The sequence below is a fragment of the Pongo pygmaeus genome, chromosome 4 (assembly GCF_028885625.2).
Source record: "Pongo pygmaeus isolate AG05252 chromosome 4, NHGRI_mPonPyg2-v2.0_pri, whole genome shotgun sequence".
Classification (NCBI taxonomy): Eukaryota; Metazoa; Chordata; class Mammalia; order Primates; family Hominidae; genus Pongo; species Pongo pygmaeus.
In genome coordinates this window covers 74,965,057-75,018,939 of record NC_072377.2, presented here as the reverse complement: position 1 = coordinate 75,018,939, position 53,883 = coordinate 74,965,057, and the positions used below count along the sequence as shown (strand labels likewise).

General features: G+C 42.9%; 1 protein-coding gene across 2 annotated transcripts; it reads right to left on the bottom strand.

Annotated features, from left to right (window-relative positions):
• Positions 1-3,121: 3,121 nt before the first annotated feature.
• Positions 3,122-53,054, bottom strand: NAIP (NLR family apoptosis inhibitory protein). Of its 2 annotated transcripts, XM_054489890.2 has the most exons (15): positions 52,952-53,054; positions 47,303-47,873; positions 46,230-46,329; positions 38,675-38,756; positions 37,041-37,092; positions 36,655-36,774; positions 33,701-33,800; positions 23,041-23,122; positions 22,002-22,059; positions 19,011-21,122; positions 15,095-15,262; positions 12,190-12,342; positions 11,485-11,571; positions 9,418-9,582; positions 3,122-5,765 (listed from the first exon to the last, which is right to left on the bottom strand). In XM_054489890.2, the coding sequence occupies exons 2-15, from the start codon at positions 47,868-47,870 to the stop codon at positions 5,401-5,403; spliced, it is 4,212 nt and encodes a 1,403-aa protein (XP_054345865.1). In that variant the 5' UTR covers positions 47,871-47,873; positions 52,952-53,054; the 3' UTR covers positions 3,122-5,400. The 2 variants fall into 2 exon arrangements, with proteins under 2 accessions (XP_054345865.1, XP_054345866.1); XM_054489891.2 differs by lacking the exon at positions 12,190-12,342.
• Positions 53,055-53,883: the final 829 nt, after the last annotated feature.

The following is a 53,883-nucleotide window of genomic DNA, read 5'->3' as shown; positions in this document are numbered from 1 at the left end:
TTAAAGGCCCCACACAGAGTCCCTACTGGGGCACTGCGTAGTGGAGCTGTGAGAAGAGGGCTACTGTTCTCCAGACTCCAGAATGGTAGAGCCACTGTCAGCTTGTACCCTGCACCTGGAAAAGCCACAGGCACTCAACCCAGCCTGTGACAGCAGCCTCAGGGGCTGAACTCTGCAAAGCTATAGGAGCAGAGCTGCCCAAGGCCTTGGGAGCCCAACCCTCATATCAGCGTGCTACATGGAAACCAAGGAGATCATTGTGGAGTTTCATGATTTAATGACTGCCATGCTGGGTTTTGAACTTGCATGGGGCCTATAGCCCCCTTTTTTGGCAGATTTTTCCCTAATGGGAATATTTCCCCAACCCCTGAACCCTGATTGTATGTCGGAAGTAAATAATTTGTTTTTTATTTTATAGGCTCATAGGTGGAAGGGATTTGCCTTGTCTCAGATGAGACTTTGGACTTCTGAGTTAATGCTGGAATGAGTTAAGACTTTGGGGCACTGTTGGGAAGGCACGATTGTATTTTGCACTGTGAAAAGGACATAAGATTTGGGAGGGGCCAGAGGTGGAATGATGTGGTTTGGATATTTGTCTCTACTCATGTTGAATTTTATCCCCAGTATTGGAGATGGGGCATGGTGGGAGGTGTTTCGATCATGGGGGCAGGTCCCTCATGGCTTGGTGTTTGTTACCTTTGTGTTGATACTGAGTTCTCATGAGATCTGGTCATTTAAAAGTGTATGAAACCTGCCCCCTGCCTCCCCCCACTGTCTCTCACTTGTTTCTGCTTTCATCATGTGACATGTGTGCTCACCTTCTGCTATGATTTTAGTTTCCTGAGGCCTCCCTAAAAGCCGAGCAGATGCCAGCACCATGCTTCCTGTAAAGCCTGCAGAACCGTGAGTCAACTAAACCTCTTTTCTTTATGAAAGAAAGAAAAGGAAGGAAGGGAGAGAGGGAAGGAGAAAAAGAGAGAGGGAGAGATGGATGGAGGAAGGGAGGGAGGGCTTACAACCATGAGGACAGTCGTTAGGTCAATGAGGGATGACTTGGGAGTCCTATGAAGACTGATGTAAACTAGAATAAAGGGCATGATGAGCTTATGATTCGAAAGTATTTTGTCATAGAAACAGTTTATTTTCTGTAAAAGAACAGAGTAAATATTTTAGCTTTGTAGGCCACTGATAGTCTCTGTTGCTTTAAAAAATGTGAAAACCATTCTTAGCTTGAGGGCTGGATAGTCCAGGGCCATACTTTACTGACCTCTGCTTGAACTAAACGCCCTTAGAAGAAGCTCTGGAAAAATAATTTGCATGGAATCTTATGATTTTTTTTTTTTTTTTTTTTTTTTGAGGCAGAGTTTTGCTCTTGTTGCCCAGGCTAGAGTGCAGTAGCGCATTCTTGGCTCACCGCAACCTCCGCCTCCTGGGTTCAAGCAATTCTCCTGCCTCAGTCTCTGGAGTAGCTGGGATTACAGGCATGCACCACCATGCCCGGCTAATTTTGTATTTTTAGTAGAGACGAGGTTTCTCCATGTTGGTCAGGCTGGTCTCGAACTCCCAACCTCAGGTGATCCACCCGCCTCGGCCTCCCAAAGTGCTGGGATTACCGGTGTGAGCCACCGCACCTGGTCAAGTATGATGGTTTTTAATAGTATGCACACATGGGACAAAACTCAACTGGTATAAAAGGGTATGCAGGAGAAAAAAAGCAAACCTACCTCTCTCCCTTCTCTGTCCACCAGCCATCCTGTTCTCCTCCCTAAACTCAATTATCATTGCCTGTTTTTTATATAAGTTTTCCATTAATTTATAAATATATCACGTGCATATATCTTGTCAGTCAATATTAAGAAATTACTAGGTTATTTTGTGTTTATGTGTTCACTATTACATTTAATGAGTTACGCTAGTTGTTGCCTCTTATATCCACATTCAGCCTTCATTGTCTGTTCTGTAGTAATAGATCTGGGCCCTGTAAATACCTCTCCCATGACAGCACGCACAGTGTAAAACTTTGTCAATCGAGGGTGCTGCTGACACACTGAAGGAGCAAGGGCTGCTTTTCCTGGTTCCATTGTGCTCCTCTAGGCAGACACCTGCAACACCTGTGCCATCTGTAATACCAGCTTCTGCAGCACATACACTCTGCTTCTGCAGCACCTCGTTCTGGCTGCACACTTCTTGGGTAGTGCCTAACTTCAGCAGCACCCAATGGCCAGCAGCGCACAGTACCCCCACATGAATGGCTTCCCTTGACATGCACAAGGTCCCTTCTCAGCAAAGTGCCCCAAGCCCAGCACCTCCTCCGGCTGCACCTCCACAGCCTCAGCAAACCTCTGTCTTTCACAGCTGTGTCCTCTCACACGAAGTCTGGATCTCAGCCCGGATCTCAGCCCTGAGCTTGCTTCTTTGAGTTGTTCTGTCTTAGCCTGGGGTGAAAAGCCCATATCGGCTGTTCCCTGTATCTGCCCAGGCTTCTCTTTATTCCTTACTACCCAATCCCCATTCCAATCCTCTGTTAATAACTCTTACGGACAGTCCCCAACTCATGATGATTTGACTTAGGATTTTTCTACTTTGCAATGGTGCAAAAGTGATTCGCATTCAGTAGAAACTGTTCCTCAAGTACCCATACGACCTCTGTTTTTCACTTTCTGTACAGTATTCAATAAATTGCATGAGATTTTCAATACTTTATTATAAAATAGGCTTTGTGTTTGATGATTTTGCCCAACTGTAAGCTAATATAAGTGTTCTCAGCGTGTTTAAGGTAGGTCAGGTTAAGCAATGATGTTCGGTAGTTTAGGTATATTAAATGCATTTCTGACATACAATATTTTCTACTTACAATGGGTTTTTCAGGATATAACCCTGTTGTAAGTTGAGGAGCATCTGTGTATTTATTTTATTTATTTATTTATTTGAAACGGAGTCTTGCTCTGTCACCCAGGCTGGAATGCAGTGGCGCGATCTTGGCTCACTGCAACCTCTGCCTCCTGGGTTCAAGCAATTCTCCTGCCTCAGCCTCCCAAGTAGCTGGACCACAGGTGCACACCACCATGCCTGGCTTTTTTTTTTTTTTTTTTTTTTTTTTTTTTTTTGTATTTTTAGTAGAGACAGGATTTCACCATGTTGGCCAGGCTGGTCTCGAACTCCTGACCTCAAGTGATCCGCCCACCTCGGCCTCTCAAAGTGCTGGAATTACAGGCGTGGGCCACTGCGTCCAGCCGAGCATCTGTATATTAAACTTTCCCCATTCACATTTCTGTGTGGTTTCTGTCTCCTGACTGGATTCTGATATAATGCTTAACAACCTTTCTAATTACAAAGGTATTACATATAAAATCAGACAAGCAAGAAGACAATCCATCCTCCCTTCTAGTACTCTTGCCCTCCAGAGGTAGCTCCAGTTAATGTTTTAGTGCTAAACTAGATTTATTTTTGTTTTAAATAGAAAAATAATGCAGGCACAAGTAAAACAAAAAACAGTACAGAATGGGAGAGAGTGAAAAGTAAGAATGGCTTCCAGGTCCACTTCCTAGAGGCACGCACTATTAACATTTTTAGATATATCCTTCCAGAAATTTTTTTCCAGTTTTATTTAGGTATAATTGACAAAATTATGTATATTTCAGTTGTACAACATGGATGTTCAACACGTTTTGGTATACATATACTTTCTGATATTATAAACGGTTACCACAAGCAAGCTCAGTAACATATTCAGAAATTCTTAATGTAGCTAGAAATATAAGTGGTTTTGTTTTTTGTTTTTTGTTTTGAGACAGGGTCTCGCTCTGTTGCCCAGGCTGGAATGCAGTGGCGCCATCTCGGCTCACTGCAACCTCTGCCTCCTGGGTTCAAGCAAGTCTTGCGTCTCAGCCGCCCTAGTGGCTGGGACTACAGGCATGTGCCACCACCCCTGGCTAATTTTTGTATTTTTAGTAGAGATGGGGTTTCACCATGCTGGCCAGGCTGGTCTTTTTTTTTTTTTTTTTTTTTGAGACGGAGTCTCGCTCTGTCGCCCAGGCTGGAGTGCAGTGGCGCGATCTTGGCTCACTGCAAGCTCCGCCTCCCGGGTTCACACCATTCTCCTGCCTCAGCCTCCCGAGTAGCTGGGACTACAGGCGCCCGCCACTTCGCCCGGCTAATTTTTTTTTTGTATTTTTAGTAGAGACGGGGTTTCACCGCATTAGCCAGGATGGTCTCGATATCCTGACCTTGTGATCCGCTCGCCTCGGCCTCCCAAAGTGCTGGGATTACAGGCGTGAGCCACCACGCCCGGCCTGCCAGGCTGGTCTTGAATTCCTGACCTCAAATGATTCGCCCACCTCAGCCTCCCAAAGTGCTGGGATTACAGGTGTGAGCCACCGCACCCAGTCGTAAGTGGTTTTCTAAACAAATGAGACCACAGCATGCACACTGTCCCTATATTTCATACTTGGGCAAGGGGAGGGGAGTTGACTTTTTTCTTAGTAAAAATAAAAATGAGGATAAAAGTATGGTTGTTTACCAACTTATAGTAGTATCATGAATTTAGAATGGTCTTCTGGCCGTTCAGAAAACTACTTAACTGGTAGGAATGAAATTCTGGACACTGACATTGATATAGACACTCATATCAAATATAATACTATGAAATACTATGATATGGAAATAATATGAAATCACTAGAGATAAAATATTTTCTACCCAAGTAGAGTGGATTCATAAGAAAATTCTAAATTATAGCATATATTGAACTCTGAGAAGCCTCTGGAATGAAGTCCTTTTTCCCTAACCCGTGTTTCCTCTTTACATTGGCAGTGGATAAAGGGAAAGTAAGTTAACTCTACTGTACCAAAGCTAGTTCAATATAGAAAACAGGTTCTACAAGGATTAAGGAATATTCTACAAGGATTAAGGAATATCTCTTGGCCCACAGAAGATTCACGTGGATCCTGTGTTAAACTCGTTTCATCCATGTATAAAACTGATTCAACCATTAAGTTAGCCATTTATTATATAAATTGAACACTTCTTCCATATTGTGGCTTTTAGATAGATTGGCAGACCTGTCCCCAACCCCTTCCTTGTTGACCATGGACAATGGAGGGTTAGCTGTATAAACTTGATTGAAGGGTTTGCCTTTAGCTGGGGTGGATTATTCAAGGACCTCAAAGGTATTGGTGATGATTTATTTCTTGAGCTTGGTGGTGAGTATGCAGGACTGTGTTTTGTTTTGTTTTGTTTTTTGTTTTGTTTTTTAGCAAGCCTTACACATTTTCTTTTGTATGCAATATTTAGTAAAATAATTTTGGATAATTTGGTTTTTAGCATTAATCGACAACTTTTTTTACATCCTCAATGTGCCCCAAGACAAATTATTGATTCAGCAGTTTTTAGCTGAATCTTTTATTTCTGAATGATTGGAGAGAACGGCAGTATCCATTTCTGGAGAATATTTAAGTACTTAGATTGAGGATGTCTTTCTTTCATGACATTAAGCAATGCAATATCATCTGCATCCAAGAGCCAACTTAACATGTTCAGTCTAATGAGCCTTGGTAGTCGTAACACACATTGACTCAAAGACTTGACTGTTGTGGCTTGAGTTTTGATAACCTCTGTGAAATGCCTGGAGATGTCCAACTCCTGCAAGTTTGGCATGTTGTCCAGTGCTTGAAAGAAATTTCTGTATCCTTCCTCTGTAATCTTGTGATTGATTGAAAGCTTTAGGTTCTCAAGTTTCTGGAAACCTCCGTTGATTGCTACTTTGGCTACAAGAACAAAACATTCATGAAAATAGAATCATAAGGACTTCCATTTCAATAATGGTAGGCAAGGTTATTTGAATCAGCCTCCTCTCCCACCACTACTGCTAGTAGGAAGTACTCAATATAATTTTGTTTTTTGAAATGGGGTCTTGCTATGTTAACACGGGCTGGTCTCTTTTTCTTTTTTTTTTTTTTTTTCAGATGGAGTCTCACTCTGTCACCCAGGCTGCAGTGCAGTGGCGCGATCTCAGCTCAATGCAACCTCTGCCTCCCAGGTTCACGCCATCTTCCTGCCTCAGCCTCCAGAGTAGCTGGGACTACAGGCGCCTGCCACCATGCCCAGCTAATTTTTTGTATTTTTAGTACAGACGGGGTTTCACTGTGTTAGCCACAATGGTCTCGATCTCCTGACCTTGTGATCCACCCGCCTTGGCCTCCCAAAGTGCTGGGATTACAGGCGTGAGCCACCGCGCCTGGCCATCACAGGCTGGTCTCAAACTCCTGGACTCAAGTGATCCTCCTGCCTCAGCTTCCCAAGTAGCTGGGATTACAAGCACGTGTCACTGTGCCCAGCTTAATATAATATTTTTAAAATATCTCCTTAAAAACCCCAAAGAGCTGATGGGTTAATAAAGAACCACCTGGCAAAAATCTAAGGGAGAAGCAGAAACCAAAGAAGTACAGCCAAGCCTAAAGCACTGACGCCATTGTGCTGAGAGTTTCGCCATACTGGACAAGTATGAGCTTCTCTTTTGGTCTCACAGGAGTTCACATGCCAAGGCACATCGTGCCTACAAACCAGACTAAATTGGCCAGTCACAGTGGCTCATGCTTGTAATCCCAGCATTTTGGGAGGCCAAGGTGGGTAGATCACTTTAAGTCAGGAGTTTGAGACCAGCCTGGCCAACATGGTGAAACCCCGTCTCTACTAAAAATACAAGAATCAGCCGGATATGGTGGCACATGCCTGTAATCCCAGCTACTCGAGAGGCTGAGGCAGGAGAATCGGCTTGAACCTGGGAGGTAGAAGTTGCAGTGAGCCAGAATCCCACCACTGCACTCCAGCCTGGGTGACAGAGCAAGACTCTGTCTAAAAAACAAAAAACAAAAACACGAAAAAACAAAAAAAAATCCAGACTAAATTACAAGGGACTTCAGAGATTGTGGCAATTATGTCTTCCCCTTTTATAGAGAAGGGGGTGTGACATTTCTAAAGCCATGTCATCTGACTGTCCACTGCTTTGCCCTATTTCTGTTGCCCAGAAGGGACCCTCCTGTTTTTGAGACTAAGGGCTGTGAAGGAAATGAAAGCCAGGCACACCCTTTGTTCTTAATGAACACAGGTTGACTAGACTTTGGAATGGGTACGAAGCAGAGTTTTTGTTGTTTGGTTTAGGGGTTTTTAAAAAAAATTTTTTTTTTTTTTTGAGACAGGGTATCACTTGGTTGCCTAGGCTGGAGTGCAATGGTTCAGTTATAACTCACTGCAGCCTAGAATTTCTGGGCTCAAGCAATCCTCCCGCTTCAGCCTCCTGAGTCCTAGCTACTCAGGACTAGCCACCGTGCTTGGCTAATTTTTCAATTTTTTATGGAGACAAGGTCTGCTATGTTGCCCAATCTTGTCTCAAACTCCTGGCCTCAAGCAGTCCTTCTATCTTGGCCTCCCAACGTTTTGGGATCAGGCATGAGCCACCATGCCCAGCCTTGTTTTTAATTGCTAAACCTTTTTTTTTCTAACTTGGGCAAAGGTTAAGTTTGGTTTCAATCTAGAATCCATGGCTGTAGCTTGACTAAGATTAAAGAACAGAGGTACTGAGAAAATGTCTTCAGCTATGTCCTGAATAGGTATCTTCAGTAACATTCAAGAGATATTTCTCATTCCCCCACATGAAAGACACTTCTGGAGGGACTTGAAGAAAGACTCAGGTCTTCCACATCCATTCCCTTCTTTCCCCTGTTTCAGCATAACTCCCACTTCATATTGTGTGATTAGCCGGTTCTGTGATATGTCTGAATGCTGTCTCCTACAGGTGAAGTTTAAGCATTACTGACTAGGCAAACAATGGCCTCTCAGCTGTCCATCAGAAGAAGCTACAGAAAAGTAAGCTTTCTTTATTCAGTCAACAAATATTTATTGAGTTCCCACTATGGGCCAGACATTCTCTGCTGGATGCCGGGAAGAGAAAACACCTGCTCTCAGGAGGGAGAGCGACAGGGGTTACTGGCTCAAATCTGTGTGTGAGATTCAAGTTCTAAGGAAGGCTTTGACCTAATGTAGTGAGAAGAATAAAACACAAATAATTTATAGTAAATGAGGATGAGAGAGACCATAAAATTTAATGTTATTAAATTCTTCCTCATAAGGAGGAAGAAACAAGGCCTTTAAGAAAAAGGTTGTAAGTTGTCATTGTTTTTTGTTTTTTGTTGTTTTTTTTTTTTTTGAGATGGGGTCTTGCTCTGTCGCCCAGGCTGGAGTGCAGTGGCACGATCTTGGCTCACTGCAAGCTCTGCCTCCCGGGTTCACACCATTCTCCTGCCTCAGCCTCCCGAGTAGCTGGGACTACAGGTGCCCGCCACCACGCCCAGCTAATTTTTTGTATTTTTAGTAGAGATGGGGTTTCACCACATTAGCCAGGATGGTCTCGATTTCCTGACCTCGTGATCCACCCGCCTTGGCCTCCCAAAGTGCTGGGATTACAGGCGTGAGCCACTGCGCCCGGCTGTGTTTTTTTTTTTTTTTTTAAATATCATAAAATAACAGTGCTGAGCAGTAAGAAAATGAGATCCAGCCCTTGTAACACACCCGACAAAGCCTCTCCAATCGGGCTTTTACTTTCCTCTCCAGTCTTCTCACAACTCACTCCTGCCTCCTGCTCCAGACATTCCGTTTTTTTCCCCCAAGTTCTTCAAATATATCTGGTTCTCTTTAACTCCAGGCTATGACATAAGTGATTACCTCTGTTTGAAATGATGTCTCAATCCCTCCTCTACCAACTATGCCTGGGTCATTCTTCCTTTAGGTCGCGACAGAAATCTCAATTCCTCAGGCCAGGCACTGTGGCTCACTTGAGGTCAGGAGTTCGAGACTAGCCTGGCCAACATGGTGAAACCCTGTGTTTACTAAAAATACAAAATTAGCCAGGCGTGGTGGCATGCACCTGTAATCCTAGCTACTTGGGAGGCTGAGGCAGGAGAATCGCTTGAACCCAGGAGGCAGAGGTTGCAGTGACCCAAGATTGTGCCATTGTACTCCAACCTGGGCAACAAGAGCGAAACTCCGTCTCAAAAAAAAAAGAAGAAGAAAATAAAATTCAGTGAGCAGTACACATGATTTTTGTACTTTTCTGGGTGTATATTCATCTTCAGTTTTAAAAAGGAGTACTTAGGAGAGTATGTGGCCAGGTGTCTGAAACACCAGGTGACAAAAACACAGATTTGAGGGCTTGTATATCCACAAATGGGAGACCTTTTTGTACTTCCAAATCTGACCAGAATGCGCCTAAATCCACAGAAGGACACTAGAAGGAACAGTATGATAGTGAAAATGAGGAAGCGGGTTGAAAATTTCTAGAGGGGCAAATGTTTACATAGACATGTTGCAGCAGAAAGCTTGGCTATACCACTGGCTTCCATGCAAGCTGAAACACTAGCTCACCAATTTCCACCACGCTGTCATCATTCAAAGTCTTGAAAAATGAGAGGACTCGGAGACAATGAAGCTGCTGACACTGCTGGATGATCAGTTTGGCCACTCGATAAATTCCATCCCCAGTAGGAAGGATCAATTCTTCCAGGTTACTAAGAGAACCTAAAATGTAGGCTGTCAGAAAAGACCAAAAAGCTATTCTCTTTGTACTTTTTGTTCCTATGCAACAGTAATCTGAAAATCATGCATGGTCTAAATATCATGCACAGTCCAGGAAGCTCCATGTGGCGTAGAAGCCATTCCTCTCGCTCTCCAGGGGCAAGAGAAGGGCCAGCACGTGCTTCCATCTTCCTCGCTCCTCCAGACAATTCCTCCACCACACCCTACCAACCAATCTCTCCTGCACTGAAGTCCAGGCTGCCAATTAAATCTCCATTTCCTCATTTAGAATGAAGCTTTTCCTCACCTGCAGGTTCCTTTCCCAGTTCTGCAATGCCTTCAGCCACCTCCTTTCCCATTCCACCTCCCGCTGTCATCCTCAGTGATTCTGCACCGGCCTCCCGGCCCTAAAGCCTCACAGTCCACCACTCTTAGAACCTTCCTTTTCACTTTGACTCCTTCCTAGCATGGCACACTATAGATCATTTGATCATTAGAAAGTTAACTTCTGAGGCCTCACGCATGGAAATATATTAATAATTTCTAGCATAAAACAATGTCCCAGGCTTATCATTTTTTTTCCCTGTCTCAGTTCTTGAAGCAGCCAATTTTGCAAGGACCCTGGTTCCTTTACGGAAGGACAGGATTTAGAAATCAGTATCTAGGCACTTGGTGTGTTCATTATTACTGCAGTGCCTTCTAGTCTCTCCACTGAGCTGAGAAATATGTATGTGTGTATCTATAGACATGTGGAGATCAATGTATATACATGGAGATCTCCATTTATGTATGTTCATAGGTTAAAAAAACTATGAGGCCAGACCAATATTTCCAATTCTAATCCAACACCTCAAAGCTCTTTCTAGCCTCACCTTTCAGTATTTGTAAATTCCTTTTCCAACTGTGAGGAAACGTGGCTCTCATTATACTCACTGTTTTGTTTGTTTGTTTTTGAGATAGAGTCTTGCTCTGCCACCCAGGCTGGAGTACAGTGACCTGATCTTGGCCCACTGCAATCTCTGCCTCCCAGGTTGGAGAGATTCTCCTGCCTTAGCCTCCCAAGTAGCTGGGACTACAGGCATGTGCCACCACACCCAGCAAATTTTTGTATTTTTTAGTAGAGATGGGGTTTCACCATGTTGGCCAGACTGGTCTTGAACTCCTGAGCTCAGGTGATCCACCCACCTCGGCCTCCCAAAGTGCTGGGATTACAGGTGTGAGCCACTGCACCTGGCTATGCTCACGGTATTATTTGTTTAATCAACCTGTGAGGTATGCCAGCCATCCCCTTGGCCCTGGTCCTACCTCTGCCACCTCAGCCCCCACCCACCTAGCTGCCTCCAAAGGAAGGGAAGAGGAGGATCCTGGCAATCTTTATGCACGCTTATGTTTGAGAAGCACTTTGAAAAGCACAGCTCTACAGTCCCTGTCTCCACTGCCTCCCTTTTTTTTTTCCCTGTTAGAATGTTTTCCATGAGCATACATTACTTTCATAATCATTTTTTAAAAATCAAAAAGTATTTAAATTCTATAGCTATCATTTTATGAAATATGGGTTTTCACATATTGAGTTTTCTTAACCTTAAAAGATAGATTTTTACCTATATTCTAGTAACCTTTGAAACTATGAGGTCTTATATTTGGAACAGATACCTGACAATGAAATCGCATAGTGCTATAATGACCAAATATGTACTCTAAGAAGTCATTCTGCTTTGAATGAGATCAAGTCTGCAGGTAAAACTGTAGTGAAGGCATTTGGTGGGTAGAAGTTGAGCATTACTGTCACTTCGTTCTGGTAAGCAAGGGTAGCTAATGCATATCTTGCTTCCTTGTGGCTAATTCAGAATAGGAGAAAAAGGATTCTAGGCAGAAAGAGAATAAGAATACGTAAAAAGCACTATTTTGTAAACATACCAAATTTTTCCGATGTTTCATCATCAGGAAATTGCTGGCCTTCAAGATTTAATATCTTCAGAGAAATAAAATTTGGCAAAATGGCAACTATGAAAGGGAAAATAAAAATTTAGTTATGTCAGCTACATCTCTCACAGCGAAGCGTAACATCTTTAAAATGAAGAAATTAGAAATTGATGTAATAATTCAGATTGAATTCATATGACTAGATAAAACAAATTTTTGCTCAGAAAATAATTCTGATAACTAGAAATGTCATTAAAATTCAAGAAATTTCAAATCCAACTGAGCTTAAAGGTAAAAAAGAAAATTCTAGAAACACATATACTTTATTATTTGAGAAACAATTTTTCTTTTCTTTCTTTCTTTTTTTAAAGAGACAAGGTCTCTGTCACCCAGGCTGGAGTACGGTGGTACCATCATAGCTCGCTGCAGCTTCAACCTTCTGGGCTTAAGTAATCTTCCTGCCTTAGCTTCCCTAGTAGCTGGGACTACAGGTACCACTGTGCCCAACTGATTTTTTTAAAGCTTTTTAGAGATGGAGGGCTCAAGCGAGCCTCCTGCCTCAGCTTCCCAAAGTGCTGGGATTACAGGCATGAGCCACCACACCCAGCCTCAAAATATGGCCCTTTTTATAGAGTGCTTAATATGACTCTGTGTCCATAGAAACATTTTAAACCACAATTGTAATATTATAACTCTTACCAAATGGGACGGGTTGAAAAAATGAATCCGAAAACTTAATTTCTGTGAGTTTCTTACAGGAAGCAAGTATAGTCATGAGAGACTCAAAATCCGAAAAGAAGTTACACTTCAGATGGAAAACATGAAGGTTTGGAGAATTTTGAATTAATTTTACTGTAAAAGATCAAGGATTTTCAGAAATTAGAAAATACTGCAAATTTCTATCAAAATTAGCCAAGTAGTTTATTATTTTGTTTCAATAATACTTCATTAAAACCAGGTACCACGATGTCATGATCTAAGAATCAGGTCACTGGGATTGGGTTCAGGTTCTGCAACTAGCAAGTAATGTGAATTTTGACACATTATTGACCCTCTCTGGGTAACAGTTTTCTCTTCTATAAAATACAGGCATTGACTCAGTAGCATCACCTTCAGCTTTAACATCTAATAACTCTAAGTTTGTACATGACATTTACATAATAAGAATACAAAGAGGCCAGGTGCTGTGGCTCATGCCTGTAATCCCAGCACTTTGGGAGGCTGAGGCGGGTGGATCATCTGAGCTCAGGAGCTCAAGACCAGCCTGGCCAACATGGTGAAACCCTGTCTTTACTAAAAATACAAACATTTGCCAGGCGTGGGTGGCAGGCACCTGTAATCCCAGCTACTCGGGAGGCCAAGGCAGGAAAATCGCTTGAGCCCAGGAGGCAGAGGTTGCAGTGAGCGGATATTGCGCCACCAAACTCCAGCCTGGGCAACAGAGCAAGACTGCATCTCAAAAAAAAAGAAAAAAAAGAAAGAAAGAAAAAGAATACTATACAAAGAAACAGCCGGGCATAGTGGCTCACGCCTGTAATCCTAGTACTTTGGGAGGCTGAGGTGGGCGGATCACCTGAGGTCAGTAATTTGAGACTGGCCTGGCCAACATGGTGAAACCCCGTCTCTACTAAAAATATTTAAAAATTAGCCGGGCGTGGTGGTGGGTGCCTGTAATCCCAGCTACTTGGGAGGCTGAGGCAGGAGAATTGCTTGAACCCAGGAGACGGAGGTTGCAGTGAGCCAACACGGTGCCACTGCACTCCAGCCTGGGTGACAGAGTGAGACTCTGTCTCAAAAAAAAAAGAAACATAAAAGGAATGACAACTCTGAAGCAAAACCTAAATTTGTTGCAAAAATTGCTGACAAATATAACTACCACCTCCAGCTTCGGTGTATATATGTATACACACACACACACACACACACACACACACACAAATATATATATTTTGTGTGTGTGTGACAGGGTCTTGCTCTATCACCGAGGCTGGAGTGCAGTGGCATGATCATAGCTCATTGCAAGCTTGACCTTCTGGACTCAAGTGATCCTACCAGCCTCCTGAGTAGCTAGGGACTATAGGTGCACACCATCATACTTGGCTAATTTTTTATTTTTTTAGTAGAGACGATGTCTTGCTATGTTGCCCAGCCTGGTGTTGAACTCCTGCTCTCAGGCGATCCTCCCGCCTCGGCCACCCAAAATGCTGAGATTACAGGTGTGAGTCACTGTGCCTGGCCAACAATGAAGTTTTGCATGCAACTCTTTATGTCAATTCCATAGAGTTGTATATTTCTTCAATCTTTAGTGTTCAGTGTTTACTAAGTTAAGGAATGATGGTGCCTAAGTCATTTTGCTAAATGATGTATTTCAGAAAGATGGCTGCACCAGTTTCCATGAACTATTAGGATAGGCTGGTGAGAAACAGGGAAATACTTCCAATGACTACGGATTAGCAGATTTCCTTCCTGCTGAGCTGGCAGATCTGCAAGTTGCAATGTAAGACTAGCCTAACCAAAAACAAAATAAAATAACCCTACAAATTATTTTGGAGTGGCAACATTATATTAGGGATTTCTTTTTTTTTTTTTTTTCTGAGATGGAGTTTCACTCTTGTTCCCCAGGCTGGAGTACAATGGCGCGATCTCGGCTCACACTGCAATCTCTGCCTCCCGGGTTCAGGTAATTCTCCTGCTTCAGCCTCTCAAGTAGCTGGGATTACAGGCATATGCCACCATGCCAGCTAATTTTTGCATTTTTAGTAGAGACGAGGTTTCACCATGTTGGTCAGGCTGGTCTTGAACTCCTGACCTCAGGTGATCTGTCCTTCTCGGTCTCCCAAAGTGGTGGGATTACAGGTGTGAGCCACCAGGCCCGGCCTATATTAGGGATTAAGAACTCAGATTTTGGAGTCAAAATTCCTGTATTTGAGTCACAGATCTACATTTCCTTAGCTGGATATTACAAATTACTTTATCTCTTTATGTCTCAGTTTTCCCAGCTACAAAATAGCATTAATAATAGTACTTTACTTCGGCCGGGCACGGTGGCTCACGCCTGTAATCCTAACACTTTGGGAGGCCGAGGTGGGCAGATCATGAGGTCAGGAGATCAAGACCAACCTGGCTAACACGGTGAAATCCCATCTCTACTAAAAATACAAAAAATTAGCTGGGCGTGGTGGCAGGCGCCTGTAGTCCCAGCTACTCGGGAGGCTGAGGCAGGAGAATGGCAAACCTGGGAGGTGGAGCTTGCAGTGAGCCGAGATCGTGCCACTGCACTCCAGCCTGGGTGACAGAGCGAGACTCTGTCTCAAAAAAAAAAAAATAATAATAATAATAATAATAATAGTACTTCATAGAGTGGGTATGAAGACTGAGTTCATATTTGTGAAGTGCATAGGATACTTCCTAGTGTGTAGTAAAGGCTCAATAATTACAAACAGCGCTCTGCTTTCTTAATGAGAAAGAGTGCTATTCCTCACAATTTACCATGGATACAGGCTACAGCCTTAGAACCACAGGAACTTTAACTATTAAATAAATTATTGGCCGAGTAGCTTTTCCAACTTATGTAAAAACAAGTATATTAAAGTGCCATCCTTACCTAGTTTGGAAGGATCATACTCAGCTGAAATTTGGATCAATAATTTCTCCATATGGTGGAAGTTTGGAAATTCTTCAGGAATGACTGAGAAAACATTTATTTTGCCCTCCAGATCCACAGACAGTTCTTTGAGGCACAGGAACTTATCCAGATTAGGAAAGATTTGGTCTGGAAAGCAGCACACAGTTTCCCATTATTAATCTAAAGAGTTCTGAATGGACATTTTAAAACTGTCATTTTGATTCATCCAGCTATTTTCACATGCAAACCTTCCACATACCATAAAACATTCTTTTTTTTTAAAAAAAAAAAAGAATACATATATGAAGATATTGCTGTTTGCAGCATTTACTGATTACACACTGTATGGGAAGCCCTGTGCTACTCTTCAGACTCACAAAAAGAAATATAGCATCTTGGCCAGGCACGGTGCCTCACACCTGTAATCCCAGCACTTTGGGAGGCCGAGGTGAGCGGATCATGAGGTCAGGAGTTTGAGACCAGTCTGGCCAACACAGTGAAACCCCGTCTCTACTAAAAATACAAAAAAAAATTAGCTGGGTGTGGTGGTGTGCATCTGTAATCCCAGCTACTCAGGAGGCTGAGGCGGGAGAATCACATAAACCTGGGAGACAGAGGTTGCAGTGAGCCAAGATCGCGCCATTGCACTCCAGCCCAGGCTACAGTGTGAGACTCCATCTCAAAAAAAAAAGAAAAAAGAAAAGAAATATAGCATCTCTTCAACAAATGGTTGGGGACAACTGGATTTGCACATGCGAAAGAATGAAGTTGGATTCCTATCCCTCACCATGTAAAAATAAATCAACTCAAAATGGATCAACGACCTAAATATAAAAGCTGAAATCACACAACTCTTAGAAAAAAACATAGGAGTTAATCTTCGTGACCTTGGATTTGGCAATGGATTCTTAGATACGACACCAAAAGGACCAGCAATAAAAGAAAAAACAGATAAATTGGACTTTGTCAAAATTTAAAACTTTCGTGCACAAAGGACGTTATAAATAAAGTAAAATGACAACCTATGGAATGGGAAAAATATTTTCAAACTGTATATCTGATAACAGGTTGAAATCCAGAATATACAAATAACTCTTACAATGCAACAAAAACAACAACAATTTTTAAATGAGCAAATAGATATTTTTTCAAAAAGTGAAAAGATACTTAACATCATTTTAATGATTTGCATTAGAGAAATGCAAATCAAAACCACAATGAGATACCACTTCACAACTACTAGAATGGCTTTATGATCATCACAAAACAAAATGGGCTGGGTGCGGTGGCTTATGCCTGTAATCCCAGCACTTTGGAAGGCCAAGGTGGGTGGATCATTTGAGCCCAGGAGTTCAAGACCAGACTAGGGGCCAGGCACGGTGGCTCATGCCTGTAATCCCAGCACTTTGGGAGGCCGAGGCGGGTGGATCACCTGAGGTCAGGCGTTCAAGACCAGCCTGGCCAACATGGTGAAACCCCATATCTACTAAAAATACAAAAATTAGCTGGGCATGGTGGCGGGAGCTTGTAATCCCAGCTACTTGGGAGGCTGAGGCAGGAGAATGGCGTGAACCCAGGAGGTGGAGCTTGCAGTGAGCCGAGATCGCGCCACTGCACTCCAGCCTGGGGGACAGAGCAAGACTCCATCTCAAAAAAAAGAAAAAGAAAAAGACCAGACTAGGCAACATAGCAAGAATCTGTCTCTACAAAAAATAAAAAATTATCCAGGCACGGTGGTGCATGCTGGTAGTCTCAGCTACTCAGGAGGCTGAGGCAGGAGGATCACTTGAGCTCAAGAGGTTGAGGCTGCAGTGAGCCATGATTGCACCACAGCACTCCAGCCTGGGCAATAGAGCGATACACTGTCTGAAAAACAACAATGAAAACAAAAACAGGCCGGGCATGGTGGCTCATGCCTGTAATCCTAGCACTTCAGGAGGCCAAGGTGGCTGGACTGCCTGAGCTCAGGAGTTCGAGACTGGCTTGGGCAACATGGCGAAACCCCATCTCTACTAAAAATACAGAAGTTAGCCAGGTATGGTGGTGCACACCTGTAGTCCCAGCTACTCAGGAGACTGAGACAGGAGAATTGCTTGAACCCGAGAGGTGGAGGTTGCAGTGAGCCAAGATCTCGCCACTGCACTCCAGCCTGGGTGACAGAGTTAGACTCTGTCTCCACAAAAACAAAAACAAAAATTAACAAGTGCTGAAGAGGATGTGGAGTAATTTGAACCTTTGTACATGAATAGTGGGAATGTAAGATGGTGCAGCTACTGTGCAAGTTCCTCAAAAAGTTAAACATAGAACTACCATATGAATCAGCAATTCTGCTTCTAGGTATATACCCAAAATGATTACAACAAGAACTTAAACTGATACTTATAATGCCAATGTTCATTGCAGCATTATTTATGATAGCCAGAAGGTAGAAACAACCCAAGTGTCCCTCAGCAGCAGAATGGATAAACAAAATGTGCTATATACATACCATGGAATATTAGCTATAAAAAGGATGAAGTTCCTTTTCAAAGTTGATACATAATAATTGTACATATTTATGGAGTACGTGTGAAGGAATGAAATTCCAATATAGGCTACAACATGATGTACCTTGAACAATATGCAAAGTGAAATAAGCCAGACAAGTGATTCTGCTTATAAACAATATCTAGAAGAGGCAAATTCATAGAGACAGAAGATAGAAGAGAAGTTATCAGGGGCTGGTGGGAGGGAAGATTTTTTTTTTTTTTTTTTGAGACGGAGTCTCACTCAGTAGCCCAAGCTGAAGTGCAGTGGCGTGATCTGGGCTCACTGCAACCTCTGCCTCCCAGGCTTAAGTGATTCTCATGCCTCATCCTCCCGAGTAGCTGGGACTACAGGCACATGCCACCATGCCCAGCTAGTTTTTTGTATTTTAGTAGAGACGTGGTTTCACCATGTTGCCCAGGGTGGTCTCAAACTCCTGAGCTCTGGCGATCCACCCTCTTCGGCCTCCCAAAGTACTGGGATTACAGGCGTGAGCCACCGCGCCTGGCCCGAAGATTTATTGTTTAATGGGTACAGAGTTTGGGATGATGAAAAGGTTCTAGAGATGGATAGTGGTGATGGTTGTACAACATAGTGAATGCACTTAATGCCACTGAGTTGTACACTTAAAATGATTAAAATGTAAGTTTTGTTACATGTATTTTACCATAATAAAAAGTACTTGAAAAAAGTTGAAAAATTTTCTAAATTTGGTAAATCTCAACCCACACATCCCAAAAAAGTTCAGTGCACCTCAAGCAAGATACATACAAAGCAAAGCACATCTAGGCATATAACAGTCAAACTGCTTAAGACCAAAGCAATACTAGCAACAATTGGAAAATGAAAAAATATTTTTAATGACATTTATAATACTTTCAAAAGATATGAGTATCTAGAAATAAATTTAATGAAAGATGGGTTAAGTCTACACTGAAAACTATCAAATAGTGCTTAGAGGAGTTAAGACACAAATAGATGAAGATATTATTTCCCATTTATTTATTTATTTGCCAGGGACTACAGGCCTTTCTTCCTTTAGGCAGCTAGGGTGAAGGTAATTTCTAAGCATCATCTTACATATAGCTAATTCTTTTACTAGTAACAGATAATTCATGTCTTTATTAAGAACCTTCAATAATTTAATATAAATATTTTATTCATTTTATCTGAGTTATTGGAAAACTTATTATTCAAGGACTTTTCACTAATTCATGCTACTGTCAAAAAAACATTAGTGAAGGTTTATTTTATATCTATTCTATCAATGAGCATTCATGCTTTCACGGCCTCAGAAGTTTTCAACCACTTAAAGTAAGAAAAAGAAATTATACATCAGAATAGTCATCCAAAATATATACAGGTATACCTTGTGACTGGATTGTCCCTGAGACTTCAAGAGATTCCAGGGAAGGCAGGGTGAGAAGCAGTTCCTGTTCGGCTGCACTGAGTTCCAACTTGCTTATGGAGCACTTGGTGACAGAGGCCTTAGACAGCTCAAGAGCTGGGCGGATGCTTTCAATAAAGCCTCTGCTGTGGTTTAAATGGAGTTCGATGCGCTGTGAAGCTGAGAAAACTGTCATTAGAATCTCGAGCATCTCGTGGTCTACAGCATCAATATCATTCACATTGACTTTGAGACAGGGAATCTTGTACTGCTTTGGAGAAAGTTTCCAATAGCCAGTACTAAGGTCTGGTGAAGCCCTGCGCTGCATATCCATATAGCTCTTTACGTCATCCTCTTTTTCAGCTAAATTTCGCTCCCATTCATTCATAGGTTCAAAGGCAGAAGCATAGTCCTGATCTATAGTTGGTACCTGTGATTTGTCAAAACATGTTTCCAGGACTGAAAAATGTGCTCTGGGTGATGTCTTATTTCCTTGTATCGAGAAGTGGATGCTCCTCAACAATGACAAGCTTTCTGGGTGGTCGAAAAAGTACTGTAAGTTAAGTGCACCCAAAGTCAGTGTTCTCCCTTGAAGGAATTGCAAAACAAATGGAGAACACGCAGCAACAGTGTTGCTTTGATAAGCAATTTTCAGGGCAAGAACCAGTAAATGTTCTGAAACCATTGAAAAGTAAGCTTGTGGGCAAATTTGCCACAATCCCCTAAGTAACTGCATCTTCAGTGAAATTTCTGGCTGGTGCTTTAAGTAGTCATCATTTTCAGATATATTCTCCAATGACTCTTTGTTATCCACTAAATGGAGCAAATGAGACACAATTTTGGGCCCTGCTTTTGTTGAAGGGAGGCTGGAGACATAGTTCAAAAAATTGTTGTAGGCACTTACAGTCATCATGGGTGAGTTGATTTGTTTCAAATGATACAGTCCCAAATCTTGATGTTCCTGCCTATCTGATTCCAGGAGTTCAATCAGCCTCATCCCCGCAAGAAATTCTTGGAAGGCAGGACTTAAAAACCGGTAGAATGGTCTTAGTCTCTGGGCTGTAAATTTGCTCATCAAGCACATGGTTAGATCTTCATCTTCATCAACCCCTGCTTCTGCGAGATCATCATCATTAAACTCAAAGCAACACGAAAAAAACCCTTTCAAGGCCAGCTCACCACAGGAGGACACAGTTGCTTTAAGAAGTTCAGCTGTCGCTTTGTTCCTTAAGAAAAGGCGTTCCATATAGGACTTGAAAACAGCCACATCATCAAAGGATGGGTCAAAAGGATACTGAAACCAATGAGCACAGATCGCCGCCACAAAGAGAGGAGTTTTCTGAATCTTCTGCAAACTTTGGTTCTTTCCAAAGTAAACCATAAACTTTCGCAGACGAGTCATATTATGTGAAAAGAGCTTCCGTAATATAAAGACAGTATTATAAAAGGGAAATGCTTTGATCTCTAGAATCGTCTCCAGGTATCGGCGGATGTCCCTGGCCTTGTCTGTACGGACAGCAATCAATAGGCAGGCCCGGGACAAGTGGTTTTTTTGAATCAGTTTTCCTATGACTTGAGGGATTGAACATATTTCTTTGTAGTCATCTAAAAGGAATAAGACCTGATTCTTTAACTGCTGGAGGATGTTCCTCATGCACATTTCAGTAACAGATCCTTCTTTCTCTAGGAGTTGGTCACAGATGATACTGGCCAGCCCCTGGTCTGGTCTGGTGGAACTAAAGGAGAGGTAGAAAACCAGCTGGAACCTGTTTAACAGGGGACAGCATCCAGATGCCCACAGAAAAGCTATTTTCTTCAGGAGGACCGTCTTTCCACTTCCAGCTTCACCCTCCACACACATGACAGAGTTCAAGTTGGCAAAGACCTCAGGCAGCACCAGAGGCTCTTGCACAGGTTTGCTGATGTGTTTTGAAGCAATGGACAGATCACAGCCCAGCAAGTGGTCCGTGGCCAGATCGGAAGAGATATCAAGCAAAGACATGTGGCGGAAACTGGCGCTGGTATAAGCTGCTCTCAGCTGCTCATTCAGATTCTTTGCCTCTTGAAACCACTGGGCTTCACCCTGTGCCATTTCTGTGGAGAAAAAGAAAGGGGACACAACAGGGATTCATAGTCACATCTCCCTCAGTCTGAACACCATGCCCTTTTCATTCCATGATTCTGCCTGTCTACTACGAATGGGTTAGGATTTTCCACAGCCATCCATGATTCCCACATTGCGATCATCTCATAGGTTTTGGCACAAAATCAGAATGTGGGAAGCATGTGTCCAAAGTGCCACACTTGAAGCAGGGACCTAGACATAATGTGTGCTTATCATAAGCACCATGCATCTCAGGAAAGAGGCCAGGCAAAGTGACTCATGCCTGTAATCCCAGCATTTTGGGAGGCCGAGGCAGGCGAATTGCTTGAGCCTAGGAGTTCAAGACTAGCCTGGCCAACATGGCAAAACCCTGTCTCTACAAAAAATACAAAAATTAGCCAGGTGTGGTGGCACATGCTTGTGGTCCCAGCTACTGGGGAGGCTGAGATGGGAGGATCACTTGAGCCTGGGAGGTCGAGGCTGCAGTGAGCCATGATCTTGCCAATGCGTTCCAGCCTGGGGTACAAAGTAAGACCCTGTCTCAAATAAAATAATAAAATAATAAAATAAAATACAATACAATAAAATATAAAATAAAATAAAAATCTCAGGAAAGAAGCTTGCTGATTGGTGCTTCTAAGGACTGGTTTGCTTGTACCTGAGACATGTTGCCTACTATCAGTTTGGTCCTGCCTGCACTCTGGAGAAGCCACAAGAACCTTGATTTTTGCTCATACACGACACTGTTGCAATGCTGCTCCTCTTTGGAAGCTCTTTGGACAATTATAAATACTCTTTTTTTGCAACTGCCCTGTATACAAATATATTTACAAATAATATAATCCCACATGCTACTTCAAAGTTCTTACCTGGCACTATAGGATCAACTGCTATTGAATCTTCAGGATTGCTTTCACTTGTGGTTTCCTTTGAAAAATAAAATCTTTTCTTAAATCAAAATTTGTATAGGAGGGTGGTGCATCATGTTGTAATCACTGGGGACTAAACATCTTCTAAACACAGCCCACCCTCAAATATTTATGCTGATTGAAGGGAGGGGTGCTCCAAATATAAAGCAATTAATAATCTGCAAACATCTGCAAGAGTGTGTGTTCTTCAGTGGTTCATATATGATACAATCCATAGGTGAATACTATCCAGGTAACAAGAATCATAGTGTCTTGAGCAAGAAGGATCCTCCAAAAGTCATTAGGTGCAGCCTCTGTCCTTGGTTAACTACATTTTTAATATTACACATCCAGTATTTAGAAAGGTTATGTTTCTTCCTTAAAAAATAAGCTATTTCTACACCCCCAAACTTTTTTCTTTAGTGCCATTTTTCAATTCACATAAAAAATCAAGTGAATAGCAAGTTGGTTTGTGTGTGTGTGTGTGTGATGACAAACATAACATACCTAACACACAGCCTCAAAATAAGGTGGTATGTGTGTGCATTAAATTAGTAGTGGCTTATATCCCAGAGAACTATGTAGGATTTCTCAGCTTAAAGTAGTCAGCCTGTTACCTGGGTTTATGATTTTGTTGGGCACTTGCTTTTGTTAAAGTAACATCTTCTCAACCCCTAAAAAGGCCAAGTAGCAAATCCAGCCTTATTGCCCTCCAAATGAAGATCCAGAGAGGATCCATTTAGCCTGGATGCTAATCAACGAAGTCTAAGAGAGTCTGGGCCTTAAAGTAGAAGAGACTGACTATACATTTCATGAAGCTAGGTATTGTGCCTGAGTGGTTTATTGTGATTTCCCCAATCTGTACCTAGAACATAATAGGTGTTTAGTAGATTTTTGTAGAATTTATTAACTTATTTATGATGAGACATTCCTGTTCAAAACAGTTTTCAATTACATGATCATGTACTGCTAAAACAGACAAGATGGTGGTGTTCATTACCAGTAATTCACAAAGTTCACCATGGCTCTGAAGGTCTGGAATCACTTCCACAGAGGACTTCATATTTTGGAGAAATGGACAACTAAGTGTAAAAGTTAAAAGTTATAAAAATAGTTGTATGCATTTAAGTATTTGTGTTAGGTTTTTTTTGTTGTTGTTGTTGTTTATTTTGTTTTGTTTTTTCAGAGACAGGGTGTCACTATGTTGCCCAGGCTGTTCTGGTTTCAAACTTCTGGACTTGAGCAGTCCTCCTCCCTGGGCATCGCAAAGTGCTGGGATTATAGGTGTGAGCCACCAGGCCTGGCCTTGTATTAGGTTTTTAAAAACACTATTAGAGTTTTAGTGACAAGAATTAAGTATAAAACTATCATTTCCAGTGATTCTCTCTGTCAGTGTCATCAGGTAAGGCATTTAGGTTCTGGCTCTCTGCAAGAGAAATGTAAATGGTTTATAAAGTAATGGTAAAGGGTATCAAGGGAATTTGGTGGAATGAGTGCGTATTTAACATTCCTCCATGCAACCAACAAAAATGAACTTAAAGAATCAAAAATAGGGGGAAAAATCCCTCTATTTACGAATTCTGGAACAAAAAAACAACATAGTGGAAAAACTGGTGAAATCCAAATAAACTCTGGATTTTAGTAAATAGTAATGTACAGTATAAGAATTGGTACACTGATGATTTTGAGAAATATATCATGCTAGTGTAAGATGTTAACATTAGGGTAAATTGGGTATGGCAATATATAGGAACTCTTTGTATTACTTTGCACTTTTTCTGCAAATCTAAATAATTTCAAATAAAAATTTATTAAAAAAAAAAAAACTCTGTGAGTGCGGTGGTTCACGCCCATAATCCCAGCACTTTGGGAGGCCAAGGCAGGCAGATCACTTGAGGCCAGAAGTTTGAGACCAGCCTGGCCAACATGGCAAAACCCAGTCTCTATTAAAAAATTCCAAAATTAACCAGGCAGTGGTGGCACACGGCTGCAGTCCTAGCTACTCAGGAGGTTGGAGCACAAGAATTGCTTGAACCCGGGAGGCGGAGGTTGCAGTGAGCCGAGATTGTGCCACTGCACTCCAGTCTGGGCAATGGAGTGAGACTCTGTCTCAAAACAAAACAAAAAAAACAAGCAAGTCCAGGCATGGTGGCTCACACCTGTAATCCCAGCAGTTCGGGACGCTGAGGCTGGTGGATCACTTGAGGTCAGGAGTTTGAGACCAACCTGACCAACATGGTGAAACCTCATCTCTACTAAAAATACAAAAATTAGCTGGGCGTTGTGGCGGACGCCTGTAATCCCAGCGACTTGGGAGGCTGAGGCAGGAGAATTGCTTGAACCCAGGAGGCAGAAGTTGAAGTAAGCCAAGATCGCACCATTGCACTCTAGCCTGGGCAACAGGAGTGAAACTCTGTCTCAAAAACAAACAAACAAACAAAAACCAACCAACCACAAACCACTCCATTGCCAGGTGCAATGGCTCATGCCTGTAATCCCAGCACTTTGGGAAGCCAAAGTAAGAGTTTCACTTGAGGTCAGAAGTTCAAGACCAGACCAACCTGTGCAACATAGAGAGACCTCCTCTAAAAATTAGCTAGCGGGGTGGCATGCATGTATAGTCCCAGCTACTTGGGGGTGCTGAGGCAAGAAGATCGCTTGAGGCCAGGAGGTTGGGGCTACAGTGAGCCATGATTGCATCACTGCACTCCAGCCTGGGTGACAGAGTAAGACCCTGTCTTAAACAAACAAAAAATTAAAAAAGAAACCCTCCATCAGTATCAAAACAAAAGAATGGCCACAAACATACTCTCTAACAATCTCGTGAAACTAGGACGCAAATACCCTGTAAACTCAGGTTTGATGTATGCTTGAAGAACACGAGAGAAAGTTCAAAAAGAGCTCTAGTTGCAATTACTAAAATGGACAGATGAGAACTATACATGTGAGTAAGTCAGTGGCCTATTCCATGCTGTAGAATCACTGGAGAGCAGGAGTAAAGCAAAGGGACACTTTTTTTTTTTTTTTTTGAGACAAGGTCTCACTCTTTTGCCCAGGCTTGAGGGTAGTGACACGACCAAGGATCAATGTAGCCTCCAGCTCCCAGGCTCAAGTGATCCTCCCACCTCAGCCTCCCAAGTAACTGTGACTACAGGCACGTGCCACCATGCCAGGCTAATTTTTTTTTTCTGGGCTCAAGGTATCCTCCCACCTTGGTTTCCAAAAGTGCTGGGATTACAGGTGTGAGCCACTGCATCTGGCCCAGATACTTCATTTGTATTGCCTTCAGGTGACTTGGCGATTAGTCCAGAAATAGAAGCATAGCCTCAGGAAAACAACAAGTAGAACTTTTAATGTTTCTGTCCAAAGTCAGTCATGTGGAGGTAAATAAAAACAAACCCATAGGGAAGGGGTGAAGTGGCTTACAAAAGAAAAAAATATTTTAATAGGCCCATCAAGGAAAAGAACTATGAAGGAAGGTAAAATATAAACTTATTCATACAAACAAATGTCAAATAAAGTCAGTTGCCAGCACAACTGCACTACAAAAAATGTGAAAGGGACCCGGCATGGTGGTTCACCCCTGTAATCCCAGCACTTTGGGAGGCTGAGGCAGGCAGATCATGAGGTCAGGAGTTCAAGACCAGCCTGGCCAACATGGTGAAACTCTATCTCTACTAAAAATACAAAAATTAACCTGGCATGGTGGTGGGCACCTGTAATCCTAGCTACTCAGGAGGCTGAGGCAGGAGAACTGCTTGAACCAGGGAGGCAGAGGTTGCATTCAACCGAGATCGTGGCACTGCACTCCAGCCTAGGAGACAGAACAAGACTCCATCTCAAAAAAAAAAAAAAAAGTGAAAGGAAGCACATCAGTTAAAAGGAAAATGATAAGTACCAGGAATGATAACTAAGAGGGCAAATATGAAAGACATTTCCCCTTGTAAAAATGTACTTAAATTGTTTAAAGCAAAGATATAACATTATATTGTAAGATTTATTAAAGTACATGGAAATAAAATGTATGACAATAGCACAAAGGATGAGAGGGAAGAAATGGAAATATACTATTGTATGGTTCATACATTTTATGTCAAGTGTTATATATTTTTTTGACCCAGAGTCTCACTGTGTCACCCAGGCTGGAGTGCAGTGGCATGATCTCAGCTTTCTGCAGCTTCTGCTTCCTGGGTTCAAGCAATTCTTGTGCCTCAGCCTCCCGAGTAGCTGGGATTACAGGTGTGCGCTACCACACCCAGCTAATTTTTTTGTATTTTTAGTAGAGACGGGGTTTCACCATGTTGCCCAGGTTGCTCTGGAACTCTTGACCTCAAGTGATCTGCCTGCCTCAGCCTCCCAAATTACCGAGATTACAGGCATGAGCCACTGTGCCCGGCTGTTGTAATATTTTTGAAGATGACTATGATATGTTAAATATGCATATGGTAAACTCTAGAGCAAGTAGTAAAAAGGTAAAATAAGGATGAATAGCTAATAAGCTGACAGAAATAAAATGGAGTACTAAAAAAAAATACTCAAGGAAGGGGTAGAAAAAAGAAAAAAAAAAAACCCTAAACCCTAGGAAGTCAGGAAAAGAAAAAGAAACAAAGAAGAGATGAAATAAATAGAAAGCAAATGGTAAAATAGGTTTAAATCCAACCATATTCTTAATTGCATTAAATTTAAACGTTCTAAACATTCCAATTAGAAAGCAGTTATTGTCAGACTCTTAAAAAGCAAGACCTGGCGGGGCGCGGTGGCTCACATCTGTAATCCCAGCACTTTGGGATGCCAAGGCGGGTGGATCACGAGGTCAGGAGATCGAGACCATCCTGGCTAACACGGTGAAACCCTGTCTCTACTAAAAATACAAAAAATAAGCCGGGCATGGTGGCGGGTGCCTGTAGTCCCAGCTACTCGGGAGGCTAAGGCAGGAGAACGGCATGAACCCGGAGGCAGAGCTTGCAGTGAGCCAAGATCACGCCACTGCACTCCAGCCTGGGTGACAGAGCAAGACTCCATCTCAAAAAACAAAAAAAAGAAAGACCTGGCTGGATGTGGTGGCTTACACGTCCATCTCAAAAAAAAAGCAAGACCTGCTGGGTTCAGTGGTCCACACCTGTAATCCCAGCACCCTGGGAAGACAAGGCAGGAGAACTGCTTGTGGCTAGGTGTTCGAGATCAGACTGGGCAACATAGTGAGACCTTGTCTCTACAAAAAATTAACAAATTTAGCCAGGTGTGGTGGCATGTGCCTGTAGTCCCAGCTACTCAGGAGTCTGAGGTGGGAGGATTGCTTGAGCCTGGGAGGTCCAGGCTGCAGTGAGTCAACACTGCACCACTGCACTCCAGCATAGGCAACAGAGCGAGACTCTGTCTCATAAAAAAATAAAAAATAAAATAAAAGACTCCACTGTGTTGTTGCCTATAACAATTTACTTTAAGGCTGGGTGCAGTGGCTCATGGCTATAATCTCAACACTTAGGGTGGCAGAGGTGGGAGGACAGTTTGAGCCCAGGAGTTTGAGATCTGCCTAGGCAACATAGTGAGACCCCATTACCCACAAAAAGGAAAAGGAAAAAACAAGAATTGACTTTAAATATAGTCACAGATAGATTAAAAATAAAATGATCTAAAAGATGTAACATGAAAAAACTAATAAAGGCCTAAAAAATACTATCAGGGATAAAGAGGGATATTTCTGTTTTTTAGAGACAAAGTTTTACTCTGTCACCCAGGCCAGAGTACAGTGGCACAATCATAGCTCATTGCAACCTGTACTCCTGAGCTCAAGCAATTCTCTTGCCTCTGCCTCCCAGGTAGCTGGGACTACAGATGCATGCTACCACACCCTGTTTTAAAAATTTTTTGTAGAAATAGAGTCTAGCTGTGTTGCAAAGGCTAGTCCCAAACTCCTCGCCTTGTGCACTCCTCCTACCTCAGCCTCCCAAAGTGCTGGGACTATAGGTGTGAACCACCATGCCTGCTTAGGATATTTAATATATTCTCTGGAATACGAAAGACCAAAGGGCAAAAAAATAGCTAAGACACACTCTTGAAGAGAAAGAACAAGACTATTTTGCAGGAAAATATGAAAATAAGCTCAACTGCCGGGCGCGGCGGCTCACACCTGTAATCCCAGCACTTTGGGAGGCCGAGGTGGGTGGATCGCCTGAGGTTGAGAGTTCGAGACCAGCCTGACCAACATGGAGAAACCCCATCTCTACTAAAAATACAAAATTAGCTGGGCATGGTAGCACATGCCTGTAATCCCAGCTACTGGGGAGGCTGAGGCAGGAGAATCACTTGAACATGGGAGGCGGAGGTTGCGGTGAGCCGAGATTGTGCCATTGCACTCCAGCCTGGGCAACCAAGAGTGAAACTCCCTCTCAAAAAAAAAAAAAAGAAAAAAAGAAGAAAATAAGCTTAACATTATTAGTAATTACATTGACAAAAATTAAAATTTCAGCAATACCAAGTTAGTGAGGAAGCAAATCAATAGAAACGCATCTAGGCCAGTGGGAATGTAAATCAGTGCAACCACTTTGGAAAAAGTTTTGCATTATCTAGTGGAGTTGAACACCCGCAAACTTCTATGACTCTGCAATTCTTTACTTTGTTATATATCCTAGAGAAACACACATGAACACTGGAAAATATGTACAAGAATATTCACAGCCATTATTTGAATTTGCAACACTCTGAAAACGACCCACAAGGTTAATCAACAGTAAAATAAGTTATTATATATTCATAAAATAATACACTATTTACCAATGAAAACAAGTGAACAACTGTGTAGTACATATAAATATGGATGAATCTCAAAAACAGCATGGAGTAAAACAAGCCAATTACAAGAAGAATCATGCGGTATGCTTCTTATTTGAACTTCAAGAATAGACAAAGCTAAATATGTTTAAGGATGTATATGTAGTTGGTAAAACCACAAAGAGAAGCAAGGGAATAATTAACCCAAAACTGAGCATCACATTTACCTCTGGATTAGAGGGACAGGGATATAATCAGAATTAGGGGGTGGTTGGCATGCAGAGTTGTTTTCTGTTTTTTGTTTTTTGATTTTTTTTTGAGACGGAGTCTCGCTCTGTCGCCCAGGAGTGCAATGGCGCCATCTCGGCTCACTGCAACTTCCGCCTCCCAGGTTCAAGCCATTCTTCTGCCTCAGCCTCCCTAATAGCTAGGACTACAGGCGTGTGCCACCAGGCCTGGTTAATTTTTTCTATTTTTTAACAGAGATGGGGTTTCACCATGTTGCCCAGGCTGATCTCGAACTCTGGAGCTCAAACAATCTGCCCACATCGGCCTCCCAAAGTGCTGAGATTACAGGCGTGAGCCACTGCACCTGGCTGCAGGGGTCTTTTAAGGCATTGATAATGTCCAATTTCTTGACTTTACTAGTAGGTTCATAGGTTGCTTTTTATTCATTCTTTAATGCATACATAAAAATTTTAGGTAATCATTTGGAGACATACTGGTTTGCAATTTTTTTAAAAGAGGCAAAGGAAGAGTAAAAATCCAAAAAGGAGTTGGCTGGGAGCAGTGGCTCATGCCTGTAATCCAAGTACTTTGGGAGGCTGAAGCAGAAGGATCATTTGGAGCCAGGAGTTTGAGACCAGCCTGGGCAACAAAGCAAGACCCCATTTCTACAAAAAAAAAACTTAAAAAAATTAGTCGGGCATGGTGACACATGCTTGTAGTCCTAGCTACTTGGGAGGCTGAGGTGGGAGGATCACTTGAGCCCAGGAATTTGAGGCTACAGTCAGCTAGGATTGCACCACTACACTTGCTCCAGCCTGGATGACAGAGCTGAGACCCAGTCTCAAAAAAAAAAAACACTAAAGGCCAGGTGTGGCGGCTCACACCTGTAATCCCAGCACTTTGGGAGGCTGAGGCAGGAGGATCACTTGAGGTCAGGAGTTCAAGACCAGCCTGGCCAACATGGTGAAACCCCGTCTCTACTAAAAGTACAAAAAATTAGCCAGGCGTGGTGGGAGGTGCCTGTAATCCCAGCTACCTGGGAGGCTGAGGCGGGAGAATTGCTTGAACCCGGGAGGCAGAGGTTGCAGTGAGCCGAGATCACACCACTGCACTCCAGCCTGGGTGACAGAGTGAGACTCCATCTCAAAAACAACAACAACAAAACACTAAAACTAATAATAATAATAATAGTACAAAAGGGAGTTGATAGATTCCAGAGTAAGTTCTAAACAAAACTAGACTGCATCCTAGCTTATCTTTCCAAGAATTAAGTAGAATGTCCCCATTGTTCTCAATAATTTATTACATACTAAGCCCAAATAAGAAAGAAAAATGAGGTAACTACTGCTGTCAAAACACCTTCAAGGCAATAAAATTAGATAGAAGCATTCATTTTATTTTATTCTTGTTTTTACCACTATGCAAATGAACAGGAAGCATTCATTTTAAAATCTGTATGTGTTCATATTCATTTCTAAAAAAAAAACTCTTACTAATTACATAGTGAAAACACAAATTTCTTTTTGCAATTAAACATTTCTAAAGAGTTTGATGGGTAAAAAAAATTAAGTTTAAAGATTCATGGAAAAGAAATATTTCATCATAAAATTTTAGAACAGATATTTTTCTGAAAGCTTCCAGCGCAGGGGGAAAAAAAAAAAAGTTGTTTGCAGTCAAAGGATTGAGAATCAGAAAGGCATGGAACTTCTCGACAGCACATTAGGAGCTAGTAGAAATGTAGCAATGCCTCTACAATTTAGAATTAAAATGACTTCCAACCTATAATTCTACACCTAGCTAAACTATCAAATAAGTGTGAGAATACAGGAAAAACATATATATAGATAGATCTATATGTCTATATATGCATAATATGCAACTAAAAGTGTGTATTTCTTATGCAGTCTTTCCCAGGGAACTCCGATGAAGTGTTCCACCAAAATGAGCGAGTGAACCAAGAAGAGGATGACATTAGATCCAGGAGATACAAAAGAGGAGATAATCTCCAGGATGCCTGTGAAGAAAGATCCCTGGATCCCAGGATGATTATAGGACAAGTTGTTCATAATCCAGCAGGCCAGAAGACTTCCGGGGAAACTCATTCAAGAAGGTGAAAATGATGGATGACTCCTTCAAGATGAAAATGGGCCAGCCACAGTGGCTCACGCCTGTAATACGAGCACTTTGGGAGGCTGAGGCAGGCGGATCACCTGAGGTCAGGAGTTTGAGACCAGCCTGGCCAACGTGGCAAAACTCCATCTCTATTAAAAATACAAAAATTAGCCAGGCATGGTGGTGCATGCCTGTAGTCCCAGCTACTCTGGATGCTGAGGCAGGGAGAATTGCTTGAACCTGGGAGGCAGAGTCTGCAGTGAGCCGAGATCATGCCACTGCAATCCAGCCTGGGTGACAGAGCGAGACTCCGTCTCAAAAAAAAAAAGAAAAAGAAAAAAATGATGATGACTCTTTCAAGAAATGAAAATGATGAGATATCTGGTAGGTCTGAATGACTTAAGAGGAGATTTAAACATTTGGGATAATTTGAAGATGAGCTGGTGTTCGTCTTCATTTATTTAAATAAATAAATAAAATGATTAATACGTGAATTTTATCTCAAGAAACAAAAATAAGCAATGTACATAAAAATTAAGCAGATGGCTGGCCGGGCGCGGTGGCTCACACCTGTAATCAGAGCACTTTGGGAGGCTGAGGTGGGTGGATCACGAGGTCAGGAGATGGAGATCGTCCTGGCTAACACGGTGAAACCCTGTCTCTACTAAAAAAAAAATAAAATAAAAATTAGCCAGGAGTGATGGTGGGCGCCTGTAGTCCCAGCTACTCGGGAGGCTGAGGCAGGAGAATGGCATTAACCCAGGAGGCGGAGGTTGCAGTGAGTGAGATTGCGCCACTGCACTCCAGCCTGGGCGACAAAGTGAGACTCCATCTCAAAAAAACAAAACAAAACAAAAAAAACTTAAGCAGATGGCTATAATTTTTTTAAAAACAGAAAAGTGTTGATGAGAAATTGGAAACCTCATACATTGTTGGTGGGAATTTAAAATGGTGCAAGCACTGTGGAAAACAGTTTAGCATTTCCTCAAAAAGTTAAAACAGGCCAGGTGCTGTGGCTCACGCTTGTAATTCCAGCACTTTGGGAGGCCAAGGCAGGTGGATCACTTGAGGTCAGGAGTTTGAGACCAGCCTAGCCAACATGGTGAAACCCTAAAAATACAAAAAATTAGCAGGGCATGGTGGCAGACACCTGTAATCCCAGCTACTCAGGAGACTGAGGCAGGAAAATCGCTTGAACCCGGGAGGCGGAGGTTGCAGTGAGCTGAGATCGCACCACTGCACTCCAGCCTGAGTGACAGAGTGAGACTCTGGAAAAAAAAAAAAAGTTAACACATAGAATTACTATATAGCTAGCGATTTCGTTGTTAGGTATATGCCCCAAAGAATTGAATACAGTTACATGCTCCATCAGATACCTGTACCCAAATGTTCCTATCAGTATTACTCATGGTAGCCAAAAGGTAGAAACAACCCAAATATCTACAAATAGATGAATGGATAAATAAAATGCAGTGTCTCCATATGGAATATTACTTGGTCTCAAAAGGAAGGAAGTACTTATGCAAGCTACAACATGGATAAACTTCAAAACAATATGCCAAGTGAAAAGAATCCAAATGCAAAAGGTCAAACTGTATGCTTCCATTTAGAGGAAATAGTCAGAACAAATAAATCCATAGACACCAATTAAGTTGGTGTATCCCAGGGGCTGGGCATGGAGTGGGGTGGAGAGAGAAGGAGGGCCTGCTTAATGGATACAGAGTTTTCTTTGGGGGTGATGAAAGTGTTTTGGAACTAGATAGAGGGGGTGGTTGCACAACATTGTGAATGTACTATAATAAATGCCACAGAATTGTGTACTCTAAAATGGTTTAATTGCTGTGCATGGTGGCTCATGCCTATAATCCCAGCACCTTGGGAAGCCAGGATGGGAAGACTGCTTGAGCCTAGAAGTCTGAGACCAGCCTGGGCAACATAGAGAGACCCTGTCTCTTAAAAAAAAAAAATTAGCTGGGTGTGGAGACACGTGCCTGTAGTCCCAGCTACTTGGGAGGCTGAGCGAGGAAGACTGCTTGAGCCAGAGAGGTCAAGGCTGCAGTGAGCCGTGATTGCACCACTGCACTCCAACCTGGGCAAGAGAGAGACCCTGTCACAAAAAATAATAAATAAATAAATAAAATGGTTACTATGTGAATTTTACCTCAGGAAAAAAAAAATAAGCAAACATACTAACAGGACCGTTATTACTTCTTAAAAAAATAAAAGGATGTACAGGAAGGGAAAATAAATAAAAATTTACCACAAGCTTCAGCTCCGCTTAGCATTTATATAGTCATGATAATGTAAACATGTAATGTGAAAATATGAATCTAGCCAAAACTATGCCATAACTATAAAGAGGCGAAGGCTAGTACAGGAAGGGGGTCATGGAGCAAAGGGATGAAAGACATGAAGACTCATCCTTCATAGCCTGAATCAGAAAAGTGGATAAAGACTCAATCTAAAGATAAAATAAGGCAGGAAATGAGGAAAAAAAAAATGTTGAAGTGCATCCAAAGTCGCAGATGGTTAACATTCATTCCACTCACTTGGGAAAACATCTGGTGTGATTGTCTAATGGGTCATCACCTTCCTGCCATTTCTCTAAACACCCTCCACAGGAAAAGCACTGGACGATGTCCTTTATACCTAAAAGTAAGGAAACTTGATCAGTGCCACTGGCATGGGCATCTGTGCATTAACATGCAGATAATAACCATCAGATCTGTAATAGTGAAAGCCTATTCAGTCTCCAATTGGGTTTTGTGACAGTCAGAAGTTGGTTACCAGTGAGGCAATTTTCTATATAAGACTCTGTCCACCAATGGGGTAACCGGCAAGTAGTCATTGAATGCTCCTACACACCATGCACTTTGATGCGCACCATCCCTCTGCCCCATTTTCCTTTGATCAACAAACAGATTGGCAACCAGAATCTGGAATTGAAGCTCCATGAGGGGGCTGGGCGCAGTGGCTCATGCCTGTAATCCCAGTACTTTGGGAGGCCAAGGCCAGCAGATCTCCTGAGGTCAGGAGTCTGAGACCAACCTGGCCAACATGGTGAAACCCTGTCTCTACTAAAAATACAAAAATTAGCTGGGCGTGGTGGCACATGCCTGTAATCCCAGCTACTCGGGAGGCTGAGGCACGAGAATTGCTTGAACCCAGGAGACGGAGGTTGCAGTGAACCAAGATAGCACCATTGCACTCCAGCCTGGGTGACAAGAGTGAAACTCTGTTTCAAAAAATAAAAATAAAAATAAGCTCTATGAGGGTAGAGGTTTTTGCTCACTGATGAATGACATGAACCTAGAAGAGTGCTTGACACTCATGTGGCACTCAATTAGTATTCGTTTAATGAATGAATCAGAAGGAATATATTTAGAGCTCAAGGAAAAAAAATACCAGCAAATCTAGCAGCCCTTATGTAAGTGAATGCATGAAGAATTAATTGCCTCTTACCACATTATTGCCAGGTTTATTACACCAGAAATAGGATTATGTCTCTTTGTGAGATTATATTTCTTTGGAAAGAAATTGGTATTTAGCTCTGCAAAAGGATCAAACTAGAAACAGAGCATTTCTCATCTTCCTTCCACTCTGGGAAAGCTGGGGCAGAGGAAAGCCTCCCAGAAATATGAGATCCTAGAGCTTGCAAGATCTGAAAAGAGTCAGAGATGATTAGGATTTGTGTGGAGTGGTGGAGGATTGGAAAGGAAGAGGGGGAGCACACTGGTCAGAGGGGTCTTGCGGAAGGCTGACAAGAGGAAGACACAGTAGAGTAGGGAGAAATGGCAAACACTCTCTCCAAAAGCGTAAGATTGTGAGGCAGTCAGATTTTTTTTTTCCAATGGCACATGTCTGTTAGGTAGAGTGACAACTATATTCTGCTTCTCTGTATTGCTCTATGATATTTGTGACAGCTACTTGATCTCTCAGTTAAAGATCTGCATTAACCTCCACTGTAACTTATGCATGTGTTTGGTTTGAGCAAGACCAGCAAGTTACCTAGGAACCTTTCCCTGATCATCTTGTATTTCAGGCAGAGATTTAGCTGACAGGAACCAGCCCATCATTTATAGATTGCAGAGGTGCTTCCTAATGACCAGCAGCTAAAGAGAAAATGCCACAATCTGGTGGAAGACCTTGCATGTTTAGGAATCATGAAAATGAATTTCCTGATTTTCTCCTGCAGGCAGAATGTGGCAAAGATTGCTATCCATGTTCCTATTATCTCAAATCCTTCCATACTAATAGAAATCCCAATATTTAGCTGGGCACATTGTCACCCAGGAAAAAGATTAGGTTTCCCAGCTCCTCTTACAGCTAGGTATGGTCATCTGACTAAATTATTATTATTATTATTATTTTTGAGACAGAGTTTCACTCTTGTTGGCCAGGCTGGAGTGCAATAGCATGATTTTGACTCACCGCAACCTCCATATCCCAGGTTCAAGCGATTCTCCTGCCTTAGGCTCCCAAGTAGCTGGGATTACAGGCACCCGCCACCATGCCTGGCTAATTCTTTGTATTTTTAGTAGAGACAGAGTTTCACCATATTGGCCAGGCTGGTCTCAAACTCCTGACCTCAGGTGATCCACCCACCTCGGCCCCCAAAGTGCTGGGATTACAGGCGTGAGCCACCATGCCTGGCCCATCCAACTAAGTTCTGATTAAAGAAATATAAGCAGAAGGGTCCTGTGACAGTTTCTAGGAGCACTTTGTCAGGGGACAAGAGGTGAGGAGAGTAATGTGTAGAAAGAAAAGACATGATAATTATCACAAATAGAATACTTGTATTCATTGTTAGTCCAGACCTTAAGGTTTCAAATTTGAAGGTTTACCACCTTCAAAAAAAAGGGAGGAACAGAAAACTGGGAGAGGATTTATGATGCAGGAAAGAAAAGAGATCTATGCCAGGTGCAGTGGCTCACACCTGTAATCCCAGCATTTTGGGAGGCCAAGGCAGGAGGACTACTTGAGCCCAGGAGGTTGAGGCTGCAGTGAGCCATGATCTCGCCACTGCCCTCCAGCCTGGGTGACCATGTCTCAAAAAAAATAGAAAAGAAAACGAATCTATAAGAAATGCTGAAGAGAGGCCTGGCACGATGGCTCACACCTGTAATCCCAGCATTTGGGAGGCCAAGGCGGGTGGATCACGAGATCAGGAGATCAAGAGCATTCTGACTAGCATGGTGAAACCCTGTCTCTACTAAAAATACAAAAAAGTAGCTGGGCGTGGTAGCAGGCGCCTGTGGTTCCAGCTACTCCAGAGGCTGAGGCAGGAGAATCTCTTGAACCCGGGAGTTGGAGGTTGCGGTGAGCCAAGATCTGCATTCCAGCCTGGGCAACTCTGTCTCCAAGGCGGAAAAAAAAAGAAAAGAAAAAGAAATGCTGAAGCTAGTGGACATTGCTGAGTGTAGCTAAACGCAAGCCCAGAAGCATAAAGTCTATGTGGGAATTAAAGGTCAAGCAAGCAAGTGGGCACAACCTACTGACTCACCTGTGTAGAAAAGACCTGCTTTGGCCAGTGCTGCAACTCCCACAGCTGATTCCCGGGGCCAGTCCTTAAAAGAGTCCAGCCGTAGTTCTTCGTAAGCAAAGATGCTGTCATTGCAATAAGCTTGAATAAAAAGCACAGGGTGAGACCAGCAGGCTTTAGTCTTTTTTTTTTTCTATATCTTTATTGCTGCTGCACAAATTAAAGAGACCAGTAGGCTTTGATATTGCAAGTATCAGTGTTCCAGTTGTCTCTTCACAGTTACAGATGGAATGATGTCTAGAGTTTGCTTCAAAATAAACAGGGGGAAAAAAAGACAGAGATAGGGACAAAAAAATCAAAAGAAGAAATAAACAAGCAAAGCCTTTGGAAAATGTTTGAGTTTTTACCTGATGCCATAGGTAATTCTCTCTGGACCCAGGAATTCACAAAATGTTCTCCCTGAGAGAAATTAAAATTCAAGTTGTTGATTGTCTGACTTTTTTTTTTTTTTTTTTTGACGCAGAGTCTCACTCTGTTGCCCAGGTTGAAGTGCAGTGGCACGTTCTCGTCTCACTGCAACCTCTGCCTCCTGAGTTCAAGTGATTCTCCTGCCTCAGCCTCCCGAGTAGTACAGGCATGTGCCACCACACCCAGCTAATTTTTTTTTTTTTTTTTTCTGTATTTTTAGTAGAGACAGACACGATGTTGGAGGTTCTTTTTTTTTTGAGACAGAATCTCGCTCTGTCGTCCAGGCTGGAGTGCAGTGGCGCGACCTTGGCTCACTACAAGCTCCGCCTCCCGGGTTCACGCCATTCTCCTGCCTCAGCCTCCCGAGTAGCTGGGACCACAGGCGCCCGCCACCACGCCCGGCTAATTTTTTTTTTTGTATTTTTAGTAGAGATGGGGTTTCGCCATGTTAGCCAGGATGGTCTCGATCTCCTGACCTCATGATCCGTCCGTCTCGGCCTCCCAAAGTGCTGGGATTACAGGCATGAGCCACCGCGCCCGGCCCATGTTGGAAGTCTTGAGGCTGGTCTCGAACACCTGATCTCAAGTGATCTGCCCAGCTTGGCCTCCCAAAGGGCTGGGATTACAGGCATAAGCTACTGCGCCCAGCCTGATTGTTTGATTTATGAAGTATATACCTATCTATGAACAAGAACTGAAGGAACTTTACCCCAGAATGAAGAGTTTCACTGAATGGAACGGCAGAGTCGGAGAATTATTCCTTTATTTCTGTTGATGTTGCAATTGTTTTTATGCAGTGCAAGCAAACATACGCACACACACACGTGCACATGCACGCAAGCTGTGAATGTTTATGCATACTCAGGAGGAAGCCTTCTCAGGGTCACTGTTTCCGGAAACTGACCTTGAAAACAGACTTGCATTTAAATATCAAAGATGTACTTTGACGAATGAGGAAGTAAGAGACATAGAATGGTAACTAAATTCATCAGGATATTATATATTGAGCAACTGATTCTTCTGGGAAAGCTGCACCCAATTTCTTTTTGAGGAAACACCTCTCTTCCCTCACTGTCAGGCCATGTTCTCTATAGAGTTCTGGTCTCCTGAGTCATGTTAATCAATAAATTCTCATTTTTGTTTAAGCCAGTTTGAATTCGATTTCCCATCACTCTCCACTAGGAAATTTTTACTGATTCAGGATAGTTAGCCAGCTGGGAAGAGCCAGCTCTGCGGCCCACTGTGGGTGACAGCGCCTAGGTCAGGAGATCTTAGCAAGCGTGCAGATAGGGGCAGCAGAGGGAAGCTGGGGCAAGTGGCTTCATTCATAAAAGGGAAGACTATCAGGAAGGCAAGCAGAGCCCATCAGAAGCCAGCCCTGGAAAAAGAAAAAGGCTCTAGGTCAGCAAGTGAATGTGATATTTTTCACTTTGAAGATGGGAGCCAGGGGAATGAAAGGAGAAAGGAAGAAAGAAATCAAACCCATGACTTAAAAAGAATGCCTATGCCCTTCTGAGTCAGACACTTACAGGTAATCCAAAAACTTGAGAAAAAAATTGCTGTTATACATTACCGTTACGTCAACAAATCCCTGGTAGCTTTGAATATACTGGGTAATTTCCTCTGAGGATTTCTTACTTTGAAGAAATTCACATCTGTAATTAATGAATATAATTAAAATTTACCCCAGTACTGTGATAGAGCTGTCCTATGTCACAATGAACACTTATAAAAATGTATTGAATTGTTGAATTTTATTATACTTCAATATAATTGCCCAAAAATTTACCACAAAACTTAGGAGAATTTCCATTATTCTCATATAATTAGTTGTTATTTCTATTAGTGACAACATGTGTAGTTATTTAAAATTAAATCTTCAGGTTAACTTTTTTCTTGAAATAAAATATACAATACAATCAAAGAGACTGATTTACAGTAAACATAGGATGGAGCTTTTGTTTTTTGGAATTAAGCAGTGGTGACTAAATCTAGTCCCTGGGGTTATATGAAAGCTACTGGCAGTAAAGAGAACTGTATTTAAAATAATAGGCTAGACGCAGTGGCTCACATCCAGGAGTTCAAGACTAGCCTGGGCAACATGGCAAAACCCCATCTCTACAAAAAATACGAAAATTAGCCGAGCATGGTGCCACACCTCTGTAGTCCCAGCTACTTGGGAGGCTGAAGGGGGAGGATCACCTGAGCCCGGGGAGGTAGAGGCTGCACTGAGCCATGATCAGGCTACTGCACTCCAGCCTGGGCAACAGACTGAGACCCAGTCTCAAAAGTAAATATAAAAAATCTTTTTAAGATAACAATAATAATATATTTATCTACTGAACAAAAAATTACCATGCATTAAAAAGTAATGGCTATTAGGCCAGGCGTGATGGCTCACACCCGGAATCCCAGCACTTTGGGAGGCCGAGGCAGGTGGATCACGAGGTCAGGAGTTCGAGACCAGCCTGGCCAAGGTGGTGAAACCCTGTCTCTACTAAAAGTACAAAAATTAGCTGGGTGTGGTGGCGGGCGCCTGTAATCCCAGCTACTTGGGAGGCTGAAGCACGAGAATCGCTTGAACCTGGGAGGTGGAGATTGCAGTGAGCCGAAATCATGCCACTGCACTCTAGCCTGGGCAACAGAGCAAGACTCCATCTCAAAAAAAACAAAAACAGAAAAAGTAATGGATGTTCATTTATAATTTTTGATTTTTTTAAAAAAGAGCATATTGAATACCATTTTAAAAAACACATTCATTTCCCATAAAAGAGAAGCAGTTTTAAAATCAACTTTTAAAAATTCCTCCAATTCAGCTGGGCATGGGGGATCATGTCTGTAATCCCAGCACTTTTGGAGGCTGAGGCGGGTGGATTACTTGAGGCCGGGAGTTCAAGACCAGCCTGGTCAACATGGTGAAACCCCATCTCTACTGAAAATACAAAAATTAGCCAGGCATGGTGGCGGGCGCCTGTAATCCCAGCTGCTTGGGAGGCTGAGGCGGGAGGATCACTTGAACCTGGGAAGCACAGTTTGAAGTGAGTCATGATTGTACCACTACACTCCAGCCTGGGCAACAGAGAGAGACTCTGTCTCAAACAAACAAACAAAAATCCCTCCAATTCAAATTTAAGTTTTCTTTCTATGGTGCTGTAGCAAAGAATGGGCTGGGAACCCAAAGGCTGGAGCATTACTACCCGCTCTTCCACCAGTGGGGATGTGACCAACCTTGCCATGTTCTCTTATAATCACAGGAGAACATGATGGACGCCATCAGATGATCTGCATATTTCCCCAGGGCCATGATTCTATGTGATAGGCAGCCAGGGTCCCCAGTTTTCCGGTGTATAAATGTTTCCAAGGATTGCCCTAAGTCTGCACAAAACCTACATGGCACACAATGCACGGGGTGGTTCCCTGTCCTCATGATTTATATGGATTGAGGAGTAACTCAGTACCTTAAAAAATTACCATAAAATCATCTTACATTTATGGAGTGCCACATTTTAAAAAGTGTAAGGGTATACTAATTTTGTTGATAGTTTATAAAAAGAAGCAACAAATTGAAGTCCAAAAAGCTAAAGACAGAGTAACCCAACAAGAAACTTGGGGATTCTTGCTTTAATTCCAGCTCTTAAATTTTATTGACTGACCATGTGCTTATGATGACAAACAAATGAAAGGCAAAACAGTTGGTCATCTGTCATCCTCACATTATACATGGTAATTTTTACAAAGCATTTGATCCATATACTTTGTTTCTCATCCTTACAACCACCAGACAAGCTGTACATTATTATCTGCTGTGGAAATCGCAGATACCAAGATGAAATCACTTTTATCAGACCCACACAAAATAGGGCTGGGAAGGCACAAAGGAGTGGGGTTCAGGCTTTCATGTCCAAGATAGGAACGGTTCCAAAGACTTTCTAAGAATCCCATAAGAAATCCCTTCATGCCTGTCACGCATCTCCTGCTTTGCATTGCTTGCATGTATGCACATATTTCTGTGACAAGGTTTATCACTGCACATTCTTTTGGACTGCAGCAATTCAGATAAGATGAGATGAGATGCTGTCGAAAGAACACCTGCCCAGGAACAGCATGTCCACCAATGAACACACAACAACTCTGGCTTTGAGCCTTCAGAACCAAGGATTTCTCTTCTGCCCTCTCTCCTCTCCCCTCTCCCCTGTCTCCTGTCTTCTCTCTCCTCTCCCCTCTCCCCTGTATCCTGTCTTCTCTCTCCTCTCCCCTCTCCCGTCTCTCCTTTCTCTCTAAAGAAACTGGACCCTTGTCATATTGCCCAAGCTGGTCTCAAACTCCTGGCCTCCAACGACCCTCCCGCCTCAGCCTCCCACATAGCTGTGATTACACGTATGAGCTACCATGCCCAGCTATGAACTCTGTTTCTAAGCAGCTTATGTGAACTTCTCCCTTTTGCCAAAAAAAATTCCCTTTACTCTTCCCTCACTGCACGTGCCTGTGGTTTACCATAGTGCATTCCAAATCATAACCCTCTTTTCTTATTCCTGAATAAATTTGACATATTTGGGGATATCTTTCTCTAATTTTTTTGTTGTTGTTGACACTGCATTTTACATGTGAGATTCAGACAAGGTCAGTCACTTGCCTAGGGTCTGGTAGTCAGGTAGCAGCAGATTCAAGCCTGGCTCTATCTCCTAAGCCTCTGCACTACCCCCTGCCCTTGTTTGCTGGCCTGAGCTCCTTCCTGTTCTAGGAGTGGTTGCTGGACTGCTGTCTCCCCTCCCTGTGCTTATTACCTTACCCTCTGACTATGTTAGAGAAGGCATATGAAGGCCCCTCCAGACAGGATGTGCGGCTCTAGTAGGTGCTAGTCACATGATAATGTGATAATGTGTGAATGGTGCCACTGGTACTTGTCCAGTGTATAACCCAGCGACACTAAACACAGTGACCCTGAGGCTAAGTGAAGCCTGAGCTGAGGCCAGAGCTGAGACAGGTGCCCACGAGCAGCGGCTTGTGCTCCAGCTGGGGCTGCTGTTCCATTACATATGCATATATATGGTGCACTGTCAGCATGGACAAGGACTGCCTGGGTGGCTGTTTTGATTCGTCAGGGAGCCAGAGTGACTGTCAAATGATTTCACAATTCTAGCTTCATTCGTCCCTATAACCATCTCATCTGCTTGTCTAACTTTCTCTCTCTCCTCTTCCTGCCTTTCTCCCCTCCTCCCTTGTTTACTTCCTCCCTCCTAATCTCCTCACTTTCTTTTCAACTATGAAAGTAATATATACTTGTTTCCAAAAATTTAAACAAGACAGCAATGAACAAAATAAATGTGAAAATCCATCACTACTTCACTCCCTGACAAATCCAGATCCAGAAGTATCTACAGTTTGGTTTACATATTTTCATAAGTTTTTCTATATATTTTCAAGCAATTCCATGTATAGTTTGAGTGGTTTTAAACATTTTCAAAGTCTCACACTGCACTTATTGTGCATATTGCTTTCCCACACAACATATCAAAACATATCAAAGATATCCATTCACTTTTTTTTTCTTTTGAGATGGAGTCTCACTCACTCTGTTGCCCAGGCTGCAGTGCAGTGGAGTGATCTTGGCTCACTGCAACCTCTGCCTCCCAGGTTCAAGCAATTTCCTGCCTCAGCCTCCCAAGTAGCTGGGACTATAGGTACGTACCACCACGCTCGGCTCATTTTTGTACTTTTAGTAGAGATGGGGTTTCACCATGTTGGCCAGGGGAGAGGGCAGATAGGAGAGGAGAGAGGAGAGAGGAGAGAGGGGAGAGGGGAAAGGAGAGTTCATCACTTGAATGAGCTCCTGGCCTCAAGTGATTTGCCCGCCTTGGCCTCCCAAAGTGCTGGGATCACAGGCGTGAGCCACTGTGCCCAGCCTTTTTTTTTCTTTGAGATGGAGTCTCGCTCTGTTGACCAGGCTGTAGTGCAGTGGTGCGATCTCAGCTCACTGCAACCTCTGCCTCCCGGGCTCAAGCAATTCTCCTGCCTCAGCCTCCCAAGTAGCTGGGATTACAGGCACCTGCCACCACGCCTGGCCAATTTTTGTATTTTTAATACAGACAGGGTTTTACCATGTTAGCCAGGCTGGTCTTGAACTACTGACATCAAATGATCCGCCTGCCTTGGCCTCCCAAAGTGCTGGGATTACAGGCATGAGCCACTGTGCCCGGCCTCCATTCACTTTTGTGGGCACGGCTATCCATGTGCAAGATGACTTATAAATGTAAATAACTGTGTCCAGTTTTGTAGTTAATTTAGCATCCAACCAACAACTTTGCATGTAGTAGGTGTGTGACAAATATTTGTTAAAGAAAATAGAATCTGAGGTTGGGCACGGTGGCTCATGCCTATAATCCCAGCACTTTGGGAGGCCGAGGCAGGTGGACTGCCTGAGGTCAAGAGTTCGAGACCAGCCTCGCCAATATGGAGAAACCCCGTCTCTACTAAAAATACAAAAACTAGCCGGGTGTGGCGGTGCCCGCCTATAATCCCAGACCTGGGTGGGTGAGGCAGGAGAATCTCTTGAACCCAGGAGGCAGAGGTTGCAGTGAGCTAAGATTGCACCGCTGCACTCAAGTCTGGGCAACAGAGTGAGACTGTCCAAAAAAAAAAAAAAAAAAACAGAAAGAAAATAGAATCTGAGCCTGACCAAACTGCTAGATCCAAGTGTCAGGTTCCTGGAAATGCAGAAGGTAGAGGAACATGTTAGACTATGCCAGAGGAACACATTCTGCCAAATCTAGAGTAGAGGGAATTTTACAGGACAGATTACATGGCTTCTTTAACAAATAAATGACAAGAAAAAAGAGATGGATAAAGAGGAAATCTACAAATTAAAAATCTTAAGGGGCTGGGCACAGTGGCTCATGTCTGTAATCCCAGCACTTTGGGAGGCTGAGGTGGGAGGATCACTTGAGCCCAGGAGTTTGTAGAACCAGGAGTTCCAGACCAGCCTGGGCAACAAAGTGAAACCTTGTCGCTATAAAAGATACGAAAATTAGCTGGGCATCGTGGTAGGCACCTGTGGTCCCAGCTACTCAGGACGCTGAGTTTAGAGGATTGCTTGAGTCTGAGAGGTGGAGGTTGCAGTGAGCTGAGATTGCACCACTGAACTCCAGTCTGGGCAACAGAGCAAAACTCACTCTCAAAAAAAAAAAAAAAAAAAAGAAAAAGAAAAAAAGAAAAAAAAAACAACAAATCTTGGTCAGGCACAGGTGGCTCATGCTTGTAATCCTAGCACTTTGGGAATCCAAGGTGGGTGGATCACTTGAGGCCAGGAACTTCAGACCAGCCTGGGCAACATGATGAAACCGCATCTCTACTAAAATTACAAAAATTATTAGCCAAGTGTGGTGGTACATGCCTGTAATCTCAGTTACTCGGGAGGCTGAGGCACAAGAATCACTTGAACCTGAGAGGTGGAGGTTGCAGTGAGCCAAGATCGTACCACTGGGCAACAGGGCGAGACTCTGTCTCAAATAAAATAAAATAAAATAAAATAAAATAAAAATAGTTATTGTTATTATTTCCAGGAAAAAACGTGGGTAGGAGATGGATGAAATATGATTTGGCTATGTGTTGACAAGTATTTATTGCACTATTCTATCTTTGTATGAAATTTTACACAGTGAAAGTTTAAAAACTTGTTGAAGAAACGAATCTGTACTTGGTAGAAACAAAGAAAGTCGTGTAGAAAATACTAGTAAATATAGCATTAAAAATAATTAAAATGTACTTCCTTTTCTAAGCCAGGAACTAAAGACCACTGCAGTAATAAAAACTCTTTCTGAGGTTTAAAAATACAGTGTTTTCATTTGGTATATATTTAGCAGTACATGATACCATTTGTAATAATGTTTAAATATTTTTTACCTTCCAGCATACACCATTTTACACCACTCCTATGGAAATTATTATTACTTATTTCTTTAATTAGTTTTAGAGACAGGGTCTCACTCTGTCACCCAGGCTGGAGCACAGTGGCTTGATCACGGCTCAATGCAGCCTTGACTCCCTGGGCTCTAGCAATCTTCCTGCCTCAGCCTCCCAAGTAGCTAGGACGTCAGGTACACGCCACCATGCCTGGCTAATTTTTTTTTTTTTTTTTTTTTTGAGACAGAGTCTTGCTCTGTCGCCCAGGCCGGAGGGCAGTGGCGCTATCTCAGCTCACTGCAGCTGCACCTCCCAGGTTCACACCATTCTCCTGCCTCAGCCTCCCGAATAGCTGGGACTACAGGCGCCCGCCACCGCTCCCAGCTAATTTTTTTGTTTTTTTAGTAGAGACATGGTTTCACCGTGTTAGCCAGGATGGTCTCGATCTCCTGACCTCGGATCTGCCTGCCTCAGCCTCCCCAAGTGCTGGGATTACAGGTGTGAGCCACCGCGCCCGGCCAATTTTTTTTATTTTTGTAGAAACAGGGTCTCTACATGCCAGGCTGGTCTTGAACTCCTGATTTCAAGCAATCCTCCTGCCTTGGCCTCCCAAAGTGCTGGGGTTACAGGTGTGAGCCACCACTTCCAGCCTTACTTATTAATTAAGGCAGATCATGAAACTTCTACTGGGCAAAACCTATCTTAGTATTTGGGATAATGAAATACTTAAAAACTGTTTAAAATTCTATAATTCAAACTTTTCACAATGTAATTAGGCCTTTCCTGATTGAATAAATCCTGGAGTGGTCCAATTTTTAATAGGGAAAGATCAAAACTGAAGGTGCTACTCCAGAAAGGTGGCTCTTTTGTCTTTTATTTTGTCTTTTAAAGAACTGAAAAATTTAGCCAGGCACAGTGGCTCACGCCTGTAATCCTAGCACTTTGGGAGGCCTAGGTGGGTGGACTGCCTGAGCTCAGGAGCTCAAGACCAGCCTGGGCAACAGGGCAAAACCTCATCTCTACTAAAAATACAAAAATTAGCCCATCTTGGTGGTACACACCTATAATCCCAGCTACTCAGAAGGCTGAGGCCAGAGAATCACCTGAACCTGGGAGGCAGAATTTGCACCGAGCTGAAGTCATGCCACTATACTCCAGCCTGGGTGGCACAGCAAGACTGTCTCAAAAAAAAAAAGAAAGAAAAATTTAAGCAAAAATTATCTACTTACTTGGGGAACCATTTGGCATGTTCCTTCCAAGGATCATCTCCTTCTTCCCAATTTCCTAAACATCCACCACAGGAAAAACACTGTACCGTGTCCTGTTTACCTATATATGAAGGAAAATATTTAGACTGCCTGGCAGTGGCACCAGGGGGTATGTACACAGAGTTGATTGTTTTGTTCAGGAGCAAGACATGCTCCAGCATGCCTGTGCACTCCCGATCTCATTGGCCTGAGTCTCCATCCTCAATCCCACCACCCAAAATGGGCCCCTCCACCACAGCCGTGCTCCAGGTACAGAACCCTAAGCTGTGTAACTCAATATCCTGCCCCAGCTGCCCCCCAGAGCTGGTATGTTGCCCTTTGAGCTCTCAGGGTCAAAGTGATAGGGAAGCGGACTAACACCAGGACCAGCTGAAGTAACGTGCAATTAGAAAACCTACGTTTTAGCCTTGCCATGACATTTTGGTAGAAACATAGGCATGTTTCTTAAAGTCTCTGAGCCTCCATGAACTCAGCTGTGAAATGGGAGAGAAAGGGGTAAATTCATTGGATAAGAATTAGTACTCACTCTATGCCTAGCATAAAGTAGGCACAGTACTCAGTAAATGATCATTGTTATTGTTAGAATTCTCGTTTACATATCATAACCCCTATGGCGGGGCTAGGACAAACAAACAAAACCCTCCAACACTGCAGCAATGAGAAGAATCAAAGAAAGATCATGTAAGAGCAGTAGAAGGAGGATGGGTGAGGAGACTGGGATCAGGATGACCACATGAGTTATTTAATCTTTTCAGGGCCTTAAGAATACAGCCAGTATTTTCTAAGGTCCAAGTTTAAGGAGAAGTAACTTTCTTATTTTATATATATTTGGCAAATTAACACAGGCTGTACTAAATATTAAATGAAGCAAAAATAAAAATATTGATGTTGAATTTTAATAAACTAGACCTTATACCTAATATAACACATTTAACCAGTGAAGGAAGTTTAGCAAAATATTGCAAAAGCAATTGAAAAATGAAACCTAAACTTTAAACGCCAGAGAAACACTTCAGAGAATAATTTCAAGGTACCTGTAAAGACAAAGCCGGCCTCTGAGAGCACACAAGGGGATATCCCTTGGACATAAAATGGCCAGTTCTTGAAGGATGCAAGTCTAGCCTCCTCTTCTTGGTACCTCATTTTACCTCCTCTCAGCCTGCTCTTCAGATTCTTCACCCTTATGTCGTACTTGGCAATGTTACCAACATCCTTGTTCAAAAGGAACCCACAATCTGGATGAAACCTCTTGTGGTCTTCTATGGGGAGTCTCGTGAGGCCCGCACCAAAGAGGATTAGGCTACAGCAGAAGCACTGAATACCAGATTTTACCCCAGTGAAGTAAAACCCAGCGGCCGCCATCTCCTGCGGTATCCATGAGCTGTACGGCTCATAAGTCACAAAAGTCTTTAACCTTTTTGCTTCACTGCGCATTTGAGAGTTGTAGCCTTTCTGCATTTTTGCTCGCTCCTTCTGCTCCTCTTCTTCTATTTCCTTTACGAACTGAACTGCATCTAGGCCCAGAAGAGCAGATAGCTCCGGCAGCAAATCATGATCAAACTGGGAGATCCTCTCGTCAGAGGCTTTCTGCTGGGTGGCCATTTTCTGAAAAGGGAAATAAAGCAGGTTGATCCCTTACAGTAAGATTTTTCTTAGAAGAGCATTTCCCACTGTTTCTGAAGAAACCAGGAATTCAAGGAATGCCTGGAATTTCAACACAAAAGATAAATTGTTGGAAAATTATGAAACATCAGTATTCATCTACTTAATCAACAAATATTTACTAAGCACCTACTATATATCAGGTACAGTGCTAGGCATTGGGGATCTAGCAACCAACAAGACAGACACCAATCTGCCTCCATTCATGAAGCTTTCCAGACATTAGTTATGGACACAATGTGGTAACATGAGCATATACTTAACATTTATATTAAAGAAAAACATAGACAAAATTGTATAGCCTGGCAGCAACAATTTGATCAAATTACTCAGTTTTAAAAAATCATTATTTTGTGTTCATGTTTTAAGTCTCAGTGCTCTGGGTGGGCGCGGTGGCTCACGCCTGTAATCCCAGCACTTTGGGAGGCCGAGGCGGGTGGATCACGAGGTCAGGAGATCGAGAACATCCTGGCTAACAAGGTGAAACTCCGTCTCTACTAAAAATACAAAAAATTAGCCGGGCGTGGTGGCGGACACCCGTAGTCCCAGCTACTCGGGAGGCTGAGGCAGGAGAATGGCGTGAACCCAGGAGGCAGAGCTTGCAGTGAGCCGAGATCGTACCACTGCCCTCCAGCCTGGGCGACAGAGCCAGGCTCCATATCAAAAAAAAAAAAAAGTCTCGGTGCTCTGTGCCAAAGCTGCAGATGCCCCACTATAATTATGGTTATGGGTGTCAAACGTTTTATTTTATAAACTATTTTCCTCTTAACTAAAAATTATAGCCAGGGGAGATGGCTCATGCCCGTAATCCCAGTGCTTTGGGATGCCAAAATGGGAGGATTGCTTGAGGCCAGGAGTTTGACCAGCCTGGGCAACATAGCAAGATCCCATCTCTCTATATGTGTCTGTTTATATATATGTGTATATATAAATAACCTCTCTCTATATATATTCTCTCTATATATATAAGTAGAAGTGCTTAAAAAATAAAATAAAAAGAACAACAAAAAACAACATCCATGTTGTATTGTTTTAGTACTTCATATTCCTTTTCATTGTCAAATAATATTTCATTATGTGGATATACCACATTTTATTATCATATATACCATATTTTATTCCTCAACCCAGTTGAAGGATATGTGGATTGTTTACACGTTTTGGCTATTATAAATAATACCGCTGTGCACATTAGTGTGCAAGTTTTTATATGGACATTTTTCAGTTTTTTTTTTTCTTGAGACAGGGTCTTGCTCTGTCACCTAGGCTGGAGTGCAGTGGCTTGATCACCATCCACTGCAGCCTCAACTTCATGGGCTGAAGTGATCCTCCCACCTCAGCTTCCCAAGCAGCTGGTACTACAGGAGCACACCACCATTTTTTATGGAGACGGGGGTGTTGGAGGTGTTGGGAGGGGGTCTCCCTATGTTGCCCAGGTTGGTCTCAAACCCCTGGGCTCAAGTGATCCTCCCACCTCAGCCTCCTAAACTGCTGGGATTACAGGCCTGAGCCACCACACTTGGCCCATTTTTCACTCTTAAACTTACAGTTGCATTGTCATATTAAACTAATTAAGTTGATTGCCATTTAATTTTTTATTAGCAGGTATAACAATATATTATGCACCATGGTCCAACGATGACAATAAAGTTTTTCACCACTCTGGGCATTTTACCCACACCAATGTAAACGTCCTTAGGTCCCATAGCACCAAGAGACTCTGCCACCCTTTTCTTTACATCACACTGCTTTAAAGTGACTGTAGATTCTGCTTTCTCATCATCCTAAAGGTTTATTTGTTTAATTCATCGAGACTAGGATACATTAGAAATCTTGGCTGGGCGCAGTGGCTCACACCTGTAATCCCAGCACTTTGGGAGGCCAAGGTGGGAAGATTGCTTGAGCCCAGGAATTTGAAACCAGCCTGGGCAACAAAGTGAGATGAAGTCTTGCTCTGTCTTCCAGGCTGGAGTGCAGTGGTGCAATTTTGACTCACTGCAACCTCTGCTTCCCAGGTTCAAGCAATTCTCCTGCCTCAGCCTCCTGAGTAGCTGGGGTTACAGGCATGTGCCACCATGCCCGGCTAATTTTTTTATTTTTAGTAGAGACAGGTTTCACCATGTTGGCCAGGCTGGTCTCGAACTCCTAACCTCAGGTGATCCACCCACCTCGGCCTCCCAATGTGCTGGGATTACAGGTGTGAGCCACCATGCCCAGCCCTTACCTTTTTTTTTTTAAATAAGAGACAAGGGCTCACTCTGTTGCCAAGGCTGTAGTACAAGTGCAGTGGCATGATTCTAGCTCACTGCAGCCTCAGATTCCTGGACTTAAGCGATCCTCTTGCCTCAGCCTCTCAAAGTGCTGGGATTACAGGCGTGAGCCATGACACCCGGCCTCCTTTCTTTTGAACGATATTAATCTGTTCATCATTCAGCACAATTTGGAGCAAAGGAGCTAGTAAGTCTTCAACAGCCTCTTACTTCTTCCTGCTCCCCCAGTAGTAGGGTCACACAAAAAGTCTATGAAGGTGGAGGCCCTCTTATCACAGCATCAATCATCACTTAAGTCAAAGACATAAAATTAAGGGATACCTTAGTTTCATCATAGAACCAGTCCAAATGTGCTTGCTTGCATTCTCAACATTTCAGTAACCTCTAGGGAGTATTTCATCTAACAATTATGGGTGGAATTGGGCAGTTCCCCTTTACAAGGTATGTTTTATGTCCTCCCACCTTTGTGTAGCTCAACCGATTTGGAATTTGCTCGGCTAACCACATTCCGGCAAAAGCTGCAGCTAATTGAAGATCTTCAACGAATTCAGCTAATTAAGACCAAGCACACCCTTTCATCTGAAGGTACATTTGACAGTACCTAATACAAGGAAAAGAGCTCCTTTGTCATTCATGTATATCCAGCCCAGCAGTGGTTCTGCAGGAAGCTCTGTCAGTCCACAGGCAACTTCACTCTTGTGTAGTTCTCTGTTTCAGTTGTCTCTTGATGCCCTCCCACTGTAGTTTCTTTGGTGATTATCTACCAGATGAGGGTCACATTCCCATCAGAAGAAATATCTGCCCAACTCCCCTTTGGCATCATGTTCCTTCCCTTTACAGAAGGAACTTGGTGGACTTGGCAACGCAGGGCTCTTTTTTAGTTACTTTCATTTTTGCCAAAGCAGCCTAACCAGCCAGGGAACTGTATTCTTGGCTGACTTCCTCTGTGTCTGGATTTCTTTTTAAATCTATTTAGTGATTTCCTCTTGCTCTGCATCAACCACCTTCAAGTTCCATTGTCATCCCTTTCTTCCCATTGAGAGTTGTAGCACTTCAGCAAATTCAAACAGGGATTCCCCAGCAACCAGCCTGGCACCAGTGGCTCTAAATCTTTCCCCACTTTTCATCTTTCTCCCAAACAAAGCCTTAGCTATCATTTAAATTATAAAGTAAAAAACTGGGGGGCCAGGAGCAGTGGCTCACACCTGTAATCTCAGAACTTTGGGAGGCTGGGACGGGCGGATCACTTGAGTTCAGGAGTTCAAGACCAGCCTGGCCAACATGGCGAAACCCCATCTCTACTAAAAATACAAAAAAATTAGCCGGGTGTGGTGGTGCATGCCTGTAATCCCAGCTACTCAGGTGGCTGAGGCACAAGAATTGTTTGAACCCAGGAGGCAGAGGTTTCAGGCTTCAGTGCCACTGCACTACAGCCTGGGCAACAGTGTGAGACCCTGTCTCGGAAAAAAAAAAAACCTGGGGCCAGGCGTAGTTGCTCACACCTGTAATCCCACCACTTTGGGAGGCCGAGGCAGGCAAATCACTTGAGCCCAGGAGTTCAAGACCAGCCTGGGCAACATGGTAAGACTCCAGCTCTACAAAATAATTTTTTTAAAAGTTAGGCAGCCGTGATGGTGTGCGCCTGTAGACCCAGCTACTCGGGAGACTGAGGTGGGAGGATCTCTTGAGCCCAGGAGGTTGAGGCTATAGTGAGCCGTGATCGAGACACTGCACTCAACTTGGGTGACAGTGAGACCATGTCTCAAAAACAAAAAAAAAGTAATGATCCTATTCACAGTACCCTCTTCATCAATTACACGGGTTTGGATCATTGAAAAGACTTAGAAGACTCCGCATAGTATCCTCACGTATCTTTTAATAAAGGTAAAGGATAGATACAAAAAAAAAAAAAAAAAAAAAAAAAAAACCCAACAAACCAAAAGGCAAGTGAAACACCGTGCCCAGTTCCTAGGGTCCTTTTGCAGCCACAGAGGATATGGAAGGTGTGCTTCATCTTTAAGCAATGAACCAGCTAGATGATACATGCAAGACACCTTGGTCTCAGGAGAACTGTAACCTCATCTGAGGCTCTTTTATACTCCTCTGATCAGATAGCCAACACCAGCTTGCACACCAGGGCTCAAAACCAGAAACAAGCTGGTATAGTCAAGCTAGGGCAGTGGCATGTACCTGTAATCCCAGCTACTTGGGAGGCTGAAGTGGGAGGATCACTTGAGCCCAGAAGTTCAAAGCCAATGAGATTTCATCTCCAAAAAGAAAGAAACAAGAAACAGGCTGCTCCCTGGTCTGTCTCCCACCCCAGCACAGGACTCTATTAATCACTGGCTAGTACATTTCATTTAGGTTTGGCCAAGGAACAGCACCAAGGCTTCAGGCCTCCCCAGAGATAAATGAGTACAGGGTTGCAGCAGACCAGCAGACATCGATCCTGTCTGACACATCGAAGTTTGGTGGTCAATCATGCCAGTCTAGAGGCTGTTTCTGGGGGAGAAGTAATTTCCAAGGCCCTTTCCAGGTCTAATATTCTTTGACTACAGTGCTAAGAGTGCCATTGAGGCAACTGTGCCATGGAGCTAGGATTTAAACCCAAATCTGTGTGACTCCAGTGTCTGTCCTCTTTCCTCCATACCATCCTGCCTCCAAAGAGAGAGACAGTAGCAAGACAAAGAAGGGGCCATAGGTTTAGGTGTGGAAGAAAAGCACCTTTGCCAGGGATAGTAATTTACTTACCTGGGGTTTATCCACAGTTCTAGTCTAATAGAGGAGAATGCTGGCCAGCGGAAGGAAAGTATGTGGCTGAAGAACAAATGCTCTGTCCGTCCTTTAGTAGGAAGCAGTGAGAAAATATTTAAGGAACTAAAACACAAAACAAATTGCGCAGTCAGAGACTTTACCAGCAAATGCTCTAAGGTCTTGAGTCAACAGGATTTAATCAGGACCCAAAAGGAGTAATGAAACCTACGGAGTCTCACGCCAGAAGTATTTTATTCTAGTTTTTTTGATTCTGTTGTTTTTGAGACAGTGTCTCACTCTGTCGCCCAGGCTGGAGTACAGTGGCACAATCCTAGCTCACTGCAGCCTCAAGCTCCCAGACTGAAGTGATCCTCCCATCTCGACCTCCCAAAATGCTAGGATTATAGGCATGAACCACCACACCCGGCCTTTATTCTAGTTTGTTAAGATTGGTTAATAGTTAAGGTGCTAGTGTCTTATTTCTGTTATAGTAACAGTTTCTATCTTTCTGGTAGCTTTTAGGATCTTTTCTCCTAAGTGTAGATCTCTCTACATTCATTGGGCTGGGTATTCAATGGGCATTTTCAGTCTGAGCTCTTGGGTGTCCCATCAAGCCTGAGAAATTACCTTCTGTTATTTCTTTGATAACTTCCTACTGTCTGTTACTCTCGTTTTACTCTTTTGGTATTCCCACTATTCAGGTGAGAAATTAATTGATCACTTTTTTTTTCATATATTCTTTTCCTACTTTCTAAGGGTCTCGGTCTGTCATCCAGGCTGGAGTGCAATGGCACAATCACAGCTCACTGCAGCCACCACCTCCTGGACTCAAGTGATCCTCCCACCTCAGCCTCCCAAGTTATGGGACTACAGACATGTGCTACCATGCACAGCTAATTTTTTATTTTACTTTGTGTAGAGATGGGGGT

Bases quoted from the DNA above. Each gene is read 5' to 3' on its own strand.
- NAIP (XM_054489890.2), bottom strand. From the start codon at position 47,870: ATGGCCACCCAGCAGAAAGCCTCTGACGAGAGGATCTCCCAGTTTGAT. The intron at 38,757-46,229 runs GTAAGTAGATAA...CATTAATTACAG, and splicing joins CATGCCAAATGGTTCCCCAA to ATGTGAATTTCTTCAAAGTA. The intron at 37,093-38,674 runs GTAATGTATAAC...AATTTCTCTCAG, and splicing joins AGGGATTTGTTGACGTAACG to GGAGAACATTTTGTGAATTC.